Genomic DNA, 72,089 nt, shown 5'->3' with positions numbered 1-72,089 from the left:
CAGGCAGGACACACCTTGGACCTTGTTTTTATTGGGGACGGTGGGACAGTCAGAGTGGAAGAGCAAAACATTCTTCCATTGTCATGGTCTGACCATCATCTGATCTGTTTAAGTATCGCCGTGCCTTCTAACCTCCGCAGGGGTGGTGGACCCATTAAGATGGTCCGCCCCAGGAGACTGATGGATCCGGATGGACTTCTGAGGTCTCTTGGGGATCTTCCTGTCCTGGAGACTGGCGATCCTGTCGATGTCCTGGCTGATCGCTATAACATTGAGCTATCAAGGGCACTGGACTCGATCGCTCCCGAACGTCCCCTCTCACTGCGTAGAATCGCGTCGACTCCTTGGTTCACCGAGGAGCTGGCTGTGATGAAACGTAGGAGGAGGGGACTAGAGTGCATCTGGAGGAAATCTCAGGACGTGTCCGACCAAGCATGGGCTAAAGCTGCTATTAAGGCTTACTCCGTGGCTCTGCGAGCAGCCAGGAAAGATTTCACGACTGCCCGCATAGCGTCTGCAGCCAACAGGCCATCGGAGTTGTTCCGAGTTGTTGGGGAGCTCCTGCGGCCTCCCGAGGCCCAGGGGTTTCCTGATGACTTGGCAACTCGGTGCAGCGATTTCGCGCACCATTTTGCAGGCAAAGTTGCTCAGATACGCCATGAGTTGGACTCCAGCTTAACTGTGGTCCCAGCTGAGGTAACCGAGGTACCTGTCTGTGCGATCTTATGGGATTCTTTCCGGCTTGTTCTTCCTGATGACGTGGAGGGGATTCTTGGGTCTGTGAGGGCGACCACCTGCGCTCTGGATCCTTGTCCTTCTTGGCTGGTGAAGCTGGCCAAAGATGGGTTGTTGGATTGGTTTGTGGCTATTATAAATGCCTCCCTGGTTCAAGGGTCAGTTCCATCCTGCTTTAAGCAGGCGGTAGTAAAACCATTATTAAAAAAGACCTCGTTAGACCCATCTGTATGTAACAACTACAGGCCAATTTCCAACCTCCCATTTCTGGGCAAGGTTCTGGAGCGGGTGGTTGCTACGCAGCTCCAGGAGTTCCTCGATGACACCAATTTTCTGGACCGCTCGCAGTCTGGCTTCAGGCCTGGACACAGCACCGAGACGGCTTTGGTCGCCCTGGTGGATGACCTCCGCAGGGAGCTGGACAGGGGGAGTGTGACCCTGCTGGTTCTCTTGGACATCTCAGCGGCTTTCGATACCATCGACCATGGTATCCTTCTGGGGAGGCTCGCCGGGATGGGACTCGGTGGCACAGTTCTGCTGTGGCTTCGGTCCTTCCTGGAGGGCCGTTCCCAGATGGTGAAGCTGGGGGAAACCTGCTCGGACCCCTGGCCATTGACCTGTGGAGTCCCGCAAGAGTCTATTCTATCCCCCATGCTATTTAACATCTACATGAAACCACTGGGAGAGGTCATCCGGAGTTTTGGAGGGTGTTGCCATCTCTACGCAGATGACACACAAATCCACTACTCATTTCCATCTAACTCCAAGGAAGCCCCTCGGATGCTGAACCAGTGCCTGGCCGCTGTGGCGGACTGGATGAGGAGGAACAAGCTGAGGATCAATCCTGACAAGACAGAGGCCCTCCTGGTCAGTCGCCCGTCAGATCGGGGTATTGGGTGGCAACCTGTGCTGGACGGGGTTGCACTCCCCTTGAAATCACAGGTCCGCAGTTTGGGGGTCCTCCTGGATTCAGCGTTGACGCTTGAGGCTCAGGTGTCGGCGGTGGCCGGGAGGGCTTTTGCACAACTCAAACTTGTGCGCCAACTGCGACCATACCTCGTGAAGTCTGACTTGACCACGGTGGTCCATGCCCTAGTTACCTCTAGACTGGACTACTGTAATGCGCTCTACGTGGGGCTTCCCTTGAAGACGGCTCGGAAATTACAACTGGTCCAACGCTCGGCTGCCAGATTAATAACTGGGGCGAATTACAGGGAGAGATCTACTCCCCTGTTTAAGGAGCTCCACTGGCTTCCGTTCATTTTCCGATCCCAATTCAAGGTGCAGACCATCATATATAAAGCCCTAAACGGTTTGGGACCCACCTACCTTCGTGACCGTATCTCCTACCATAAACCTGCCCGATCTCTGCGATCGTCAGGGGAGGCCCTCCTGTCGCCACTGCCTTTATCCCAGACCCGCCTTGTAGGAACTAGGGAGAGGGCCTTTTCTGCTGTGGCCCCCCCGTTTATGGAACTCATTGCCCATTGAAATCAGGCAAGCCCCCACTCTTTCAGACTTTAGGAAAAATCTAAAAACATGGCTCTTCCGATGTGCTTTCGGAGAGTAACTGTTACATGCTTTTGTTACGTCCCCCATTATTTATCCTCTAGACTGTCTGCTATCTTTTCCTTAGTTCCCTGTGGTTTTATTCTTATCCTTTTTCTTATCCTTTTCTCACCCCGAGTTTTAACTGAGTGTTAGTGCGGCCTGCCCTGTTATATTGCTCTTTGGATTTTGTGTTGTACTGTATATGATTCTTTATTGTATTGTCGTAATTGTATTATGATATGTTGTTTTTATATTGTGTTATATTGTATTTTTCCCGGGCATGGCCCCATGTAAGCCGCCCCGAGTCCCCATTGGGGAGATGGTGGCGGGGTATAAATAAAGTTTTATTATTATTATTATTATTATTACACATGGAGAAAAAGAGAGAACATATTTTTCAGTTGAAGTCATGGCTAAAAGGCTTTTCCCAGTTGAAGGTAAAATGATGGGATTACTCCTTCTTACCGAAGTAGGGAGATGAGACAAGAAGCACATAATCTTACCAATTTGCCTTTCCTAAAAAGGTGTATGTAGAGCAGAATGAAGGATGAGCTCTGGTACCCCAATAACTAGAAAGGAAGGAGGAAGTTAAAAGCTGCATAGAGCCCTTTGAGGTAGCTTTTCAGGTTCAACCAACAAATGAATTAAGATTTGCAAACTGTAGCAAGTTGGTGCATTACTAACTCAGCTGGAGATTTAGGCATGGCCCTGTATTTTTCCTGAAGCTGGTCCCCCAAAATAGAAAATGTGCATCTACCTCTCCCGCCTAGAGATGTCCCTGAGATCTGCCACTTCTAGCCTGAACATTATTTCTAAGATGGCAATATTACAGGAATAACATTCCATATTCATTAAGCATAGTCATGTAAATTAGCTGCAACAATGCGTTCTTCCAGCATTTTTCTCTGGTGCTCTGGCTCTTTGCTGAGTTTGGATTGTAGACACTGAACCATAATAAGCCCACCAAATAATGACTCAGCCTTGCAATGAAGAGACTGACAATAACCTTTTGTTCCAACTAACTCTATCAATTTCAAAAAAGGGCTCAACCCACTTTAATTTTAGTCATTCCAACATAACTCCTTGATAGTTTACCAGCTTCAAAGCTTCTTATAACATCAAGAAAAGAAATGATTAGAAATTGCAGTGCAGGGCATGTAACCTCATTATTTACTGCATGTGACAGTTGATAGATGAAACCCCTAAAATTCCTATTTTCCTGTCTCCTCATGCAATGGAAGTAGTTCTGGGCTCTCAAAGGTTATGTCTGTAGAACTCAGTCTTTGAAAGTACTGGTACAGCTTCAAGTATGGCTCTAATGATATCTCCATGTTTGATACATTCATGCAAATTTATTGTCAGAATGAATAAATATTAATCATACATTTGTCCCTTGTTTCATGTTCTTTCAGAAGATCAAATGGCTCTGTGGGTGTGTATAGTTTATAATAAACAGACTGGCATTTTCATGACCCTGTTTAAAAGTGTAAGGGTTATATATCTCTTTCACTGATTCTGATTACATTTGTGCAGTACGTTCAGTGGAAATGCCACTGGGTACTCTGGTGCTAGGTCACAAGCATTTGTGTATTTTAAAGAAAATTTCCTTGTGATATGTATCATCTGCCTTTTGAACGAAAATGCCCAATATCTCCACCACGTGATATGACAGTGTAAGGGTTGTATATCTGGCTGGGATTTCTTGGAGCTGTTATAATTTATATGGAGATAATCACAATGCCAGCTCCCTGGTCAGTCTAAGACTACAGGTGGCTAGTGCCCTCCCCAAAGTGCCAATGTTCCAGGGCAGTTGAAGCATTAAAATACACAGTACAAGGGTCTCAATTCTGTTCAGTCTGGAGATCCCAAAATATGTAATAAGGTACCTCAGTTTATTGAAGAACACAGTGAAAATAATTGAGATTTGTGGAAAGAAACAGCTAAAATAACCTTGAAGGTGGCAAAAGTACATAAAGCAAATAACCCTGAAGTTTGCAGAAGTACAAATTGCAAGTAAACACCAAAATCTGGACAAGTATACAAAATCTCAAGCAGGGGGAAGCTTAGGAGAGAAGATAATTCCACTGGGACCCAATATATTTGGCCGGTAGGATGCTGGCTGGCTGACTGCTGGGGGGTGCAAAATTGTGAGAAGAGGGGAATGGAATAGAGTATCCTGGAAAAACATACAGCTGAGAGGCTGGAATTACAAACAGAAGCATTGAACCCTGCAGCTTTTGTTCCAGGTACAATTTATTCATTTCTAATTACTAAACCTAATATGAGATGTAGTCAAATCTATTCCTCATTAATTTGTCAAAATGTCAAAAAATTCTGGCTGAGTCTATAACATTAATTGGCAAAGGGTTCCATGAGTTATTTATGCATTGTGTTACAGTTTTTAATCAGCACAGACAGTCCGCTGTTCTACAGGCACTTCTGAATTTCTCTCTTCTGAATTTACTTTTTAAATGATCTCTTATTTGATACAAGATTAGAAGGTGTGAAACAATAGAATGCTGGTGTTGATGGAGGTATTATGCCTGAACAAAGGAATGTATGTTTGAGGTTTGGTTACCCAAAGGCTGGTATTTTCCCACATGAGCTTGTGTGGGCTTTAAAATCCATACCACACCCTCACAGATAGTCTAGTGCAGTGGTTCTCAACCTGTGGGTCCCCATGTGTTTTGGCCTTCAACACCCAAAAATCCTAACAGCTGGTAGACTGGCTGGGATTTCTGGGAGTTGTAGGCCAAAACACCCGGGGGCCCACAGGTTGAGAACCACTGGTCTAGTGGAATGTGAGAGCAGGCTTTCCCTGTGTCTGCTTTCATGCTTCTGGAACTCCCTTCTACACTGTAGAATTAATGCAGTTTGACACCACTTTAACCACAGTGAGATTCTGTAGAAGGCAACAACCAATATGGTGTAGTAATCATTATTGTGTAGTAATCCAAGCACTGGACTATGACTGTACTGACCAGGTTTCAAATCTCTACTCAGTTATAGAAACCCACTTGGTGATCTGAGACAAGTCACACTTCCTCTGAACAAATCTTATCAAGAAAATCATGCGATAGGCTCACTTTAGTATTGCTATAAGTCACAAACAATTTGGAGGAACACAACAACAACCCATGGAGAGAACATGAGAACTTTTGAGTACAACCAAATGGAGGTTTCAGAGCAAGATGGGTAAAGGATGTGACCCTCTGAGAATCTGGAAGTTGTCCATCATGATATAAAAGAACATAGGTCACAACTTTCTTATTAAACATAGATATCCCTGTCCTTATAAACAACAAGTACCGGGGAAATCAGGCTTTGATAGAACCAAGTGGTCTCAAGAGAATCAGAGGGAATAGAGGTATAGTCACAAGGTCTTACACATTCAACTTCACTCAGAAGCAGTAAGGAAGAATAAAGCCAAGGAAGTAGAAAGACAAATCATATACTGAGAGATCAAGAATTCAAGAAAATGGAGCACACTAGAGATTGTAGATCTCTTATCTGCAAATGAGACTGTCTTCTGCTGATGATAGATGTATAACTGCCTGACCTTGACATTCAGGTGGTCAACTACTTGGCATCTGCATTTTAAGCCAATGTGTGATATGTTGGCTCTACTGCTCATCCTGTTTGGCTTGCTGTTGTTAAACAAATGAAAGAAGTCTTTTCTTCACATCTGCTGTGGCTGATCATCCAGAGATGCTGCACTGCCTCAATCTGTTCTTTATTGTTCAGGGTCTGAAGAGGGAGGGAGGTTGTTCCTGGTCTAACTCATCTATATTGGATTCCTCAGAAATTACAAGATAACACAAATTCACAAAAGTTAAGCATGTGTGGCATTCTTTGGGAAAGGGTGATAGCTCAGTGGCAGAGCATACATTTCCATGTAAAGAGTTGTGAGTTGAATCCTCAGCATCTCTGGGTTGGGCTGAGAAAGACGCTTTTTCTGAAACTGGAAACCTGATGATAGTACACATAACATTGAATTAGATGGACCAATGCTCTGATTCCATATAAAACAGTTTCACCTCAACTGTCAAATGTGTCAGGAGTTAAGTAGGCAGAAGTAGGTCACAGGCACTGTTAGCCTCATGCCTTTCTCACATATGTCTCCTCATCCCCCGAGGGCATAACAATAAGTTGGCATCTATTCAAGAGAACCCTTAATTAGACATATCCCTGTGTGAAGAACCAGCTATTCTTGTTACTGTCATTCTCATTTATATCCCACCTTTTCCCCAACAATGGGATTCACGGGGGTTCACAATACTTGGCATTTGTAGTTACCTCAATCTCTCTTACTTAGCTTTGTTGTCTGATGCCCTAGTGGCCAGTCGTTAGTATCCCTCAAAGATCCCTACAAGGACACCATCAGTATAAATATGAAAATTTGAAGACCAGGCCATCCAGGTTAAAATTTCTTGCTGAATCAAAGCTAACTAACTTTTGAGTCAGTGAGTTGAGCACAATCATAGATATAGCCTTGAAATGAGCAGTTCTCAGACAATGAGCTGCGTGATTGTATGCTTCATTCCATGTACTTTCAGGAGTGCAAGGCTATCCCTCCAGTCTGTTCACATCCACTCTAACTTTTCCACTATTTGGAGCAAAGCAGCCTGTTCATGACACCCAATTGTCCTATTTCCATGATTTACTCCATCGTGACATACACTGGGGAGGTGGGGGTGGGGGGAGAGATACAGGAATAAAGTTGGGTATACTGGTACTAACAGAAGCCTGGCCTTGATGGATCCGATAAAACTTGCTGTGGTACTTCAGTGGAGAAAAAGAATTCTCTCTTGCACAACTAAGACTTGTGCGCCAGCTGTGCCCGTACCTTGGGAAGTCTGACTTGACCACGGTGGTCCACGCTCTGGTTACATCCCGTCTGGACTACTGCAACGCTCTCTACGTGGGGTTACCTTTGAAGACGGCCCGGAAGCTCCAATTAGTACAACGGGCGGCAGCCAGATTAATAATTGGGGCGGCATACAGGGAGCATTCTACTCCCTTGTTAAGCCAGCTCCACTGGCTGCCGATATGCTACCGAGCCCAATTCAAAGTGCTGGTTTTGACCTATAAAGCCCTAAATGGTTCTGGCCCAATCTATTTGTCCGAACGTATCTCCTCCTATGAGCCAGCAAGATCCCTAAGGTCATCTGGTGAGGCCTGTTCTTGGTCCCACCTGCCTCACAAGTGCGGCTGGTGGGAGCAAGGGACAGGGCCTTCTCGGTGGTGGCTCCCCGGCTGTGGAACACCCTCCCCAGAGATATTCGACAAGCTCCAACACTTTTGGGCTTCAGAAGAGCCCTAAAAACATGGTTATGGGCTCAGGCTTTTAGTGAATAATGGCAAAGATGACACGAACTGTCTTATGGCTAAAGCACGACATTTTTGTGGACGAATGGATCTATTTGTTTTAAAATTGTTTTAAAATTTTTATATTGTATTTAATAGTTTTTATTGATTTTATGTACTGTGTAATTTTGATCTTGTGTAGGCATCGAATTACTGCCATTGTTGTAAGCCGCCCGGAGTCCCTTCGGGTGAGAAGGGCGGGATATAAATGTGAGAAACAAACAAACAAATATGTGTGATTCCCAATTCTTTAAGCAATGATCCACTAGATACTTGACTACATGGGCTCATGAGCCTGCATTGACTAATAAGTTGCTCCTCCTTGTTTTCATGATGTCCAGAGAACTCCAGTTTGTATTATGTGGCAAACTGTGTTAAACTGGTTTAGCCTAACACTAAGGAAAGTCAGAGTCGATCTAGTGTTTACAGAAACTACTGCCATCATCCCCCTTTTCCATGTGCCCCCCTCGTTCTCCCTGGTTGCATGGACACCTTTGCAAATGTCAGCCAATGGTACCCAAGAAGGCCAGGAATTTCCCCAAAGCTCTGCAGCAATCTAGCAGTGGCCATAATAATCAGGATGGTTATGGACTGGGATGGACCAGAGTATTACTGCTCTGGTCTGGTTGCAGATTAAATGGATAGTGTATATAAGAACTTGAACATATTATTTGAGGTGGACTACCCTGTCTAGAATTGGTAGACTTTCCTGCCTGTTTAACTGCCTAATGTTTCAGCTCAAATAAAAAGGATTTATTTTCTCTTGTCATCTCATTGAAAGAGCTTGCATTTACAATATATGATAAGATTTTTCTTAGTTTGTATTAATAAAGGAGAAATGAGAATGTAAAATCTAGAAAGTCCAGCAGTTGTAGTACAGTAGAATGATGGATAAGCGAATATGTTGGATAATAAGGAGGGATTAAGGAAAAGCCTATTAAACATCAAATTAGGTTATGATTTTACAAATTAAGCACCAAAACATCATGTTATACAACAAATTTGATAGAAAAGTAGTTCAATAAGCAGTAATGCTATGTAGTAATTACTGTATTTACGAATATAGCACCAAAATATCACAATGTATTGAAAACATTTACTACAAAAATGCGTTGGATAATCCAGAACGTTGGATAAGCAAGTGTTGGATAAGTGAGAGACTACTGTACATGAGAATTATGGCTACATACTTTTTAGAATATGAATATTTCAGTTACATTCTTCATGAATGTTATCCTATCATTTATTCCACTCTTCAGAGCCAAGGAACTCTATATTCTTTATTGATTCTCTGTAGCTTTTTCAAAGAGGATAGGGGAGATTAATGGTCTGCATGAATAATCTGAAGAAATGATATCAAAAGATGAAAGCATCAAGAATGCACATATCCAGTCATGTAGATGCAAAAGGTCTTCTTGTCAGATCTTGTTTATTCTCAGTGTGCATGTGTGTTGATGCTGAGCCAAAATGGAAGGGGGGTGTTTTATGAAACAGTTTGCCTCTATGGAAAAAAAAATCATTGCTAAGGACATGCATCAAATTCAGACAAAGACAAACATTTCACAAGATGAAAACCAGGACACATGTGGCTAAATCGTATCAGAGTGCAGTCAAAAGGATGTGATCAGGCAACAAGAGGGCAAAAGGACATATGAAATGGATATTTTAAGCAGTGGAACCTTGGAATTTATGTAGCAGGAGAGCCTGATAAAAAAGAAAATCTAAATCAATGAATTCAGTACTCAATATTATTTTGTATGTGTGTGTGTGTATGTCAGGCGAGACTTGAGAAACTGCAAGTCGCTTCTGGTGTAAGAGAATTGGCTGCCTGCAAGGATGTTGCCTGGGGATGCCAGGATGTTTGCTATCCTGTGGGAGGTTTCTCTCATGTCCCCACACAGGAAGCTGGAGCTGACAGACAGGAGCTCACCCTGCTCCCTATTGCACCACTGGGGGCTCCAGTACTCAAGATAGCATCCTGCTACTAGCATACCATACACCAGCATGGGTCAACCTTTTTATTATTATTATTATTATTATTAGTGCAGTAGTTGGTATTCCTTCCCTCACTCTGTAGAAGTATTTTGCTATGCTGAGCCATACAGGATCTCAGTGTTTATATGTGTATGCATATGAGTAGCATGAGTAACAAAAGATGAAAAAATTCAATAGCATATTAATTTAAAATCAAAATGGCTTTATCAGACTCAGAATTACAGCTCAATTCCATCATCCCTGCATGAACTCTTGTGTCTATATCCACCCCACTCTACACAATGCACATTGTAAGCAGGTCAGATCCCAACATTCCTGTTAATACTCATGTGGTGACCTTAGCCTAACCTACTTCACAAGATTAGCTTCTCAGCCTAACCGATTTCATCGGATTGCTAAGATAAAAATGTGGGTGGTCAAAAGGGATTTCAAAAATTAAAGTATTATACTTTTAGTTCCAGGAGATTAATGAAATAAAATTCATGAAGAAAAGTATAATTTGGGGGTAAACAATAACATGACTGTCATATGCATTCCAGTAGCCTTTTAGAATGGTTCAAGCTACAAGGCTGTATACATGTCCCTAGGTATAAATCCTACTAAACTCATAGGAGCTGATATTGGAATATATATGCATATGAATATAATATGAATGGAACATTGTTCTGCAAGGAAAAAAAAACTATTCCTAAGTAAATAAATCAGAACCAAAACTAAATCCCCCGTGTTAAAGTTTCATGCTTAGGAAATGCAGTATTTTCTCCAGAAATAGCATACACAAAACTGCAGCTATTTGCCGGCAATAGCTTTGCAAAGTAGTTAGTTTAACGCCTTCGTAAGAAGTTGCTATGCCTACAGATTTCACTGGCTGAGACAATGGAAGCAAGTTATATAATAGGGTTATTATTTTTAAAATTCCAGAGACATTTTTGAATCCTGTCTGACTCAAAGCCAAAGCTTCCCTTCATACTTCATATTTAATACAGTGTCTAATGTAATCTGTTGACCTCTAGTTGGTGGTGGGTTTTACACTTGTAAGAGTGACATTTCTGTTGAATTGAATTTGTCATTCAGCCAAACCTCTCATCTTGTTTTAACTGTCTTCATTTTCATATTTGAAAGCTCTTCCCATTTTCAGCTATATTCAGAATTAATTGCAAACACATGTATGTTGTTTCAATAGCTACACATTTCTTAATGCTTTTTTGAAAGCTTATTTATTATCTGCATTGTCCTTGGATTTCCCACATTGCTCCTAAAATGTATTGGTATGGCAATCCTAGCAATTTTTTAAAATATCATAATGTTATGTGATGAAGAAAAATCTGATAATGGAGTGGAAGAAGAAGGAAAATCACTCTGATAAGAAGAAGCAGTAGCCATGGGAACAAAAGGATGCTGAACAGAATTGAAACGATGTTTGACAAGTAATTTTTCCCTATCTTCTCTTTGGCTGCCTTATAAGGTAGTACGTTCTTTGACTATCAAAATGAGAAAATGATTCTCCCAGCACCACTTCTTTCTTAAGACACCAGTCAGAATATCTGTTTGTGACTATTGGCCTAGGTGTGTTTTAAACAAGGCGGCTACATTTGTCTGTGCATATTATGAATTAGATAGCACTAAACTGTTCTTTTAGGCATCTCATCAAACTCTCCATCAAATAGAAAAGATTTGTGCATGTAAAATGAACTTGGACTGTTAACAATCAATCAGAGTGCATGGATTTTTCTACAAAGGCTTATAGTCGAAGGAATATTTCCACACATTTGTTTCTTTCACCCCCTTCAACCAGGTTGGCATGTATTGGATCCCCTCCAACACACACACACACACACACACACACAAATTAATTTCATCTACATCTTTTTTTTAAAAAGCATAGCTGGTATAGCATAGCTTTGTTTGTCTTAATGAAATTAGTGCAACCCCTGTTTTGATTCTTTAGTGTTTCAAGAAAAAGACTTAAAAAGTGTTGGATCTGGTTGTTGTGAATCTTATGAGCCTGGAAGATTCACAACAATCCAATGATTCCGGCCATGAAAGCCTTACAGAGTTCCAAAAAAGTTGTTAGTTTTTCATTACATTATTCACCCATGGGGACACTAACGGGGCTCCTCCCTCCCCCAGTTTTGGGTTATCATGATGAAACTTGCTACAATTGTAGCACAATTTACCACTCCAAGCCTCCATGTTTCAGAATGTTTTGCTCGTCCACTTATTTTTAGGATATTTTTGAAGTTTTTGCAAACAATTTATAAAAAAACACATGAGCTAGCCCCTCACATGTCTCTATAATGACACACCATAACCAGGGCATCCTTTCCCCCAAGTTTCAGAAAGGTGCACACATACACTGATTTTTAGGGAATTTTTAAAGTTTTGCCCAACATTTTTTTAAAAACAAAACAAAGGATATACCTCCTGGAATTTCTCCACAGTGAGGGAAGAGGAGCAGGACATAATTCCTACCACCTTTCAGAAAGATCAACTCAAATACTGATTTTTAGGAAATATTAAAAGTTTTACAAATAAATACTATTATTATTATTATTTAAAATAAAAAATACTACAGTAGTAGGAATAACAGCCCTTGTGGCTACTGTATTTATTGGAAACACCAGGAGCAACTCCTCCCTTTTCCTCAGCCCTCAGCCCTGATAGACTGAGGATAGCATGTGGCTTAACAAGTTTGCTGCACTTCCCCGTAGAGTTTGCTTGCGCTGAAAGAATAAGCCGACTCACTGAAACTTACAATACCTACTGAGTTCTTACCAAAACTACGTTACTGGATGTTTTCATTCATTTGTATGGGGAGGTGGCACTGCACAGTCTTCGCAAATCCAGTTGTAAGTACAGATCTAACAAAACTCTTACAACTTATGACCTTCTTACAATTTTTTGCACAGCTCTAATTGTTAGGGATATGTTCCTTACTTCTGGCTCTGATTTTTTAAATCTCTCCATGCCCAAATCTCATTTTAAATAAATAAAGTGATGGAGACATTTGTTGGTCAAAAGCAACTCTTTAGTGAAGTTTGTTCTGTAAATTACCTGTATGTCTGGGTTGAAAGCCAAGCTAGGGCAAGAGCAATCTGGGAAGTTACTTGGGGGATAGGGAACTTGTAAGGGTCCACACATGAGGGATTAAGGGTATATATAATTATTGAGCCATGGGTTGTACATCCCCAATGCATATCAAGGTAAAGAATAGATAAAAGAATAAAATTGGTCAGAACACATATTCTGTTCAGACTTGTAATTTGAAGGAATCTGGGGTGGATTGGTTCAAACAAATGTTAACCTAAACAAGACAGGAGTGCTTTGATCACTCAAAAGGCAAATATGAGAATGGGACTCAACCTATGCTGGATGTTATTGCACTAAACCTGAAATCTCAGGTTCACAGCTAAAGTGCATTTCTGTACTCAGTTCTGGTCATGGATGCCAAGTTTCTGCAGTGGCCCAGAATGCACTTGCACAATTAAGTGTGTCAATTCCTGGAAATATCAGATTTGCTACAGTAACATATGCATGATTACCTCCTATTAGAACTACTTCAGAGCACTCTGCACAGGGCTGCCTGTGGAAGCTTCAGCACATCCAAAATGCTGTGGATAAACTACTGTTTATGAAAATGTTGCAAAGTTCCTTTCCTTCAGAAGCTTTTCTATTTCTGGATTAAAATCACAGTGTCTCTAGTGATCTATAATGCCATATTGACGTGGGTCTGGAATATCTGAAATACTGTGTATGTCCTTATGAGCATGTTACAGTTTTGGAATACTCAGAGTAGTACTTCTTCTTAGTTCCACTACAGTCAGAGGAATGTTTAGTAAAGGTAAAGGTTTCCCCTGACATTAAGTCCAGTCATGTCCGACTCTGGGGGTTGGTGCTCATCTCCATTTCTAAGCCGAAGAGCCGGCGTTATCAGTAGACACCTCCAAAGTCATGTGGCCGGCATGACTGCATGGAGCGCTGGTATCTTCCCACCGGAGCAAAACCTGTTGATCTACTCACATTTGCGTCTTTTTGAACTGCTAGGTTGGCAGAAGCTGGAGCTAACAGCGGGCACTCACTCCGCTCCCTAGATTCGAACCTGTGACCTTTCGGTCTGCAAGTTCAGCAGCTCAGCGCTTTAACACACTGCGCCACCGGGAGGAATGTTTAGTGAGGACAAATAAGAGGGTGTTCTCTGTGTTCACAGCTCTCACTGTGAAACCCCTAGAGAAAGTTAGACTATTTGCTCCATCTACTATACCTCCAACTGTAGGCAAAGGCATTATTAATATTATTATTACTAGCTGTGCCCGGCCACGCGTTGCTGTGGCAAAGTGGTGGTGGTATTGGTTAAAAATTGTTGTGTAATTTTTATTTGACGTTATTTGTATTTTTTAATTAATTTTATTGTAAGTTATCTTTTTATTTATTATATTTTATTATTTTCTTGTATTATTTTTAGTTATTTTCTGTTATTATAGTATTTTATTGTATTAATTTTTTTAGTGTTTTTAATTTTTTTAGTGTTTTTTAGTGGTTTTTATTGGGTTGCTAGGAGACCAAGTTGGAGGAGCTTAGCCTTCTAACTGGCAGCAATTGGATAAAAGTAATTATTCCTCTCTCTCTAATTAAGACTTTATTTTTCTTTTCTTTTTGTTGTATCAACCTTGAGGCGTGAATGATGGGTTGTGTTGTCAAATTTCGAGGTTGGGGGGCCTGTAGTTTTGTTGTTTTGTGGGTCGCCGTGATGCCATCACTCTTTTATATATATAGATTACTTCCCATCTTTTTACAACATTTACAACATTTCTACCCTGCCCTTCTCACCCGAGGGGACTCTTTTCCTCATTTCAGGGCTCAAAAATTTAAAACTACTTACAACTAGCCCTAGCTCCTTCTCCTGAGTAAGAGGGAAGACCCCTTGAGAGTATCTAGCTTCCAGGAGAGGAAAGGATTGATACAAAGGAAAAGAAAGAAAAATGCATTCTTTCATATGGCTTTGAATAGAGCAAAGTAAACTGCTGGGCTAGGGCAGTAAATTTAGCTCAATGGGACTATGTAAAAGGATTGGAAGAGGAATTCAGGGTGTGCCGTCCGCCAGACAATAAAAAACTATAAAACTGAAACGTGCCGTCCTTTATCCGGGCGAACTGCAAATCCCTATAAGCTGTCCTAAAATATTGAACGACTGAGTCTGGAGAACTTCAAAAAAGGATGTTTATTCATACAAGGTTGTAAACCTGGCACAGATCTTAAAGTTGCAGAAAATGAAACAAATTTCCATAGGTTTTAGTTGCAGAATTATCCCTGGTTCCAGAAGGCAAAGGTGATTATAAAACCACTATACCCTAATCACGCTGTCTATATTAGAAGGAGAAACTCTTTCCTTCCCTATCTTTACAGCAAAGATTAGTTCTAAAAGCGATGGAATAACCCTGCTCCTCTAACTAGATTTCCTATTCCAGATCAGTATAATTCAATACTTATCTAATTTGGATAGGCTTAGATTGGCCTGGTTTTGAGGATGATTTGTCCCAGTTAGCCTTGCACAGCTCCAGCACGTTGGAAGACTATAGCCAGAATGAAACTCTAAAATGGAGACTAGACCCTGGTAAAAAGGGCGGTCCTAAGATGTTGTACTCTTTGACCAATCATTGCAAAGAAAACTGCAGCCAGCTCTTGCAGACTTCAAGCCACCTTTCCTGGGCTTTTGCAGCCAGAGGCCGAAACAAAATGCAAAGGAGGGAAAACAAACAAACGACCAGTAAGTAAGGCAAACCATCGTCCTGGGGGACGGAACACAGGGTATGGTGTTCAGGAGAACTTTTCCCAATATAAAACATTGGTAGACTACATGCAACTTTCCAGATGTGGTTTGACTGCAGCTCCCATCGTCCATCTGCTGTCCTAACTAGGTCTGTTAGGATATTCAGTCCACCAACATCTGGAAAGCCGCAAAGTGTTACATACATTTATGTACAATAATGTGAACTACAAAGTCAGGAGAGATATTGACAAGCTGAAATGTGTCTGGAAGTGGGTGACAAAGATAATAAAAGGTCTAGGAAGCCAAACTCGTGTGAAATGGCTTAGGGAGCCAGGTATGTATAGCATGGGGGAGAGAAGACAGGCGACATGACAGCCATACTCAAATTACTGAAGGGATGTCATCCAAATGATGAAATGAGCTTGTTTTCTGCTTCTCTGGGGACTAAAACATAAACCAATGGATTTAAATTGCAAGAAAAGAGAATTGGACCTAAATATCACGAAGAACTTTGTGACAGTAACAGGTACTTGACTGGAGAATAAATTACTTTGGAGGGTAGTGGATTCTCCTTCTTTGGAGGTCTTTGAAAGGATGTCACATTGCGGGGCGGGGGGGGGCTTGTTTTCTGCTGCTCTGGAGACTAGGACACGGAGCAATGCATTCCAATTGCAGAAAAAGCATTTCCATCTAAATATCAGGAAAAACTTCCTGACAGTCAGAGCTGTGTGTGTGGCAGTGCAATATGCTGTCTCAGAGTGTGGTGGAGTCTCCTTCTCTGGAAATTTTTAAGTAGAGGCTGGATGGCTATCTGTCAAGGTTGCTTTGATTTGATTTGATTTTCCTACATGTCAGAGAGTTGAACTGGATGGTCCTTGTGGTCTCTTCCAACTCTATGATTCCATGATTCAACAGAGGTTGGATGGAGTCATTTTAGAGTGCTGTATTTGTAAATATCTGCACGGTGTGGATTGGATTAGATAGCCCTTGCAGTCCTTTCCAATCATGTGAGTTTTAAAATATCCTATAATTAGTATGCATGTTGCACCCTCTACTAATATTTAGATCATACCAAATATCAAGTCCTCTCACAAGCAAAACAGAGTAACTTTTCAAAAGAGAAAGTTTATCTCAGATGCTGTCTTCTCTGTTCCACCTGCACCCACATTACTAGATCCCTGAAGGAAAGTTACTGGTTCAGTAAAAATTAAAATTAGACCAAGAACAAGCCACCAATCCTAACTCTTTATAATTTCCAATACATTTTTTCCAGCTTGGGTTCATAATATCTTTATAGTGGGCTAAGGATCTCAGACTTCCAGCTTCCAGATTCATTGTGCAACTGTTATGGAAAAACTAAAGCTACACAGAGATCTCAGTAATTCTTACCGTCCTAGATTTAAACAATGAAGGGTTCCAACAAATGGAAATACATGTTTGAGTTTAGGATGATGTGAACAAGCCAGCTGAGAACATATTGTAGCATTGGGGAAGATGATATTAAACACAAAGGCACAATTGAGGGTTGGGATGTACAGTGGCTAGATTGCTGGATCCACAGCTACTCAGCTACAAAGTAAATTCAGTGACCTTAACCAGCTCAGAGAGTAAAATGGGAAAACCTAACCATATATGTTGCCCTGAGCTTCATGTAGGCAGATAGGGCAGGTTAGAAATGTTCACATAAAGATATTGCAACACATTTCACCGGAAATATCTGCAAGTAGTCACTACATTTAGGATTGCCAGAGTCACCACCTGGAAATTGGTCATTATGTTGGGATCTGTAAGAGTGGACTGCCAGCCCTGTTATCTGCATTCTTCCCTGCTGATTCACCAAAATTGCAGCAGCACTAGATGGATCCTATGACCTCCTTCACAGAGAACAAGCCTCTGATTTGAAGTACTGAAAGGTTGTTCAAGAGTCCAAATCTAGATGAATTACAAAGAACCATAAGAACAAAGAGCAGGAGTTTTGGACTTGACCATCAAAAGGCAGTCCTTGGACACCACTTAGAAGCAGGCACACTTGTTCTCGGTCTTTTTCCATTCTGTTTTCCAGTGTTGAATAATCAGCATATGCAAATTTTATTCAAATCAGTGTCCTCTTTTTCAATGACATATTTCCTCTTTGTCAGTGACAGAGTCATTCACAAGGACTGGGAAAAGGACAAGATTTATACTGATGTTCTGGGCGTGCAGAGCAGCAGAGGCTCCAATGGCATATGAACAGTGAACCCACTCTAGGTTTTAATCTGGATTTTAAAGGAGACCCTCAATATGCTTTATTTCCAAAACAGGTTCAGAACCTCATATAACTTCTTTAAAGTTCAGGTTAAAACCTGAAGCAGATATATTATCCCTCTGACATCAAAGTCATCAGTCTCACCAGACCCACATTTTTCTTGTTCTCAATCTGGCAAGCCTGTCCTGAACTATAATTGTAGAAAAGACCAAAAAAATAGTTCTAAGTGGGGAAAATAGAGAAAAATAGATTTTACCTTGCAGAGGTTCTTTAGGATTTCCAAGAGAGTGAGGGAGATGGAAAGGGGAGGACAGCAAGCCATAAAATGTTGCAGTGTGTCTGATTTTCAAAAAGATGTCAGTATGTTATTTCTGCAGGGCTGACAGAATGTCAGAGTGACAGTAGCAGGACATGATGACATGCGGAGGGGAGATTAGCACATATACAATTATGTGGTTTGTATATGAACCCACTGTCAGTCTTCCCATCCTATTTGATTTCATTTCTGTCCCTTGTGTAGTTTTTTAAAATCCACAAATACTTAATTATTCATCGGCTAATAGCCACAATTTGAGTTATCCCATCAAAAGAAGAGAGAAAAAAAACACACAGTGTATCTGTATGAAATCTGGAACCCTTGAAAAAGCCACAATCCAGAGGGATAAGTGCCTCCTCCTCATTATATACTTCTGCTAATGGACTCTACTGAATAGATAATAGATTGGGGGGAGAATGTTGATTCCCCCTGCCTAGAGCCCAAGTATTGCTGCTAGTATGAAATTACATTTTTTTTTCTTTCATTTACATTTTATTTTTTTATGAATTGAAGTCATTTCTTGACATAATAATAATGGGGGGGGGGGAGTCTGTTTTGCAATTTTGGCATTTCTCCTTCTTCCTCACCTCTTGTATATCAAACCTTGTGTTCTCATTTTCCCCCTAAATGAAACTGTCCATTTCTATACCTTACAAAATGGGATTCTCTTTCACTGAGTTCAGTTGGTTGTATTGCTTTCCGCATAGGAAAATGAGCTTTTACGTGGCTTGTTCATTTCCCTAAGAAGAAAGGAATTGTAGAGACATAATATTAATGCATATAACACATTTTTTTAAAAAACCAACAGAAGCATTTTCTGTCCTTGCTTTTCCTGAGACTGCTTTCAGTCTACAAGCTGTTATTGCTTCTTTTGAAGTAAAGTAATTCCAAAGATTTGAAAAGATGTTTGCAGTTTCTCCAAAGCCCAATTCCCCTTTCTGCACTCCAATATAAGCTTTCTTTTTTAAATGGCTCCCAGCAGGGCATTTGCTCTATCTTTCAGCCTGGATATATTCAAAGGCATTTCTCAACAGGTTCCTGGAACTGAGTTTGCTTATGAAGAGTAATAAATATTCCTTTCTCCTTATAGTCCCAAGATATTGCAAAACCTTTGCACATATGCCCATAGCCCTGAGGTTTCTTGGACAAAAGAGAGTAGGTCTGTGAATTCTTGAAAAACCTCTCTGTGCATAGGGAAATACGCATTTTCCTCTAAACACAAGGCCATCCCTTAAGGACATAAGAACACATTGTACATTGAGACCAGCACACTAACAATATTGACTGTCAACAGATGGTGCAAACTGCTACTTGAAGTCTTTCAGATGCCCATCTTTCCTTGATTTCTCAAAAACCACTCTGCGTGCAGTCAGTAGCATTCAGAAGTATGGTAAATGTGCTCCAAGTTTTGGTTCAAACTTTGAAGGAGGTACTGAAAACGCTGAAATATTTCAAAGCTAGGGTTTAGTGGTACTTTGCAGAGAGCCTTCAGAGCAGGTCTGGATTCATTATCCCACTGATGTAGAAGCACCAGCCACCACATGTAGCAGCTGTTGATGCAGAGCCTTGGGCTTTGTGCATGTTGATGGAGTAGTACTGTTGTCCTAAAATGGAGACCCCAAAAATAACTGAGTGTTTTACCAGAGGTAAGGTTCTTTTTCCTTTGAATCCAAATGTGGTTTGTGAAGAATCTGATGCTTCAGAGGATGAGGAAGGGGATTTTATGGGGTCACAGGAGGGTGTTTGGGGGGATGAAAGTGGCATGGAGAGATGTGTTAGTGAATCTTCTCAGAATGTTAGAAAAATCTGTTCCTATGAGAATCTGCCAGAGTTTGCTCCTGAGAGGAATGTGGGGGAGTGTGAGTCTGTTATTAGGTCAGAACGGCTACAACTGCGTTGTGAGAATGTGAAAGAAAGACAGACTTGCTTTTCCAAGAGGCTTTAAGATAAACAGAAAAAAGCAGGTGTACAAAGAGTGGTGTCATGGGAAGGAATTGAGGCTTTTAAGTGGGTTTCAAGCATATAGCTCTTTGTGAGAACAACGTTGTCTTTCAAGTGGATACAACTCCTAAATTCTATGGCCTTGCTTCAAGTGTTCAAGTTTCTGGATTATGTGTCTTGTTCATGGTTTCTTGGTTAAGTTTCAAGTTTCTTGTTCAGGTCTTCGTGGTTTTTGATCTGGATTATGCTTCATTTTGTTCTCAAGCTCTGAATAACCTTTTGATCAAGTGCATGAATTTTGCCTTGTTTCCTGTATTGCCTCAAATTACAGTTCCGTGTTTTTGCATTCCTGTGATTTGATTCATGAAACTGAATATCACCTGTACTCAGCAACTGTGGAGTTTCTGGATTTGTCTGTTGGATTCTGGGTTGTACTTTTTTATTGTGCTTTTTCTTATCATTTATGTTTTGCTTAATAAACTTTATTTAGTGGCTTCTCTTGTCCCTGCGTGGTGTCTGGGTGAAAAGGTGTACCACGACTGGGATGCAACACCAAAGGCAATAAGCACTCAAGTAGTTTACAGTTCAAAAAAGAAAATTATTGCAGAAGCTAGTATACTAACAGAACCACAGAAAAGAAATATAAACCAAGCAAGTTTCCTCAATCTGTTGTCAGGAACCCCTGGAGCAGCAATGAGGAAGACCCCAGGTTTGGTCAGCATGCAGCACCTTCCCAGTCTCAGCCTGCATTGAGGTTCAATCTCTAGGCTGATATGTGATGGCTTTATCTCTTGCCAAGCCAGGGTGCTGCATGCTGCCAAATACAATGTCTTAATCAGCCACACCTGTTTTCCCAGATGTTTTAACATGGTGGTGTGTTCCCATAACTGCCAATATAAGCCAAGGCAAGTGGACATCAACCAATTTTACTACGGTCTCTTCCCTCATTTCAAGGCTATACCATCCCAGTCAGCCTTCAGCCTTGAAAATATGCAGCGAATAGAAACCAACTCTTAAAGGAGACTTTATTATTTTAGGGGGAATAGAAATGAATAGAGCAACTGTGCACACCAGACCTATTTTCTCAACATTACAATGGTCTTCCACAAGTAGCCCCATTCAGTTCAAAGACCAAGGAGAATGACCCACAACTGACTCTATTGTCAAATCCCAATTCCTCTCCCAGGGATTCATCACGGGTGTAGCTCTAGCCTTTGGCCAAATAGGCTGTGGGAGCACCACCTTTCCATCTCTTTACAGAATTCAAACAAGCAGTCTAGCTCTGTTCATTTATAGATGGCTTCAGCATAGCATTACAATAACTCTTCTTAAAAGTAACTTTGCAGTCTCAACATGCCCCAAAGGAGAATACCAAAATGCAAGCAGCTGTGTTGATCAGCATCAACAAATCACCTCAAGCAGTTTTCATTTCTACCAGAAGCAAGACACTTGCTATAATACCTAATTTCACATTCAAAACCAAACCAGCACAAAACACAATGTCTTATAACAAAGATAGCTCACAGCAATGCACTGTTGTTGGGAAAATTCACCCATACCCACACTATCATCCATTGCAAAGATTGCAGCTAAACTCAAGAGGAACCGAATGATTGCCAAGGTTTCTGATGTCCCAGGTCTCTCTTTAGTTAGATCTCAGTAAGGGAGGAGGAAATGTCGCTTGCTCACTCTTCCTCCTCCATCATTTCCTGAATATTCTAATTTCTGTGCTATCATGAATGCATTACTTAATTTTGCTGATGTTGTCATCTTCTATCAAGTGGACTTCAATTTATGATAATTCTGTGAATGCTAGCCTTCCAAAAACTCCAGTTATCAACTACCCTACTACGGTCTTACAAATCCAGTCTTCCTTTTTTGGATTAATCTACCTGTAGTGAGATCTCCTTCTTTTCCTACAGCCTTCCACATTACACATTTAATCAAACTGACAGTCTCACTGAAGTTGCAGGAATGCAAAACAGGTTTTATGTGGAGTTCTCTCTGTCTCTGACTGGCAGACACTAGGCTTAATATGGCCATTTGCTAACCATTATTGTGCAAGCTAAGTTGCTTGAATCTGTACACTGTTGCTAATAACAACCAACTGCTAATAATATCATTTAATAAAGGGAAAGGGGCCTTTCTCCCTCCCACCTCCCTTGCATTTTAGATAATATATGATCGTTCCTCAAGAATACATACAATGGCACACTGCTGGCTGTAGCCCTAATCTATAAGTGCCTCCAAAGAGGTCAATTCTTATGGCTTTCTCTAATGAAATATTTTCAAGAGACTGCTTTCTCCCATACAAGGGAAAATAAAAGATACAGTAGTCTCCATTATCCTTGAGGATATGTGACTAATAGCAAAATTTTGACTATATTTGGACTACATGCTCTAGAATGGCTCACAAACACTGCTGGGGGGCATATTGTCTTCCAAGAGTTGGTATAAAAGTCTGCATTTGCTATACCAAAATTACCAAGTGATTTTTATTTTGTGTTAGTGACGCACAGCTGTTACCTCTCCCCTTATTTTTTATATCACCTCAATAAATTTAGTAATTTTTTTCCAAAGAATGCCTGGAGGCAAATGCTTCCTTCAACAGAGCGGTTTATACATTTTTGCAAGTTGTTTGTTTAACACCTTCTGTAATGAAGATAAATTCCAAGAAATAGAAAGCAAAATCCCACTATAGCAACTATGTTTCTCTCCTTTGAATCTCACTCCAAATGTTTCAGTTTGACAGAACATTCATTTATGCAGCAGGAAGACGTTAAATCTAACTTTCTAGGCTTCCAGCTGAAACCTGTAGACCCCAAGGGTTACAGAATAGTACATGACAAATTCAAAGGATGTTAGAAAGATTTCCTTCAACCCTTCCTTTGCTTCCCTTGCTGTAAAAATGCAGCTTGGGTCTAACAATCCCAAAGAAAAAGCTCCCTTTGGTTCTCAGCTGCAGAGTGCTTGCGAGAGAAGTGCTATTATTATTTCACCAAAGAAAGAAATGTCATTGGCGCATTTCACAGATGAAAACCAAGCTGCATGTAGCCAAGCAACATCAGAGTGTGGTCGAAATGGCAAAATAAAGGAAAAGACACCTGCTAGGAAAGACTGCAGTAGTTTGCTTTTGCCTGAATCTACAGGGAAGGGCAAGATTCCATTTCTTTTTTCTCTTCTCCCTTTGAGCAAAAACTACTTTTGTACATTGAATCAATTTGCATGAGCTGAAGTAAGCTGAAGATCAAGAATGAAAGTGTGAGGAGGTCACAGAAAATAAGACATTTTAAAAGCACCTGAAAACCTGGAATGACAGAGGATTAAAAAAAAACCACCTCTGCCAAACTGGGACAGATAGAGTGTATGATGCAGTTTCCATGTATTCTTCCTTCTGCTCCTAGGATTTAAAGCAGTGTTTTTGTGATGTCCCATGGGTCCCTGGGTCGTGACCATGGCGCCATTATGGATCAAAGTGATGAGGAAATGGGATTTCTGCCGTTTCAGCAAGATGCTGTTCCGTTCCAGAGGCCTTTTGTTGACAATTCTAGCCCGGAGCTCATTAAAAAGTCCCTTGAACAGGCGCCTATTCCCAACACCTCTCCCCTCTTTGCGAGAAGGGAATTTTGGGAGGCTAGCCGCTCAGAGAAAGCGCAAACACGAAAAAGCGCCTGATTAGCGGCTAGACAGAATGCTAATTAGCTCGTTTCCCCTGAGAGTTCTTAGGGAGGATCGCATCTGGCCGAAGATGTTGTTTCAGTTCTTTTCCCTTGGGAAAAGGAGCATTGGACACCTGCTTTGCAGAAAGATTTGAAGTTCTTTAAAAGTTCCCCACATTGGCTAGTCCTTGCGGAGTCAACGTGTGAGTTTGGAGGAATAACTTCATTTCCAGCCAAGTGTGGACTGTGTTAAGTCCACTGCCTTCCAGCCTTGTCGTTCTTTGACAAGCCGTGTTCCTTGATTTGTCTTGCCGTGAATCCAGTCTTGTCTTGTCATGCCGTGTATCCAGCCTTGTCTTCAATTCCTTGCCTCTGGACTTGTTTTGAACTCTAGTGAAAGACTTGGACATTTTCCCCACTCAAACTGCTTGGAAGTTTGAGTGCGTTTCAGTTTTGGATTACAAACTTTGAACTCTAATATTATATATTGGACAATATATTACTGGACTATATTTGACCTTTCCTGAAAGGTCTACTGATGGACTATATTTTCTACTTGTTTTCATTTTAATTCCTTAATTCCTTAATAAAGATATTAGATTGTTTATTGGCCTCGGTGTATTGGTTTCCAGTGCTTTCGCAGCCAGGGGCGTCACAGTTTTTCAACCTGGGGGTCGGGACCCCTGGGGGTCGCGAAGGGATGTCAGAGGGGTCACCAAAGACCATCAGAAAACACATATTAGGAACCCTTTGAACCCCTATCGTTGGTGGAGTTCATGGGGCTCTTTGATTGTAGATGAACTATACATTCCAGCAACTACAACTCCCAAATGTCAAGGTCTATTTTCCCCCAAACTCCGCTAGTGTTCACATTTTGTATTTGTGCCAAGTTTGGTCCAGATCCATCATTGTTTGAGTCCACAGTGCTCCCTTCTTGTAGGTGAACTACAACTCCAAAATTCAAAGTCAATGCCCACCAAACTCTTCCAGTTTTTTCTGTTGGTCATGGAAGTTCTGTGTGCCAAGTTTGGTTCAATTGGTAGAGTTCAGAATGCTCTTTGATTGCAGGTGAACTATAAATCCCAGCAACTACAACTCCCAAATGACAAAATCAATCCCGTCCCCCAGCCCATCAGTATTCAAATTTGGGCGTATCAGATATTTGTGTGAAATTTGGTCCAGTAAACGAAAATACATCTTGCATATCAGATATTTACATTATGATTCATAACAGTAGCAAAATTACAGTTATGAAGTAGCAGTGAAAATTATTTAATGGTTGAGGGTCACCCCAACATGAGAAACTGTATTAAGGGGTCGCAGCATTAGGAAGGTTGAAAACCAATGATTTAAAGGGAGGGCAATTCATGCTCCCTTCTGTTCATTCCTGGGGCTACAGAGCAAAAGAATTTGCAAGAGAGTGGCAGCTTCTTAGCTTACACACAGTCTATTTTTGACCACTGGGACATTCCACAGGCTGCACCCTGTAAAAATCCTCTCAATAAAGAAAACAAGCAAGATAGAATTGGCTGGATAACCACTTCAAGTTTTATTATTTATTTTTAAAAGACAGCTATTTTTCCTTTATTGATACTCCATCTTTTTCTCAAAATCAGGATACGATGCAGCTTACATAGTAAAATGAGTATAATATAACCTTTTTGTTGTGTGCCTTCAAGTTGTTTCTAGCCTATAGTGACCCTAAACCAAACCTATCATGGGATTTTTGTAGCAAGATTTGTTCAGAAGCAGTTTGCCAGTTGCCTGCCTTGAGGCCAGACAAGCACACAAAGATTCACATAAGAACAGAATTAAACTACTAATAATATTAAAATAATTTAAACCCATATACACAATTAAAACAATAAAACCTGAAAAAGAATCAGTACAATTAAAATCACACAGCACCTTCTTAAAAGCCCTTTCTTTTAAAAGGTAATAATTTTAATGTTTGGGCTCTAGAGAGGTTGACAACCTTCCCTCCCAAAAAACTCACAGAACTACTTTTAGAATGCAGAGCCAATGTTTCACTCAGTTTACCATCTTCTTCCCCAAATATATGAGGAGTCAACTCTCTTATCTATCTGTCTATCGATCTATCTATCATCTATCTACCTACCTATGTAGTTTATCTGCCTATTTATTATTCCATCTTTCCCCTGATTGAGATCCAAAGCAGCTCACAAAAGCAGAGAGCTATTCTAGCCATTTTCCTGATCCTCTTAACACCTTTTCATCATCGGCGATCACTTATGTATGAGTATGATTGTCTTTCAAGTGTAGTGTCTTGGCGGTGGGTCTGTAGGTGACTGTAGAGATCTATTCTTGACCTGCATGTTCTTGCGCAGTGTGATTTCCAGATGGACGGCAGTCCCTGTCAGGATTCCTCTTGACACTTTTCTCCCTTTTGCTCTCCATTCATGCCTCTTCTAATTCCACAGAACTGTTGGTAACAACAAGGCTTCCCAATTCTCAGTCTCAATGCCACAGTTTTTAATGTTGGCTTTAAGCCCATTTTTAAATCTCTTTTCCTGTCCATCAGCATTCTGTTTTCCATTATTGAGTTGGGAGCACAGTAACTGTTTTGGGAGATGGCGATTGGGCATTCGGACAACATAGCCAGTCTAGTAAAGTTGATACTGGTGGTCTTTGCTTCTTCCAGCATGCTGACATTTGTCCGCCTGTTTTCCCAAGAGATTTACAGGATTTTTCGGAGGCAACGCTGATAGAATCATTCCAGAAGTTGAGTGTGAAGTCTGTAGACGATTGCAGGCGTATAACAGAGTTGGGATGACAATGGCTTTATAAACAAGCATCTTTGTCTTGCATTGTGTTTCACCCTGCCCCATCTCTCTTGCAGATCAGAAGTCCACTTGGATATTGGGAAGAACTCCCTAAACGTCAGAGCTGTCCAACTCTGGAACTCACTGTATCTATGTGTGGAAGAAACTGCTTCTTTGCAAGCTTTTAAACAGAGGCTGGATGAGGGTACTTTGATTATGCTTTTCCTGCATGGCAGGGGATAGGACTAGATGGCTATGCAGTCTCTTCCAACTCTACGATTCTATGAAATGGTTTGTTTGTCCAAATAATTGCTTTAGGGCTTCAGGCCATGTGATTGTAATGTTTGGTTATATCTGCACAGACACCAATCCCAAAGATACTCCTTTGACCTGCTATGTGCGGTATCATAAGCAACTATGGGGGAAAACATCATTCCAGTGGACTCCTCATTGATCTGTGGAATATTCGTGCCAGAAATGCTCACATGGCACCTTTTAAAATGTATTTTTGGTGGAAAATTAAAACTGTTTTTATCCTCCTTGGTCTTTCCCTTTCTTTTATTATTGAGCTTAAATCATTTTTATTTTTGCAAGCAAGAGTTGTTTTCTCTTTTATACATTTGAAGTTTTATCTTGTGAATTAGTAATTTAGCTATCTTGTATTCTTTGCATTTTTCAGCAGTGCATTTAGCAGTTATCCTTGAAAGAGAAACAAACACGCCAAAAACAAATATAAAATAAAATTCAGCAGAAAATAAAACAGCAGCTGTAGCTATGAATCTGACTCTAGGAAGTTATGATTACGATATACAAATTCACTGAACATTATATTATGAATTCATGAACCCAAACAACATGTTAGTGAAAAATCAAATTCACACCTTGTTAACATTTTGCATTTCACTTTGACAATGTGGTAGGATTTTTATTAGACCCAGCATTCTTCCATGGTCCATTATCTATACTGTTAACCATGCATCAATGTTCTTATTCTTTTGAAGCTACAGCTGGGAACCAGTGGCTTTGTTGCAACTATGATGACAGTATGCATTTATCTGGTTTTTTTTTCCCCCAGTGCAAGCATGAAACAATCTGTTACCTGGCTACTAAGGCTGGGCCATCTGCTTCATGTCATTAAGCAAACTGATTACTAGTCAGTGACAGAACAAGTTGTTTCTATCATGTTTTATTCTATAAAACAATACAAAGAATTGTTTTGAAGAGAGTGAAGAGTGGAAACGGAAGAGCAAGGAAAATTCTATTTTGAAAAACCTGGAAGTCTTTACCTGGAACTGGAGAACATTTGGGACTTTTCTGAATCTATATTTTGAATGGCATGGAGGACAGAATTTAATCTGAAGCACGATCCTCAGGGTGTTGAAAAAAGTCCTTCAGCACCACCCTCTGAGTTCACCCCATCAAGAAACCCTGCAATACAATTTCTCTAAACCTCATCCCAGTAACCCAAGTCAGAAGATAACCATGGTTAATACTTCCAAAAAGTAATTGCGAGATCCAGAACTAAGAGCAACACAATTACCCATCCAGTTCCTGGCACAAGTCATCCAAGTAGGTGACCCAAGCTGTCACTTTCCATAATCAGGCTATGAAATTCCCTACCATGGGAGGCCCATTAATAATAATAATAATAATAATAATAATAATAACAACATTATTTGTATTCCGCCCCATCTCCCTGAGGGCACTCAAGGCGGACTCCAACATACAAAGGCAAACATTCAGTGCCTCCATAAAACAAACAAATACTGACATAAAATCCCAGAGAAACCCCGCATATGAAAATAACATTAAAAATTTAACATCAAAATAAAACCTAACGTTATTGATGTTAGATTAAATCTGACAGCAATAAATTAAACTAGACATAGTCAAACAAAATTATATAATAGCATAAAATCTAAGCAAACATCCACATTAATTTACAACTGCCAACTAGAGTTCACAAAACAGTGAAGTAGTCAAACGATGGTCATTGGGCTGGCATGGACCAGGAGAGTCCAAATCTGAAATTGTTCTCAACCATTTATCCCCTTTCCTGCTGTCTTTCTGCCAAAAGGCTAAGAACTATTTATTTAGACAAGGTTTTTGTTTTTGTTTTTGTTTTTTAACTCATATGACAGGACAATTTAAGTACTATTCTTGTTTGATTGTTACACATTTTAAATTTTTCTAATATAACATTTTAACTCATTAATTTCTGCAATTTCCATGGCAGGAGAATGGCAGGGTGGATGTTTGAACAAACAAACAATAAATCCAAGCCTACAGCTATTTCATCTACAACTGAAACTTTTGCTTTGAAAGTTTGCTTTGAAAGACTGGAATGTAGAAGAACCTTCTTGAATGATGTCTTGAATGATGCTCTTCTTCATATCAGTGGATTATATATTTTTAGATTCAACCATTCATAGCTCAAAAATAATCTCAATTTTTTTTTACTATTCTATATAAGGAACACCATTTTACTGCATCATTATATATAATGAGACTTAAGCACCCCTGGATTTTGGTATCCATAGCAAGGTCCTGGAACCAAACACTGGCCACTGTATTTGAAAAACACATAGATCTTTGACCAAGTAAGGAGGCACTCCCATCATTTCAGGTCAAGATACTTGATTCACAAACCACTACATATCTGGAGTTGGTTCCTTTCTTTCTTCTGCTGATAGAAGCTTTCACTGGATCCAAGGTTGTTTCAGCAACAAAAAGATTCAAGTTGGCTATAACCCTTAACTATTTCCTGGGTTCCTTTGGCAAATATTCAGGGTTCATCATGAATGAATTTGGCAAGTGCAGAGTTAATGAGCCTTTTGTCTAGTCTCATTCTATTCTTTTTCTTTGCATAGTTTAAAGGAATAACAATTTTACTTTTTTGCTATTGAAGGGAGGAAAATAAATCATAATTACCCAATTTTTTTCTTATTGTTCCACAAAATTTAAATTTAATCCCTTGCCTAAAGCATTCATTTTGAAAATCACTGTAAAAGAAATTTCAGACAAAGTTCACGACACTTCCCATTTGGTCTTTTGAAAACAGCTGAATGACATAAAGTGAATCTTACATTATCTCCTGCACTAAATAATCCCTTTTAGTAGGATTAGTCAGAGTATTAAATTAACAGAAGAAGCAATTAATTATACTCCTTTGAAACTAGGAGCAGCCAAAGTCTTTGAAATGTTCGCTTCCCCCTCATTTTCTGTTTTATGTAGATGTGGCAAAATCTTATTGAATTTCCTGTTTTAAGGGAAAGTGCTGGGAAATGAATGAGCGACAAGCCAAAATTAATTTCATTTTGCCTTTAGATCTACAGAAATAAATATTAATCTTAAATCTTAAAAGAAAATAAAGCTCTAATTGATAATTGTGAACAGGCAAGGCAAGGTTCTGTTCTCATAACTTGTATGTTGTGAATTAAATGTATTCCCTATTCCTCTTTGGTTAAATATTGCTGAATGTGCTATTGTGCTGAAAATGGGCTGAAAGATCCTTGCTTGAATATAGAATAAAAGGATTCCTGGCTGAAATGGTCCACCTTGATTCATTTCCATCTAGTTTCAGGCCTGGTTATGGGTCAGAGGTGGTTTGGTCACCTTGGTCGACAACATCCATTGGGAATCTGGACAGAAAGAGTGTGACCTTGTTGTTTCTACTGAATGTCTTAGTACCACTGTTCATGATAACTTTCTTGGCTGACCTCTTTGGATGGGACCTGGAAATACTGTTTCTCAGTTACCATGTTTCTTCCTGTAATTGAGAGCCCATGAGGTAGGACTGAAAAACTTGATGTGTGTGCCATAGTTTAATTTCATCTATGCTCTCAGCATGGTTTTGCTTTGCTGACTTCCAGACAAAATTCCATAGTCAGAAGAGCAACTTCTGTTTGCTAGAAAAGAAACTTGAGGTGCCAACTTGGCCAGACCCTCCTACCCAGGGCTGTAGCCAGAAAAAAATTTTGGGAGGGGTTTTGAAAATTTGGGGGGGGGGGTTGAATTCCTAACACCCCCCCCCCCCCCGTGCTACAAACCTGTCAATATCTGCTTGAGATAGTGCCTGGAGAGACTCTTAATGTTTTGCGTCTCATAGACTTAACATGGGGATTTGGTTAATCAGTTAAAATTCATGAGTAAACCAGGTTTTTTTTATAACCTGAAAAATTTCAGGGGGGGGGGGTGAACCCCTAACCCGCCCCCCTCGCTACAGGCCTGCTCCTACCCATATTCCTCCTGACTTTTATTCCTCTCCAATTCCAAACATTGGATTAAAAATCCAAAAATAGATTTGAAAGAAGCAGAAAGAGCTCATCAATAGTAAGATTATCTAATTTGCATTTCATGCTAAAAGTTTTTAAAGATGGAATTTTAGAAATTAACAATTATTTAAAAGAATTTAGCCTGATGGTAATGTTAACGAGATTAAATTTACTTCCTATTATTATATGAAACTTGAGTCTCTCAGGAATTCTTGGTCTGAGTCTCTAACATTGTTGCCAGCTTAACAAAGGATTATTTATCCATTTCAAGTAGGTTTTTGGTCCAAAGTGGCTCTTTTTTCTTAGTTCATTTCCCTAGGCAAACCATTTTACCAGCATAAAGTTGAAAACAGAAAGTAAAACTATCCTCCAGATTTTTAACATTTAGTAAAATGGGATTTCCCTTCTCCCTGACCCCATCTTTGCTTTTGAAACAAAGACACCACATGCAAGCAACAAGTTGTTTGTATATGTTTTTATGACATTTAAGAGTGTCCTGATATGTCTCCAAGAAAACTCTTTCCATCTGCTTCCTTCCATTAGGGTATTTCATGTAGCCCTTCAAATCCACTCCATGTATTTAACATGCAAACCACAGGAAACTGTGTGGTAAAGCATTTGGAAGTTTTATTAGGAGGCCATACTTGCTTAAATGACTAACAGTAAAATATCTAATTAAAATGGCCATAATGTTTCAATGTCAGACTCTTAGCATCTGCTTCAGGGCCTGAGTGCATCTGGAATTGATTATTACTTCATAGAAACCAACATATTAACTGTGTGTGTAGGTGAAACAAAATAGATCCCGGAATGGACAGGTTTTTTTACAATTGCATGTTTGACTTCATTAATGCACTGCAAGTAGGCATGTTTTCTTTATCACTCTTTTGCCCACCAAACAAGCTTGAGAAGGTGGTGGGACAGAGAGAAGGATGCCTCCAGATGTTCACTGTATTCTTATAGGCCAGACTGGTTCTCAATCTGAGGTCCCCAGATGTTTTTGGCCTACAACTCCCAGAATATCCCACCAGTTTACCAGCGGTTAGGATTGAAGGAGCTGAAGGCCAAAAGAAAAAAATCTAGGGACCTCAGGTTGAGAACCACTGTTATAGGCTCATAAAGAGAGCCCACTAAATAACCTGGCTGTCACTCTTGGAACCAGCTGAAGTTTCTACCTTCAAAGGCAGTCCCAAGTAGAGCCCATTGCAACAATCCAAACAGAATGTAACAAAGGCATGAACCACCATGACCAGATCCAAATTTTCTAGGAACCAACGCAGTTGGTGCACTAGCTTTAACTGTGCAAAAAAAACCAAAAAAAACCTCGGGACCAAGAACCTACCAAGGAGCCCCACAAGCAACCACTGAAAGTGGCCTTGAATCATATGATGGTACCCATGGGATTTCGTTTTGGCAGAGCAGAGAAACGGAGAGAAGATGGTCTCAAGCCAACATGGGATGAATTCATAAGTCACTGAAACCGATATGGCGTCAAACAAATAAAAGGTCATGTTTCCATAACTCCCATACTGTATCAATGCCTGAGTGGTGTTGCAGGCCATGTGAATTGAACAAATCATCTTGATAACACAAGTTTTACTGTACCACAAGAGCAAAAAGAAAGGCTCTCTGGATCTGTTGGAAGAATTTCTGATTCTCAATTTTTTATCAATAGGAGTAACAACTAACCTATCTACCCCCGTTATATGGTTGAGCAAGCCTTGGAGTACCAGTATTTTGGATGACTAAACCCACATTAAATTCTTGGGCTCAAAATTCTTTCATTCTGCATGTATTTTTTATAAGTGACTCCAGGTACAAAGTTAATCCTGCAAGCCTGAAGTAGGCCTAATATTTCTGCTTGATGAACATTGAGGCGGGATATATATATGGAATAAGTAACTTTCATATGCTTTGCACATTTTGCTCACCTTAGATGCATGGCATGGTAAAGTACCCATGGGGAAAAAAACCAGATCCCTGCCTAGAGAATCATACACTCAATACTCATTTTAGAAAGTAAGGTAGGAAAAGTCCTGGGGAACTTGCCTCGGTGTTCATCATGCAGAGAGTGTTGGAAATTAGTTCTTTTGAATTACTAGGATTCTGGGAGTTGTGGTTTCAAAGGTAATTTGCCCAAGTGCAAGATTTGCATGAAAAATTCAGGTAGGCAGTAGCCATGAAATAAGTAATATGAAGTCAGCAAAGAGGAGACAAGAGGGACAGGATTGCACAAGATTGCATGCTTGCCATTTCTGTGCAATTACAATTGGGCAATAACTCAAGGATGGAGAAGTGCAGAATTTTATCAGTATTCGTTTTAAGCTACAGTATAACACCGAAGCAAGAAAAGCGCACCCTTATAGTCCCTGTGCGATCATGAAAACCTCATACTCTTTTTCTCATGCTCTTATTTCCTGCAGAGAGCTGTTTTCCCCACTTTTGTTCTAAAGCTGGCAAGGAAGCTATTTATTTCTGAATGTGTCAGTGAGGGAGGAGGAAGTTTCGGAGGGAAAGCTTCATTACAAGTTGTTGTCTGGCAGTTCTCTATGATGAAAAATGAGGTCAGGTAAACCCACTCTACTCCAATCATGAATTATATCTGCAGATGCTGGAGGCTGCTGACTATTTTCATCCCATTCCAAGTAACAGCCTTTGAAAGCTGCAGGTTGAAGGGAATTTGGGTTCTATATCCACTCCAAAAGCATTACCTTCATGGCTCAATATCAAGCTTAGAAACAAATTGGAAATGCACTTCAGGAAGCAACACAGTTGTCTCTCCATGTTCAAAATGTTTATTTCCTTTGACTGGATGAATGCTATTTGAGCATCGTAAGAGTAATACTTTGATGTCTCAGGTGATTTGCAAGAATTATGGCCACCTGAAGGGTACACCCACTAATGCAAACATGATTTCCCTTACATTGCTAGAAGATCTTATTTTTCTTTCTCTGTGATTTCTACAATTTGCTTCAATAGCAGAAGAGGTCCCCACCCATCACTCCCTTATAAGATTTTCTTAATTTCTGATAACAATTGGAGAGCAAATATTTTGTAGCAATTTGAGAACTGAAGGAGCTTTTTTGGAAATGCAAGTTCAAGTCTCTACTGAGCCAGAAATCTTGTGAAGCACCATGAGGATAATCACTTTCTGTCTCTGCCTGATCCTTATCTATAGGAAGATATAGTGAAGATGAAGCAAGGAGGGAAGAAACATGTACAATCATTGGAGGAAAGGCAGGCTATGAACCTAATAAGAAAACAACATCAAATCTACAGTGCATTAGATAATATGGATCCCTTTCATCAAGGTGTTTTAGAAAAATAAGATGAAATAGAGAAGAAAGGTAAAAAAGATTGAGCATTGTGGTTATTGGTATCCTATCTTTTTCCTAGTTCAGGATTCAAGGCAGTTGAGAAAAATTTAAACAAATACAGCCAAAATTTCACATCATATAAAAGTTCAATATAGTAGACCTACATATTATTTATTCCAGGACTGTTTGTGTAATATGATTTTCATGTAATCTAGAACCCCATTTTTCTTACCTGAAATGGGCAATGTCTTGGGTTTCTGGCCATCCATACCAACAGAGAATCACAATTCTATGATCATTGGAATGTCTGACAAAATTGAAGCATAGAGTCATGCTGGAAGTCTCAAGAGAACACTTCTCTAGGTCCTCCAAAGCAGTTCTATGATAATCAAAGCTATTTACATATAAATAAAACTGCATTTATTGAGCTCACATAATGAGTCGGTCTACTGTATAATTAAACTATCATTAGAATTATATGCAGATGAACTCATAATCATTAAAAAGGAAAACAATAAATATAGATAGTATATCACAATTTGAAAATTCTGAACAATCACATTTGTTGCTGAAACAAACAAACAAACAAAAAGAGCCTGTCTACAGAAAGATAGTTATGCAGCAGGTACTGGTTTGTTCAGTAGACTCCTCTATAGTTCCATTTGGCGGGAAGCCTCAGCATTGAATGGTTGTGTTGTTAAAGTGCGAAGTATGGAACCCTGCGCAGTCAATGCAACTTAAGCAATGTGCAGTCATTGAATTCTTGACAGCAGAAGGTGTCACCCCAAAGGAGATTCATCAGAGAATGCAAGCTCTTTATGGTGATTGCGTTGATGTGAGTACTGTGCGTCGTTGGGCAAGTAATTTTAATGATGTTGAGGTGGGAACATCTGACTTGCGTGACAAAGAGTTAGACGTCTTGTGACAGCAACCACCGAGTTTCACAAGCAAAAGGTTGACAGATTGATTCAGGACGATCACCGTATCACTCAGAGAGAAATGTCAAGCATAATGAGCATTTTACAAGACTGTGGGTCACATTATTACTTTGCTTGGCTATCGGAAGATCTGTGCACGATGGGTACTGTGAGACGCTGGTTACGGAAACAGAGTGTCGACTTCTTCCATGACGGCTTCAGAAAACTTGTTCATCGTTGGCAGAAATCTATCTAATTGTCTGGTGATTATGTGGTAAAGTGAATTGTGGTAGTTAAAAACCACATTCTGAGGATTATTTCTGCATTTGATTTATTAAAATGTTCCCATCCAAACCCAAGTAACGAAGGCGGAGGCATTACTTTTCATTCAACCTTTGTATATCCAACATTGTGAATTACAATCAGAGGAAATTAAACCTCAGGCGGATGGTGTGTGTGTGTGTGTGTGTGTGTGCTATTGGAACCTAAAGGTCTCTGAACTGAATTAAGGCACCAAATAGTAGCTTGGATAGATGGCTATTCATTGTTAATGCTGAGATTTACATTTAAAAATCCTAGCTCTATTAGGAAAGTTATTCTTGCTCAAACGATTTTGCCAGTGTTAGAAAGAAAGCCCCTTCCTCTTAATTTTTAAAAAGCCAAAACCAGAAACACTGTCTTGTTGAGAGAAGGAGAAATAACACTGTAACTTAACTATTTATTTGTTTCCTGACCTTGATCCAAAGCAGCTTATTAAACATAAGTGACACCCACAACCTGAAAAAGTAACAAAACAAAACAACCCCAGAAGGGTTTGCTACTAAAGATCTCTTAACAGAAATGAAATCTAACCTGGGACCTTCAGTGGTACTAGGCATCAGTAACTTTAACTCAAATGGTCAACCTGGGCAGTTCAAAAAACAAATAGCTGACAAATAGCATAAAAGCAAGGGATATATTTGAAGGAGAACTGTGGTAACATGTCTAGCTGAAAGTCTATTTAAGATGTTGTACCTAGTCTTAGCTAATTGTCTCCCATCTTTTCTCTCTCAATGTGATGTCCCAAGAAAATTAGTTCCCAAGTAGTATCATGCCCTGTATTGATCCTGGCAGTGGACCTACATCTTGAAACCAAATGCTTTAGAAGCAACCAAGAGGTCACTAAGTCCAGTTAGATATTGGGCCCAGAATTTTTAGTCATTCCCATCCTGCACATCATCCTGCACATGCCTACCAAGATGTCGGTCAGTTAGTTGTGGGAAGCAGCAGATGATATCTTTACAATACTTGACCAAAAAAACCTATTGCACCAATGGGATATTTTAAAAACATTATCCTGCACACAGTGGCATAATATATTGCAATCCTTGAGGGAAAACACAAGCAGATAGACAGATAAACTAATTAGTTTAACTAGGCACCATTCCCTCCCCTTCATTAAATACCCACAAGGCAACAGCTAGGTAATTTAACTTCAAAACTTTTTATATCACCTTTCACTCTCCAATCAAAATTATTTTGGAAAATAGCCTTGAGTGCTCATAAGTATGAGCAGCATTAATCAGTTTCTGCAAAATTGCCTGTAGGTTGACAATACATTAGCCACCATTCTCAACAGTGGCCAATAGCAGCTTTACTTCCCAAATTTCTCATTTACCATTAAGAACAGCTATAAATTTTGATTATGGAAGAGACAGAGTGGGTCATCTGCTTCTTTCTTTGGTTGCATTATTCATAACCTGTGAGGGGGAATCCAATTCTGGGATATGATTTGGAATTAAGTAGTCTTTGAAATGTAAATAAAATTCATGAGTATATTCTGCCTGCCCCAAGAATGTGCCCTCATCAAAACCTTAAAGCATTTTATTTTTCTCCACTGGGTAGAAATTTCCTTTCCTCTCTTTCAGGCAGAAAATCATCAAAACTAAGCTTTTTCCCTACAGATAGCTCTCAGCTGGTGTTAGTTTATAAAGCTTGCAACACTTAACTTCCCATATCTGTAACTTATGGCCAACATTATAGGAACTCTTTTCAATTTGTTTCCAACCTAATCAGAAGATGCCATCTTTTTTTGGGGGGGGGGGGGGGAGGGGGGCATTCTTTGTATACCTCTACAGCTTGTTTTCGTACAGTTTTACTCCAAAACAACAACTGGGTTTCTCCCTTGGGCCACATGCATTATAGTTTGTGTATCACCTGCTATATTTTTATTTTGCAATCCTGCTCAGGATTCAAATCAGCTAAAAGCATGAGAAATGGAAATTAACCCTTCTATTGTAACAAAAAATCTCCAATTTCAATTGGCCCTCCCTGTTCCATTGGCCCTCCATACTACTATCTACAAAATAATAAGTGTTTGCTGTATTCTGTTTTTGTGCTGCTAACAATCATTCCAGGGAAGGGATTTACATGGAAAATCAGAGACTAAAGGGCCAAGAGTAAACTTCGGCACTTTACATTGTAATTCCAACAATGTTGCTTTTATCAAAATATACACCAGACAATTCAATAATACATTTCCTATGTAACAGCTTTGATGCTAAAATGTGTGTTTAGGATTTTGCTTTGTCTGCAATTTCAGCAATGTTTTTCAATCATTCTGTGCTGTTTTGGGAACGTCTAATTTAGATTTTCATGCAATAACTTACATTTTGACAGTAATAAACTGACTTGCATCCAGATTCTGACTCATTGTTTCCCAGTGATCTGCTAGGCTAATGCTATACATTTCTGTTAGCTGCAGTGGCAGAAATTAGCCACAACCAAAGCAGTATTGTAATCCTGGAAAGCAAAATACAGTTCTCAGCATTTCTACTTGCCAAGTAAGTTTTTTGTTTCTTTCCCCAAAAAAGGGTAATGGTCCTTTGCCAGAAAGCCATTTACACTGTTTCATCACCTTTCCTGAAAGTCTCTAACAGGTCAAAGGCTGGCTGGGAGTGAACAACTATCTCCGTCTTTACTAGAGAGATACACATCAAGTCACCTATCAACTTATGGCACTCCCATGGACTCCATATGATTTTCTTAGGCAAGAAATACTCAGAGGTTTGATAGTTGCATCCTCTGAAACATATAGCACCTGGTATTCATTGGGGGCCTAAGTAGTGGTATAAGATGAAACACAAATTAGGGAGCATTCATCACAATAACTATGTGATGTGTAGGCATATACATATAGGTAAAGGTAAAGGTAAAAGTTTCCCTTGACGTTAAGTCCAGTCATGTCTGACTCTGGGGGTTGGTGCTCATCTCCATTTCTAAGCCGAAGAGCCGGCGTTGTCCGTAGACACCTCCAAGGTCATGTGGCCAGCAACACTCCCATATAAGTGTTGCTTATAGAGGAATAGTTGCCAGGAGCATCAGCTATTCCTTGACTCCTAACTTAATGCCACTGAAGAACAATGTATATTCCAGAGGGTAAGGTATTAAATCTGCTAGTTACCAATAACTCAAACCGACCAGACCTAAGAAGAGTTACTTCTTGAATTACGGCTCCCAAAATACTCCATCCAGTATGGCCATGGGACCATGTCATTCAGCTATTGGTGTATTGCAGTTCTCAGAATTCTTTATCATTGGTTGCTGCTTATCATAACTTACCCTCTAGAATCAGACACAAAGGAATCATATTGCCAGTAAGTTACTGAATCCAAGTAGCTGCGGGATGAAATAATTGCCTCATTAGATGCTAAAGATGCACCCCTTTCTCTCAAAAGAAATAAGCTTTGAAGGTACCAGCAAAAGGATAAACACTGACTCATTAAACTCATGATATCCAGAGGCAGCTGTCTAAAACTCTCTGAGCAGCTCCCAGCTAGAGTCTTTGTCGCTTGCAACCACTCTCCTGGTGACTGGCTGTGCTCTAGGCATTTGTGTGCTCTTGACCTTTGGATTAACAATGGTTGACCACTCTTACCCCTTGTTGGCTTTGTTCATTTGGATTGGTGTGACAATTCTTGAACCAAATGACAACCTTGTTTCTGTTTTTGTCTTCATTTTACTGGATTACCTGTGACAGATTTAGCCTGGATTGAGAGCTCTTGCTTAACAGCCACTTGACCCTTAGGTCACTAGCAGACTGTGGCACAGGACATCTGGTACCTTTTTCATCCCCGCTTTACAAAAATATTAACACAAAACTAAGCAATTAATCAAGTGATTCTGAGGTCCATCCCACTTCAAGAAATTCAGTTCCAACAGAAAAACCTATGAAAAGAAGCAAAGAATGATAAACAGGATGAAAAAAACCCATAGTATATCAAAATCAGAATGAACCATGACAGTGTTGCAAATTTCAATCTATAGTTGTCAAAGCTAGCAGTGAAGAATGTTGACAAGAAGCTGATCAATTCAATTTCAACTTTAAGAAAAGATATCATCTTGCAAAAGAGCCAAGATTAGAGGGCATTCCATGATAATGAGCTAAAAAATATTGTACTGTATTGCATTTTGATTAAAATCATGGGGATGGAGAAGTTCCAGGTGTTGGTTCCTAAATCTCAGCCAGAACAAGCAATGAGCAGGAAAAATGAGAACTAAACTTCTGCTTCTGGAGGGCCACATGTTTCCCACCTGTTAGAAAATATGTGGACTCTAGGAAGGCAAGAAAGCTGTTAGATGTGGGGACACAGCAAAGATTACCAAAGGCAGGCAGGCACTTACACACAAGCCAAGCACAGCGTAATTGCTAAGAGTAATTCTTTTACCATGGAAAGCAGCCAGAATGTTTCAAAGCACATTGGCCCCAAGTGACTTAGCTAATTTGGGGACAAAATCTTTCCAATTAAACTGATGGGATAGAAAAGCTTGCCCTGATTATTTTTAGAGATGCATGGCCTGCCTAAAGTCTGCGGCTTGGTAAATGTTTAATATAGAGTGCTGATTTTGTTTGCCATTCTCCATATGACTATGTTGTGTGCTCACATGCTTCTACACTTAAAGCTCATTAAATACATTAGGAGATCAAGGGTGGAATGTTTAGACTCTCTGGAAGCATGAGCAGATTTCATTGTCTTTTTGCAGAGCTTTTATTTAGTGAACTGCAGCTCTGGACTTTATTTTACAGGTCACCGAGTGAATGCCGTGGCCATAATTTTGCACAGCACTAATTGCTAGCACGATCCAGACATTGTTTCAGCATGAATATTAGGGGTTTTCTGAAGCTGTACTTCCCCGCAAAAGATGTGTTATTATACCTATTACTTTATATCAATGAGCTATAATATTTTTCCTGCTCTATAAAGATGAAAAAATGCTTCCCAGCTTATAATTAGGGAGACACTTTTCGGCATGCATAAAGTCCCAAGCTCAGCCCTCAGCACCTCCTGATGAAAGACTGAGAGCACCGCTGCCTTTACCCTTGAGATGTAGAAAGTAAGTGGTATAATAGGAGGTCAAATGGGCAAACAGTCTGACATGGACTACAACAGCTTCTGACACAATGGTTTTTCTTTTTTTAAAGCAGCTACTAAAAAGAAATGCTATTGTGTTCCTCAGGAGTCCAACATGTGCTCACCTGGTTGGCATACTTCTTTAGAAACTAAGATTTCAAAGATTATCAAAAGAGCCAATTGCATTTTGGGGTCTGCGCCAGAAAAAAAATCTTGTACTGCATGCTGCCAAAGAAAGAAAGAGCAGTTGTCTACATAGGTAAAGTGAGAGAAAACACAAAAGTTATCCTTTTTGCTTCTCAAAGTATAACTTTCACCATTTTGGTTTTTAAACCAACGATGTATCGATATACAGCATTTCAACCAGTCATCCATTGTCCACTCATGGTTACATAGGTCAGATGTCCAGTGAAGAATAGATAACTTTCTTGGAATTTTTTATGGCTATTCACAGATGTATTGTTTAATTATGCCCAATTGATGTTTTAAGGATGTGTTATTATGAGCAAAACTCTAAACTGTTTTTAATCTTGTTTCCTTTTATTAAAGTTTATGTTATGTTCAATGCATTAAAGTCTCTTCAGATAAAATTCCATGTACAATTAATCCTTGTATAATTGTTTTAATCCTATCTACAGTTTTAAAGGTAAGCTTACAACCTACTATAAGAAATTGTACGATTTTGGTCTTTCAAATATTGTCTTTTTAGTTTTATTTGAAGCCCAAAAAGATATACTTTACAAGTAGAGCTTTTTGTTGGGCTTCTGTTCTTCGGGTAAGAGCATAGTACATGTGAAAATTCCAGGCAAAAGACTGTCCGCATGGTATAATGATTTGAGCATTAGACTACCAGTTTGAATCCCTGCTTGGCCATGGAAACCCACTGGTTGACTTTGGGCAAGTCACAGGCCCCAAAATGTCGGGCTTTTACCGAAGGCGCCCATACGACGCATCCAGTAAAGGCAAATTAATTTGGGAGAAAGCAGGTAATTTGATACCTTATTTGATCTGGGCATTTCTGAAAAGCCCAGGTCTAATGAGATATTGGGCCTGTTGGGACTCACCCATGGGTAGTTCCAGGACTACTCAGAACTATCCAGGGATGAATCCCCATTTTCCATCTCACTGCTTCGGACTTCCAAAAGCCTGGAGGAGCAAGATGATGCCTATCCCCACTCCACCCCAAAAGTCCTTAAAAGAAGAAATAACATACCAGGCCACCATTAAGGTACCGCTTGAGATCTTCTGGCGTATAGAAATGATGTACCAGGAGACAGGGGAGACAGGAATGATTCCCCCCCTTCCTGGTGCGTCATTTCTACTTATCAGGAGGACTCCAGTGGTACTTTAATGGCAGACTGGTATGTTATTTCTTTTTTTAAGGGGAGGTTGGTTAGGCCCATGCATTCCCAGTAGTTACTGAGATGGCATGCGGACACCCCACCAGGAAAGCCCAGTTTTTTTAGGGTGGCATAGAGACTTAAATCCATGTCGAAGAGGGTTTCCTAAACTCGCTTCAACATGGGTTTAAGTCCTGTCTGGAAGTGCCCATATTCTCCCAGAGAAAGGCAAAAGCAAACCTGTTTTGAGTAAATCCTGCCACGAAAACCCCATGAAAGGATTGTTTTAGGGTTGCCATAAGTCGGAACCAACTTGAAAGCACACACAACAAAAGACTGCCAAAGGAACTTATTTCTGGATGATTCATTTCAGTGAAACTCGTGAAGGCAGCATATGCTGATAAATAAGATTTCAGGTAGAAATGTAAAAGATTAACGGCAGGCATGAAGACTTTAAAAATTACTTCATTTATAGTCCATCACAATACGATTGGGAAACCCTTGCAACGAAAAGACTGTGGAGCAGGGAGTCCACTGCATGCAAAGTACATCAAAGGTTTTTCAGTCCAAGTGTGTTATTTCTATTATTTATCTACATTTATTTATTTAATTCATATCTTGCCTTTCTCTCAACTTGGGGTTCTATTATATTTTAGGCCCAGAGCTGGGGAATGCTGTCTTAAATAGCTGAGCTGTTTTTACATGTAGTAGTAGATCAGGATAGACATCTATTTGCCAACAGGTAATTTCCCTCATAGCACAATTATGCAAGGGAAGGGATAATACTTTCTTAACCAAATACCATGAATACTCCACATCTGTAGCTTAGTAATTAAGCGAATTTTCTGGTGGTGGTGTCATGTGTGTAGAATGGTGTATGTTGTGGCTGAGTGGTGGCCTTGTTCACCTTTGTTTGTACACTGCCCACTTCTACAAGAGTTTGCACACTGCTTGTGTTTGGCCCAGAAACTGATTGCTTCCTTCAGTCCAAAAGACGCTTCCCATGTGTGCATTAACACATGCTGAGGCAGGATCAGTATGTCACACAACGTAAACTTATTGTATGAGATGCCAAAAAGTCGCCACAACACAAATGTTGTAACTTATTGGCATTTTTGCCAACCCTAGCCACAATCATTTGGCTGGGGCTGGTGAAACTGACAATAGAAATAATAAAATAGGCCAAACTATTTCAAATTACAGTTGGAGGAAAAGATTTCAAAATTCTCCTCTCTAGTACACACCCTTTTCCCCAATTCAGCCCTCAACAAAGAAAAATATGCACGTGAAATAAAGGCTACAATTAATCCCCTTCTCTAATATGTGAGCTTTACACTTGAAGAAATATTTTAATACAGTTTCACTTACTCCCTTAAATTGTAGCCCAGTTCTGCTATGTACAGTATGACCTCTGTACCTGCAGGACTGGTATCCACGGTTTGAACTGAAATATGGGTTTTTTTCTCCTATGGTTAACCTGATTTACCACTTTAAAAAGAAGCAGTTAGCTCCAATGTTAATTAGTCCACATTGTTTTCATTCCTACTCTTGTTTCTCCCTAAAGCAGGAAATCATTTAAACATCCAATTTCATTCAATCTATGCTAATTAATTAACATGTTTCAGACTTGACAATAATTATACATTGATAGATCTCTGGGCTTACTTTTATTCATCCCAAGAGAAACTGACCTATTTAACAAGTTAAACAAAACATGCCCAGAGGGCACCATATGTACTTCCACCTTGCTGTTGCATTTTCTTCCTAGCTATATTCTATCAAATGTACATTTCTGATTTCCGTTATGCAATCAAGATCGCATTGCTATGCACCAGACACTAAGACCCACTGAATACAACAGTACTTTCTTCTGAGTAAATAAGTTTAAGAGGAGGGTGTACAAGGCATATCAATTCCCCAAAAATCAAAAAATGTACTGTACATCAAAGTCATTTTAGAGAAGTAACTTGTCTTGCCTTCAGGGACTTTTAATAAAGACTACATCAGTAATTTCCCTCTGAGTGATTAGAAAAGATCTAAAGCAGAATGCAAGATCTTGTCATTAAATTCAAAGCCAAAATCAAGAACCAGTATGATGCTCAAATGTATCTATATTCACATGGAAATCCCAGTAATTAGAACCGAGAATATTTTCTAGCTATACAAACTATGAACACAAAAAGACATTTTGAGTCCCACCCGTGGGAGAAAAGCAGGATAAAAATAAATATAAATTGATAAAAGATACTTTCGATATATGAAAATATTACATTGTGCCCTTCTATTGAGGCATCTATAGTATAATGTCATTGTTTAAAACATAAAATAATACTGAACCAAAGGGCAAGAACAACATGGCAAATATCTTGTTTGATCATTGTTTTTAGCCTTTAGGAAAAAAACCCATACCAATATAGTAAATTACTTTCTCTATGCCTAAGCTTAAAGGAAATGGAAGAACTATGTTTAATATTTGGAGGCACTTCTATAACAATGGTTCTCAACCTGTGGGTCCCCAGATGTTTTGGCCTACAACTCCCAGAAATCCTAACAGCTGGTAAACTGGGAGTTAAAGGCCAAAACATCTGGGGACTCACAGATTGAGAACACTGAAAATCATATGCTTCGACTACTGGGCCCAATACAGGGATTTGTCTTCTACAACATCCTTGTCAGCTGACCCTTCTGCCTTTATTTAAATATTTCCAAATGAAGGAGAGCACATAACCTCCAAAAGGCTGCTAGTTTTACTGTTGAACAACTCTTGCCATTAGGAATTTTCTCCTACTGAATACATGAATAGCATAGTCAATTAGTGAGGGCATCTGCATAGAAGTAGCCTAGCCTTTGTTCCCTTTGAATTGTTTGCTGCCTAGAGACATCCTTTGTTTGGGTGGTGTTCACCAGCACTTGACTCTTACTGCTTGGAGACTTCCTGTGTTCAGGTATTGTTCATTAGTCACTGTCTTGATTCTGGTGTTTCTAGGCAGCAAACAATTCAAAGGCAACAAGGCCAGGCTACTTCTATACAGATGCCCTCACTAATTGACTATACTATCTTCATGGTTACTCACATGCTAATGAGTGGATCCCACCTGACACATACAAATCTAGCTTGCTAATTGCACCCTTTACTCTTGCTCAACAGACAATGGTTCTTTTCACCCATCCTGGCCATTCCAGACATATATACTCCACTTACTTTACTACCAACAGATCCTCTGAAGATGCCAGCCACAAATGCAGGCAAAACTTCAGGAGAAAATACTGCTAGAAGATGGCCATACAGCACACACAACACCCCAATGAATTAATCATTCTTGTTACCTGCTACAAAACAGCATCAAGTAACATAGCACATTAATAATGTGTTATAAGGGCTGCTAATTTTACTATATTTTTACATGTTCTGCAATCTCCCTCGACTCTTCTTTGGCTGCACCAGAGTAAACTTCAATATCTTTCAAAGCAAAACACATGCTGCATGGGACACATGTAGCCTTTCTATAAGAGAAAAGCATCCCAGGCGGTTTCCCAGCAGCACTCTCAGGTTTGTAAGCAAAATGTTCCATCAGAGGGATCACCCTTTCTCTATTTTCCTGTTATTTAACCAATCCTGCTAGCTTTCCAGAAGTACTGCTTTAAAAGCTTTCACTCTCCTGCCCTCCCTCTTCAGCCATGAGAAAAAGTATTACAATTATTCTGCAAAAAGGACTTAATGCCTTGATATGTTAGACTTGTACTGTAATGTTGTTTTGCCCTTGTTATTTTTAAAAAGTACAAGTATTGCAACATGTCATTTCCTTCTTTACTATTTGTCCTTTCAAATCCACACATTGGTTCTAGTTACACTCTCTGGAGCAAGTGTGCTTTAAATGATAGCACCTCAAATATTTGGAGAAAGTAATCATGTCCCTTATTTTCATCCCCTACATGGCCAGATTATTCAACTATACTTCATATTATTTGAACTTCCATGCTGCTCTTTATCCCAGTAATTCTCATCTCAACAAGGGTAGTTCCAGTGAGTACTTCTTTGGAATAGAAAAGAGGCATACCAGTATTTTTACAAGCAACATGGTTAAGTAAAAGACTTCTGGACTAATATTGCATAAGATCTGTATGATGTGCAGATGTATTATTAATAGTTAAATATAGCCTGCAGGAAAGTAGAATTAACAAGGTATTCTGGATGCTTTTCTTCAAGAGCTTCAATTTGTTCACAAAACAGTAGATGGGACCAGTCCTGTTTTCAAAGCAGATGTTCAGGTCAGGCCTTTCAACTGTGAAAACCAAAGTTAAGCTATTTCATCTTTGCACAGGTCAAAGCACAACTATTTATTTACTTTCAAGGGCCTCCGGGTTTTGCTTGAAGGAGTCCAATTGCAGCAGTTCTTGAATTTTTCAAGTGTTAGTGGTACAAAAGAGAAGTGTTGGCCTAAAAGGTGACAAGTGGCACAATCCTGTTGTTTACTTTGTTATAAACCTTAATCTATGGAATTTATGATTCTGATTTTCCAGGAAACACCAAGTAAAAATGTTTGAGAGTCAATACACTGTTGAAGTTTGAGTGTTGGACTATAATTAGAGATCACAGTTTGAATTTCCACTCAACCATGGAAACCATGGAAAAATCACATACGTTAAACCTAGAAGAAAGCAAAGGCAAGCCAGTAATATTTTTACTTTAGGATTGCCATACATTGGAAACAACCTGAAGGCAAACAACAACAAACATTTATATTTATTCTGATAAGTGAGAGCTTGTTTTCCCTTAACACGTGTGTGAAACTCAAGGCCTGTGAGGCAAATATGGCCTACTGTGTCATTTTATGGGCCCCCCATATGCTGGACTACAACTCCTGTATTCCTCATCATGATTAGAGCTGATGGACGTTGTGATAGTGCCATTTGGAAGGCCACAGTTTGTTCTGTTTAGTCAGGATAGTGGGGTTTGAATTTAGATACAGACTTATAAATATGATGTCTGACTTTATATGCCCTTTATCATTTCCCCAACCTCAGAGCCACATGTGCTGTTAGGTTGTAATTCCCATTATCCCCAGTCCACATGGCAGATAATAAAAAGCGATGGGAATTGTCATTCAATAAGATCTGGGGACTCTCAAGCTGGTTAAAAACTAGAAGTGACCAGTATGTAAAAAATAAAAAAACATTGTTGGCCCCCTGTATCCACGGATTCCGTCCATGGATTCAGTCACTTTGAAGGCAACCATAAGGCTGATGTGAAAATGACTTTGACACCCCTATCTTAACATGAAACATTGCAGCAAATTAATGCTTACAGCCAATTTTTCATATCCAAATAAACAGGTGCATAAGGCACTGGAAAAGCCTTATTATTCAGGAAGGTCTGAGGAGTAGCATGTGTGTATAAAGCAGTGTTCTGCATTTTTATTGGCAAGTGTGTCTTAAATATGCATTCAGTGTTTAAATTGCTTTTAATTATTTTCTTAAAAAATATATAAAGGTATGGTATACATTCAATCATTTAGTCAACAAGAAGTACATATTGAAATATATACCTGGTTCCTGGAACTGCCCTTCAGTCAAGGTGGCTTTCCAAAACACATTCTTGCTTCTAAGAGTATATAAATAACCTTGGAAGTCACACACAATAGCTTTGAAGTTACTGAAATCTAATACATATTATTTTATTATCAAATACAATAATAAATCAGTGGCCTAACGTTTATACAGCACTGTCGGTAACAAAGTCATAGCATAATAGATCCTGTGAATTCTACAAATCACCTTCTATAGCATCATGGCTTCTAGCCCATCTTCCATGAACTTCTTATAGAGGGCCATGAACTTAGCCACAAATGCTTCCAGGTGGTATATAGCCTTGCTGCCCAGCTGCAACCGGTGCTCATAGAAAGCTGCCATCTGTGCAACCTCCCCTTTTAGCTGCCCATCACAGTTGTTCAGAAGTTCACACAGAAGACCCTAAAAGAGCAATGATTAATATTTAATATTACAATATTAATATTTAACATTCAGCAACTAGGCTGTTTTGGAAGGTGCATTTCCACAATAGATAATGGAGAATGTCAGCAATGCATAAAGCTTGCTTTATCAGAATCTGGCCATTGTAGATTTGGGAGAAAAATATTTTGACTTATTAAAATAAGGTTTGGTTATTTATCATATTTGAGGTATTCCATATATACCTGGAATTCCTCTACTGATCCCAGCCCCACATTCTCAAGTAATTATGTTACATCAATCAAAATGCAGTTTCATGAATGCTGAAAAATAAAAAGCACACTACCCCCTCCCACCCCAGATTATTATTGTTAAACACATTAAAAGTCAAAACAGTCAGTTACCTTTATTATAATCTCTGGAGGGATGCAATGGGTTAAAAGTTCATATAGCCTCCCACGAACTTCAAATAGCCTATTGAAATAAAACCAATAAAAATTCATTGTGATATTAAATTACTAAGTTCTGAAAACAAATTCCATAGGTAGCTGCTTATAACTCATTTCAACCAACAAATATGCTAGCTTCTAAAGGAATGACTTATGACGTCTTGCTTTTTTCTATCATTTTTGTATATATTTTGCTGCTTACATTGGCAACAGAAACATCACTGATAAATTCACCATTCCTGTTGCTTACAGACATTCTCTTTCTGAAGTCATTTATATATTTTGATGACAATATAAAAGGAGAGCCTCAGTGATGCAGTGGTTTGAGTGTTTCATTAGGACACTGAGAAAACAGAGTTTGATTACCTGTTCAGCCACAGAAATCCACTGGATAACCTTGAACAAGTCAGTTTCTCAGCCTCAGAGAAAGGCAAAGACAAGTCCCTCTGAACAAATATTGACAAGAAAATCCTGTGGTGTTGCTGTAAGTGAGAAACACCTTGACGGCACAAACCAGAATTTTCACCGACACAATTAGTTGGATCCCCGTAAGACATGGGAATCATGCCTGCCAGAAATGATTGGACCACATTCCCCAGCATTCCCAGTCAGTTGAACCCATGGTAATGAAGAGGGGAATGGGTTGCAGTCCAGCAAGATTCCTAACAGCCTGTTAGGAATTGTGGGAGTTGAAGTCCAAAACACCTGAAGTTTGCCCATGCCTGCCTTAAGTGATTCCTCCATTCATGTAAAGCAGGGAGCAATTCTCACCAGTGATTTCAGTATTTGTAGTTACCTACATTTTTTTCTTATTCCATTTATCCTAGCCCCAAATACGAGTGTTATATATATAGCTTGTTGTCGCTGACTGCTATCAAGTCAATTTTGACTTATGGTGACCCCATGAATGAAAAACCTCTAAGTCTCCCTGTCATCAATAGATCCAGGACTCAGGCTTCCTTGATTGATTTGGAATGCAGTCTTCCACTTTTCCTACTGCACTTGATATATACCTGAAAATACATTTCTAGTATGAAAACATCTGGAATATAATTAAGATGTGGTAGATGCTTACACTTTCTCTCCGAGGCCCTGTCCCTGCATTTCAGCCTCTGCAACCACACAACACATCCAAAGACTTACTACCATTCAAATATGAAGAATGTGTTTTAAAAATACAGTAGTCTCGCTTATCCAACCTTCACTCATCCAATGTTCTGTATTATTCAACGCAGTCTGCCTTCACAGGACTGAACTTTTTACGGATTTAACTTCCGACAGTATTATTACTGCAAGTTTATTTTATGCAATTCTACCTTTATTTGTAGTCATTTTTTAGTATTCAGTCTTTTTGGAGTCAATATTTTCAATCCATTGCGATGTTTTGGTGCTAAATTCGTAAGTACAATAATTACTACATAACGTTACCATGCATTTTCTATCGATTTTGGGTAAACATGATGTTTTGGTGCTTAATTTGTAAAAATCATAACGTAATTCAACGTTTAATAGGCTTTTCCTTAATCCCTCCTTATTATCCAACATTTTTGCTTATCCAACATTCTGCTGGCCCGTTTATGTTGGATAAGCGACTCTACTGTACAACATCCCTGCATTTCAGTCTCTGCAACCAACACATTCAAAGACTTAATGCTGTTCAAATATGAGGAATTTGTTTTAAAAATAAGGTGTTGCTAGTATCTTTAAAAATATTTTCATGTTAAGTAATCATATTTTATTTCTCAATGCCTAGTCACATATATGAACACAAACTTCACATTAAAAATAGGATCTGTGAGACGGTAAATTATGCTTAAAATCTAATCATTTTGTTGCCACATCCTAGGGAGTTGGATTTTACAACAGCAACAATGTAAGAAAACAGAAAGCTGTTCTAGAGTTTTATTAAGATGAGCTGCAAAAGATGTGACTAATAATATCACCCTTTTCCAGCAGTGATGATTAAGCGCTCCAAATTCACCATGACAGACTGTCATTCTATTTCTGCCAACACAACATAATCTACAGCCAGTCAAATGCTTGGCAGCCATAACAACGCTAGGACAGCAGTGAATCAGCATCAAAACCACTGCACTTCATAGCCGAAAGGGAAAAGTTTTATGGCAGTACACAAACAAATAACAAAGGTGCTCTCTCATCAGTTATGGCTGGAAATTCCTCATTGCACTGAGCAAGGAAGTTTGCTTTAGGATAGGTTGGTTCAATACTGAAATACAGAGAATATACAGAAGATGCCTTGCCTACTAGTATCTCAGGGAAAATATATTTTATTATACCCCATCATAATTTCCTACCTGGAAAATAGTTTTTAAAAAATTGCATTTAGACCAGCTATTTCATAAAATAAAATTTCTCTCAACCTCACAAAGAAATAAAAACAAGAAACTGTACAAAGTCATGTACACACCTAGATTTTTTTTCATTACATTTAGAATCAATTGCCTGAATCCAGCTCTACTCAGATAATTGACTGGGAACAAAAAAAAAAACCCTTGAAAATCATATTGAAAAAATAGGTGGGATTAGTGAAGAGCTTCATGGGCTGCACTTTCCCCTATTTATGGCTGAAGAAGTTACATTTTACATGTGTATTCCCTATCACTTTCTATTTGCTTCTTTAAAAACAAAGATGCCAGAGACAACATAAGGCCATTTTCTCAAATGTACTTATAGCTTCAAGGCTACAATGCAGTATCAAGATTCCAGTAAGTAAATTATCTATTCCTTTAAAAAGATACATACAGTAGAGTTCCGGTTATTCAACATAAATGGGCAGGCCGAATGACTAATAACTGGAACTGACGGATAATAGGGAGGCCCTATTATCCCTCCCGGCAATCCGGTTTAGGGAAGCGCCCCGTGAGTGCTGCTGCCTAGCAACGCACACGGGGAGATTCCTCCTCCTTCTCCCTCGAACTCCCTTCGCTCCCTTCCTCAGGATGCCCCAGGAAGGAACTCAAGAGAAGGAGAGGGAGGGGCGCCCCTGGCGGCGCTTCGGATAATACAGAGTGTCGGTTAACCGGAACTCGGATAACTGGAACTCTACTGTATATACAGATAGGATATCCCAAAAAAAACCATGTTCACTTTTTTAAAGTAACAAGACCAGTCTCATTTGATGAATTCACATGTGATGGCAAAGCATCATTTAGGAGAAGGATGGCCTTTGCAGACCCAATAAGTGGGATTTCTGCCTATCCCTCCGCTGCCTCCTAAATGTCTGTCTCCCAACTGCCACCAAGTGAGGGCTTTCCCTTATCCCCACTCATTTCAAGGCATTTTCCTATTCCTGTGGCAACAAAATGTGGAAGCCTATATGACATCGTGGTTCCTGCGTGATTTCATTCATCTTTTATCTCCATCAGACACCACCAATCTTTATTAGCTGCTACCACCATAGGTACCATATCTGAACTCAACTTTCGAACATGTAGAATTACTGAAGGCAGAAAAGTATATTACTAAAATAATAGTTTATTAAACAAAATTTGAAATTTACTACTTCTAAACCACTGCTTCTTAAACTGCGGGCCTCGAACACAAATGGTCAATGTTAGAGTCACAAAAATGTTACCTCAATATTAGGATCACAAAAATTTGACAACAGTAAAAAAAAATTGATAACAGCTTCAGCTTTACTCCACAAAAAGAAAATTCTGCCTGTTTATCAAGCATTGTAAATCCTGGTTTATTTTCATTAAATGTTTGATTTTTTACCTATTTTATATAATTATATATTCGGGGACATGTAAAAATCTTTTGAGCAGAAAGGGTTTGCAAGTAGAAAATGTTTAAGGAGCCCTGATCTAAGCCACATCTCTCACTAGCTAACTCTGACCTTCAATCTAATTCTCTAATTACTCAAACTACAAACAAATGGATGGGCAGCTTGTGGACCACAGCCCCTATGAGATTTCATCACTGATTAGGGCTAATTAAAGTTGCAGTTTGACAACATCTAGGGTGCCACATGACCACCCCCCCACCTCCTTCCTCCAGCCCCAATGTAGACATTCTCCTGAGGCAGACACGGCATTAACATTCTTCAGCACATTCTGAATGTCAAAGAATGTCACATGTTTTACAATACAATGCACACCCACTGCATCCCATCATGCTTGCCTACCTCTGCGGTGTCTGCTCACTAACGATGGCATTTGCTGTTTCTCTCAGATATACCTCCCAGTCTGTCTCGGAAATGTCTTGATCTGGAGTGAACGGATGCCTGCGTGACAAGCAATAAAGAGCAGCTCACGACAACCGCCTAACAAAAAAGAGCAGCCTGCATCCATTCAGCTTTCTTAACTTACTGTTGTACTCTGCAAGCCTCACACATCAGAAGAGCCTTTCGTAGATTCCTGCCAGACTTTTCTGCAATCCTCTGAGCCAGTTCTTGAGGAAGAACTAAGCCCTCCTTCTTGCAAACATTGGACAATACACTGCAGATCTAGAAACACAATAGAACAATTCATAGCTGAGTAAGATAAATGCTTTTCAACAAAGTGACTCTGTACTAAGCCAGAAATGCTGTAGAAGCCATTTATGGGAGGAAAGATGTAAATTTGAAGGTGGAAAAAGACCCACTTTGAAGTTATGCTTGCAAGGAGCATGTAGTCACATACTCCCTCAATTCTGGCTGCCATAGGTCCGCCATTCGCTCTACCAGTAGCCCTAGGCAATAGTATTATGTCCTGAATGCAACTTTCCAACAAAGCATGAATTTCTTCCTACTACCTCTTGTCTCAGAGACAAACTCAAAATGTAACTGTTCCTATCCTATGCTTCCTACAGCAGATGGAAACTGCCTTTGGAAACCTGTTTGGAAACTTCAAAATGCCCTAGACAACTGTGGATTATGGTTGGTTACAAGGAACATATTATTCCTTTGTTAAATCTGTTTCACTGGTTATCAGTCCATTTCCAGGCAAAACTCAAAAATGCTGGTAATGTACTGCAAAGCCTCATATGTATTGGATCTGACGAATCTGAAAGATATCACCCCATATGAGCCTGCCCAAATTTTGATATCCTCGAGGAAAATCTTTTTCTTGGTCCTATTCACAACACAGTAATACTTGATGATGTCACGGGGAAGGGCTTTTCCAGTGCCTGCTCCAAAATTTTGGAACACCAAACTATGGCCTGTATCTGAATTCTCCTTTTGACCAGCTGGCAAAAATCTCTGCATTCTGACCACTAATTAGTTCTTATAGAAGGGTTTTTAACAGCAAGCTGCTGCATTTTCCCCACCAAACATAATCTCTTGAAACAGTGCACTGGGCAAACCTGAGCTTACATCTCCAATGCTGGGCGCAGGCACTCGTACTGCAAGGCATCTGCTTCTGATCGGTGCAATGACTTTTGAAGTAGAATTGCAACAAAGAATTAATCTGCATGTAGCCATATATTTCTCCATTGTCCGTCGCAATGCATGCTGGGCATCTTTTGTCAGTTTGTCCACCTCTGTCAATATCACCACTAGACAAAGGAACAAAAAGTCACCTTTAAGCATATTTTCACAGAATGAATCTTACTTTGGCGTTTAACTTCAGCTAAATATAAAGTAGATTTACAAGACATCTTCCTACTCATGGCTCAAAGGTCCAAGAGCTGGCTAAATGAATATTCTAACCCAGAGCTTTCCAAATATTTCATGTTGGTGACACACTTTTTAGACAAGCATCATTTCAGGACAAAGTAGTTCAGTTTCACTAGCACACCAAAGGGTAACATATACATAAACTTTAATAATAAAATCTATGGGGACACAAGATATCTCCTGAAAGCTTTTGATTTTTTTAAAGTATGTAATTTGTAAGATAACAGAAATTTTCAACATTTGTGTCATTTCTTGTTATGTTCGCAGTTAGGAAAGCTCTGCTCTCACCACTTGAGTTAAGTGGAAGAAATATCTAGGCATTCAGTCTCTTTCGTTTGGGTACAATCCATTTATAACTGCTGCTTAGTGGTACGGTTAAGATCATCCAGGGAGGCTCTGCCCTTGGTCCCACCTCCTTCACAGGCGTGACTGGTGGGGACGAGAGACCAATCAGTGGTGGCTCCTTGATTGTGGAAATCCCTCCCCAATTAAATGAGATCAGCGCCCTCCCTTCTGACCTTCAGAAAAAAGTAAGTACTTGTCTATGGAACCAAACCTTCGGGCAACAAACTTTAAAAGGAGTGATCACAGATTATATGCTATAGAGATTGATATTAAATGGCCCTTGACTACGATTTTTGGATTTTAATGTTTATATTACTATGTTTTTAAATCCATGTTTTAATGTTTAATGCTATTGTGTTTTATGATTTAATTGATAGTTGTATGTCATTATTGTTGTATTTAGTCATTGAATTCTGCCATAATATGTTTGGAAACTGCTTTGAGTCCCCCACCCAGGGTGAGAAAAGTAGTATATAAGTGAAATAAATAAATATGCCATCAGAGCATAGTAAACTGGCTTCCATAATGTTCTAAGAAGAAAGGCTGCCATGTATTTTTCTTTTGTTTCTAAATCACAATCCTGCAGTATGCTGGCAACATCTTTATGGAATGCATTGTCTAATTCAACATGTCTCTGACTCTCACCATTATCACAGCAAGAAAACCAACACAGACTATTTGAAAACGCTCATACAAAATGTGTGAGGGCTCATGCTTCTTAAATCCAAACCAATTTTAAATTTTCTGACTATCATGAAGCAGAGTAAAAATTAAAAAACAAATACAGTAGAGTCTCGCTTATCCAACATAAATGGGCCAGCAGAACGTTGGATAAGCGAAAATGTTGGATAAGAAGGTATTAAGGAAAAGCCTACTAAACGTCAAATTACGTTATGCTTTTACAAATTAAGCAACAAAACTTCATGTTTTACAACATATTGACAGAAAAAGCAGTTGAATACACAGTAACGTTATGTAGTAATTACTGTATTTATGAATTTAGCACCAAAACATTGCAAAGTATTGAAAACATTGACTACAAAAACACTGACTACTAGAAGGCAGACTGTGTTGGATAATACAGAACATTGGATGAGTGAAGGTTGGATAAGCGAGACTACAAATTACAGGCAGGCCCCAAGTTACAAAAATGCAACTTACATATGATTCTTACTTAAAAACAGGGGTGAGATAACAGGAAGTGAGAGAAATCTACCCTTAAGAAAGGATATTCACTCCTGGAAAAGTTATCATAGGGAAAAGGTGTCTTCACTGAAGCTTTATCACAAATCCTTGTTTCCACAACAAGCCAAAATGTTCAAAATGCAATTGTCATAGGGAGAGAAAGTGATGTGAAGTATTCCGAACAGGAGTAGAAACAACAAAAGAAAGGTTACAGAGGTGTTAACCTTTGCTATCCAAATCTAAAATATAGATATTTTTGGCTGGAGCTACACTTTCAAAATGTACATGTTCTGACTTACATACAAGTTGAACTTGAGAACAAACCTACAGAACCTATCTTGTTTGTAACTTGGGGATTACACGTATTCACAATGTTTACAATACTAAAAAATAAATTGAATCGATGTCATTATAATATATATATTGCACATACTGTACCATAATTTCCCCCAACATTTTTACTTGGTGGAAAAGGTGCACAATAAAACACCCCTACTTCCTCATTACTTCAATATTTCTTGAAAGTTTTATCTCCAAATATAAGAGAGAATGAGCTGAAACTATTACCACAAACTAAAAACTGATTACATGTGAAGTATTAAAATATATTTCTCTTTTACAAACCTTTAAAGTCTCGCTGAGTGCTTGTCTCAAGCTGTTGGGACTGTGCTACTGTCTTCAGTAATTCCTGAATAACTACCCGGTCACTGATTCCTGCATCACTAAAAAAAAAAAAATCAACCTGATTTTAACTTTATTTGGTTTTACCCCAAACTCAGCCTGTATATAACTACAAAAGTATTTCCATCAAACTACATTAACACAAAAAGCTACTATCTTGTTGTATAGCACAGATTCCCTCAAGATATTATCTGCTTTCTTAAGAAAGACAGTGCAAAACATCTATACCAGTGCATAATTTCTACAGGTAATTACTAACAATTGTGAGCTGATTACCTTGGGTTAACTTCAAGATGATAATTGCTTGCAATAGTGCTAATTTCAATTTTCTTTTTAGACGGTGCCTGAAAAAATAAGTAATATTGAAGAAAATTAATGAGGACAGCAATGCTGAAGAAACCTGACACAATTTCTTTATACAGATCACAATTTTCAAAAGGACACGCTGAATACCATTCTAGCATGCAATGCTTTGAAGTGATTTAAAGACCAAATGGCACTCAGGACATAATATACCAAGGAAATGGCTAAACAAAGAAATAAACAGGCAGCAGGTGGAGTTGAATGCAAGGACAAGGTAACATCATAGGTTCAAATATATCAAATCTAATAGCTTTCTACATTACTTGGAAACAAATCCACCATAGGAACTAGATACGTTCTGATTACATATCACAGAAGAAGACACAGAAGTGCAGAAAATGTATATGTAGTAATTTATATGTACACGTGCATATTTGGAGAAGGGCAATAATTCACTGGAAAGGTACATAATCTGCATGCAGAAGGTCCCTGGTTCATTCCCTGGCATCTCCAGATAATCTGCACTGTGTCGCATCCTGGAAGGTTACTGTCAATATCTGTCTAAATTTGAATTACTCAGATCAATGACCTGAGTCACACACTGAGTTATTCAATTAATAAAAAATATAATGTTTCTTACCCACTTAGGGAGGACTGTGACCATGATTTTTAGGTATTAACTGTTAGTGGGTCATTTCAACAACCCTCCCCTTAATTCCATCTTTAAACTAAACCTGAACAAGAGGCAGTTCAAACAACATACACCTCAAACTGAATAAAGTAGTAGGCATGACTTTGCATAGCTAACATATTACAACAGCTAATATTATTTATTTATTGGGATTAACCTGCCTTTCTCCCAAAACTGAAACCTGAACATGACTTTACTGCTGGGGTTTGGTTACAGGCTCCCCCAAATATACTAAAATATGTGGATGTTCAGGTCCCACTATATACAGTGAAATAGTACAATTGTGTGTGCCCCCCCCAATATAAAATGGCAATCCTCTCAAATGCATGCAGGAAAGAGCCTAAGGATCTATGAAATGGCAGGATATTACAGTAGGACAGGCCTACACAACAGCATATTGTTCCAACTGACAAAATCAAATGATTTTCAAGCTGTGGTTGGTTGAATCTGTGGATACAGAAACCACTGATATGGAGGACAGACTACATTGTTCATATTATGAACCCTAAGCCATGGATCTAAGGCCTCTTCTACACTGTCTTTATATACCATGATCTGATCCCAGATTATCTGCTTTGAACTGGATTATATGAGTTTCCACTGCCAGATAATCTGAGATAAGCAAATAATTTGGGATCAGGTCCTGGAATATAGGGCAGTGTAGAAGGGGTCAAAATGAAGCTATAATGTTACAAAAATAAAGGTAGTGAAACAAAGACAAGGTTTAAAACAGGTCCTGCATCTGAAGTTAACATCAAGGTGATAGCTGATTGTAAAAGGAATAACTGCAATATCTGGGCCCTGAGATAATCAGGAGAAACTCTTCTCTCAGCCTCAACACTATCACAAGGATTTGACAGAGATGCAAGAGAAGCCCTTCCCAGGCCAGAAAGCAAGAATTCACTTAATCTTATTGCAACTACATTTCATGTAATTTGCATCACTCAGTTTATTTATCTGTTTACAGCAATGCTGTCTTACAGCTGAATGGTAAGGCCCTTTATCAGCTAGCTATAGGAGAAAACTTTAAAAGCATCCAATAGGGAAATCATCCAAGATTTTGAAGAAAGTGACATTCAACTGTAAACTGTTGGTAGGTGTTCTCAGTATTTCTATTAAAATCTGTGTAACATTGTTAGTATAACAAACAATTGCACTCTCCATATGTTATCAAAGGAGCTTATTACTGAAATTGAAAAAGTGAAGTTGGACTGAAGAAGTCAAACAAGAAACAGGAATAAAAGAATTTGTATTCACTCTGCACAATGCTTTGAAAAGCAGAAACTCCAATAACTCTGCCAATTACTAAGCCCACTGGTGCGCTTTTTTTAGTTTGATGATTAAAATGCAAGCCTTTCCAAAAAGACTTTTCAACTGATACAGAACTGATAAAGAAGGTGAATTTTTAATAACAGAATTTCCAGTGGATGCTCTCCTCCCCAGTGGTTATTTTATTCCCTAAGCTGCTCTCTATGCAAAGAGTTTATTGCAATTGTTAAAAACATGACTTGAGAAATATTTCTTATCTTGTTATTACTGGCATGTGTGCAAGCAGCAACAATTAGTGAGCGAGGATCACAATAAAGTTAAACTGATTTCTTGACACAAACAGTAGGATTCACTCTGAGGCACTGGGAAATCTAAGTGATAGTCTAAGTTATTTTCAGTATCACACAATGAAAGGAAAACAGCAGCATTAGCATGCTCTTGGTAATGATCTGTCAAACAGAGCTCATATAGCACAATGTCTATAGAGTGACCACTGATCCTTGATAGGTGAAAAGCAACCATAGGGTAAAGCAATCTGTGACAGATCCCTACCGAGCTTGGAACGGCAGCTCCAACGCTGGGGCTCCTATCACTCATCTTGCCCTTTCATTGTTAATATCCCTCCCTGGCTTTGATTTTCAAGCTTCAAGGTAACTTTCACATTGGATGTGTAGTTATGCTGATCAGATTTCCTGGTTATTGATTAAATTAAAATATCCAGAGGTGTTAAAAATAAATATATAGTTGGCCCTCCATATCCACAGATTCTACATCCACAGCTTGAAAAAAATCCAAACAAATTCCCAAAACAAACTTTGACATTGCTATTTTACAGAAGATACCACAAGGTGCATCCAGTCCAACCCCGTCATGCATTACTGAAGATACAAAAGGAAATGGCAGTTGAGGACATCCCAAAATACAACAAGGGGCAACTTTGGAATCAAAATTAGACTGAAAATGAACCCAAAGAGTCTGGATGGGATCCCAGACCACGCATTTCAGCATGTTGCTGACAATTAACACTGGCTTACAATGTTCTTCCAGATTCTATGGAGAATAACCCCTTTTCTGAGAAGCCTGAGATCAGTTCTTCTCTTAAAGACTTAAACTCCTTGAAGTTTAAAGCGTTGACTACCATCTGAATTCAGGCAGCTGTTCCTTCTTCCCAGATATACTTTGCTATGAAGCGCAAGGATTGAGAAATATGTTGCCAGCTAAATTATAACTAGTAGCTCGCTTACATCTTCAGACTCCAGCTATCAACATAGGACCAGACAAAGCTCAGAGCGATGCTCCTCAAAATTAAACAGGCTTACTGTTATGATCTGATGTTCAATCCTTAGCTTCTCCACTCCAGCGCCATACAGCTCTCTCAGTAGGCACATTATTCTGGTCTTTTTTCCAGCTCCTGATGGTCCATACACTAAAAGATGTGGAAAGTCCCCACACTGAACCTGCCAAACAGAATCCAACAAAAAATGTTTATAGGAATTTAATTCTTTAATGTGCTTGTAACAATACAGGAAATTTGAGCACAATACATATCTTGGTATATACCTTTCCATGTTAGCTGTATAGTCCTTTGTAACTGTTCTACGTAGTTCCCTTTTGAAAGCAACTGGTATTTAAAGGAAGATAAAAATATACAAAGAGGATGTAACACCATTAAGAGCTGTCCTATAAGATTGCAGCAACCCCCAGGACTGGCTCTCTGTGGGCTAAGACTACTTGTAAAGGCAGCCCAAAACAGAAAGTAAATTCCATCTCATGTGAGATACTGAACAAATCCAATACTCAAGAAGCAAATGAAAAGAAATTTGAAGGCCACACAGAGAGTAATCGATTCAGTGCTGTCATCAATATACTGATCTCACTGATTTTTGCAGGAAGTAAACCCTACTGAAGAGGTATAGCTTAATACGTGCTAAGCATGAAAAATGTCCCAGATTCACCTCTGGCATCTCCAACAAGGACTACGAAAGACTTCTGCCTGGAATCCTGGAGAACTGCTGAGTTAAGCAAATCAATGGTCTGAGTCAGTACAAGCCATTTTACTGTGCTGCTAGTGAGATTTATATCTGAGTAAAGCTGCCATGGTCAAACTATAATCGTATTACACTATTTTGCTCCCTCATTTGTTTCTATCAAACAAGGGCACCAGTCTCCTCTAAGTTGCTTACAAATCTGGGAATTCATCGATCCATCCTGCCGCATCATGTGCACCCCTCACACTGACCTGACTTAGTTTGGGAGACGATAGCTGCATCTACAATATAGAATCAAAGCAGTTTGAAACCCCTTTAACTGCTATGGCTCAATGCTATGGGATCATGGGAGTTGTAGTTTTACAAGATCTGTCAAAGGGTGCTAGTGTCTCACCAAATTACAATTCCCAGGATCCCATAGCATTGAGTCATGGCAGTTAAAGTGGTGTCAAACTGCATTCATCCTACAGTGTAGGTGCACTCTATATCATATACAGTAGAGTCTCACTTATCCAACATAAATGGGCCGGCAGAATGTTGGATAAGCGAATATTTATTTATTTACAGTATTTATATTCCGCCCTTCTCACCCCAAAGGGGACTCAGGGCGGATTACAATGAACACATATATGGCAAACATTCAATGCCAACAGACAAACAACATTCAGTTTTAGACAGACACAGAGGCATTTTTTTAAATAGTCGTTTTTATTGAATTTAAAATTTTTCATACAATAATTGCTTTTGTCACATAGCAGATATTTAATTTATCATACAATACTTGCATCATTCTTTTATATCTACTGTTGATTAATATCTACTACATCATTAACCTTTGTCTATCTATATTTCTTCACCACTGTGTATCCCCCCCTCCCTCCCCGAGCCATTTCTTATGTATTGTCTAACCAAAATCTCATTTCTTCCTGAGGCGGTAGCCCTCCATCCCTTTTTTGGAGTCCTTTCTCAATAAATTTCCCCCATACATCCTCAAAATCATTGTTTTTCCATATCCCTCTTTTAACTTTTAATTTACATGTTAGCTTATCATTTATTGCCAATTTCCATACTTCCTTGTACCATTCTTCAATCTGTACATCTATTACTTTTCTCCAGTTCCTTGCTATAAGCAGTCTTGCTACTGTCAATAAATTTGTTATTGCTTCTTTTTCTTTTTTATCTATCTTATTATTATTATATATTGATAATAATGCAATACCAGGGTTTCTTTCCAATTTGATGTTCATTATATCCTCTATCTCTTTAAATATTTTGTACCAAAATTTCCTAACGTATTTACAATGCCACCACATATGTATATATGTTCCCACTTCCTGACAGCCTCTCCAGCAATTTTTTGGATGGTTTTTATTAATATTTGACATTTTTAATGGCGTTAAATACCATTTCCAAATTATCTTATAATTTTCTTTAACTCTTATTGATAAATTTTTCAAGTGCCTTTGTTTCCACAATTGCGACCATTCCATTTCATTTATTTTCATCTCTAACTCCTCCTCCCATAATTCCTTAAGAGTAATATTTTTTCTCTCTCCTACTTATATTCCACCCAATATTCTATAGATTCTACCAGTTACACCTTTCATTTTTTTATAATCATCTATATCCCTTCCATTTTGTATTATTTGTTCAAATTGGTTAGGTTCCTTCCCCTCTTTATTATTTTTTACCCAATTCTTATACCATTGCTCTAGCTGAACACCATGGAACCATGTCAATTTTATTTCCCCAAATTCTTCCTTTATCTTTTCCTTCTTCATTCCCCTCTTAATCCAGTCCCCTATTTTGTCTAGGTTTTTTTCCCTTAATACTTTATCCAATATATTTTTTAAATTTTTTGGGAACTTCCTTTCCATTATAACTGGGATTATTCTTGAACCCTCCGGTAGCTGTTGCTTCACCGTCCACTGGTGGCTGTTCTTCCTCATTCTGTTCCTCGTGTCTTGCTGGCAGTTTTATGGTGTTGTAGATTAGTTAAATTAGCCTCCCGCATAAAGCGTACCTAAATTTTCCCTACTTGACAGATGCAACTGTCTTTCGGGGCTGCATAGGTCAACAGCAAGCCGGGGCTTTTTTTTTTTTTTTAATGGTCAGAGACTTAACCCGACCAGGGCTTCAAACTCATGACCTCTCAGTCAGTAGTGATTTATAGCAGCTGGTTACTAGCCAGCTGCGCCACAACCCGGATAATAAGGAGGCATTAAGGAAAAGCCTATTAAACATCAAATTAGGTTATGATTTTACAAATGAAGCACCAAAACATCATGTTAGACAACAAATTTGGCAGAAAAAGTAGTTCAATACGCAGTAATGCTATGTAGTAATTACAGTATTTATGAATTTAGCACCAAAATATCACGATATATTGAAAATATTGACTACAAAAATGTGTTGGATAATCCAGAACGTTGGATTAGCGAGTGTTGGATAAGTGAGACTCTACTGTAGCTTGTATTCCAAACCAAGTCTGCTTTGGGTCAGAGAAGCCAAGGCATCATCAAGAATACAAGAGAGTACTCCTGTTTGATTTTAGGCCTGACAAACATTTCAGCACAAGGAGCACCTAGTGAGATAGACAATTTTCCTGGAACAGATTCTGTAAACAAATCTACAACCTGAGAAACACTACCTAAGGTTTGAGAGCACAGTGTATTGGAGAAATAAAAGGTAGTCTTCAGTGATTAATGTATACAAATAATGTTGGAACATGAGGCTGCTTTAAAATTCCTTCCTTCTAACCTAGAAGCCCTACTGCTAAATTTTTGATTGATAGTTAATGTTGAAAATGCATAATAGCATATCTTCAAAAAGACAACTTACAAAAATATTTTAAATACCAAGTCACAAATCAAACCGCAAAAGGCAAGCTTCAAGATCCAGACAATGTAGAACTTTGATGTTCAGCAATTGTAGAATTGCTGAACCCCAAACCACACTGCCAAAGGAAATTTCCCACTTTCCCATGCAAGTAAATTTCCTACAGTATGTAAGGCCTACGGTTCAAACAGAGCATGGTCTGAAGTTAGACCCCATTTGAGCAAGAGACCTTAGCTTTATATTAGTACTTTTTTTTGCATTTTATTTCTACAAAGAGATGTATCAGGCTCAAATCTTTCTAGTAAATTCTCTGTAATAGAACTCTACAGTGTTATTACCAATTTGTAGTTTTGTCATTTTAATTGTTCAGGATAAATTATCTTATGTTATTATGTTTTATTGGCGCAATTATGTGTTATTTATGTATTTGTATCTCTTACTATTTTATTTTAATCCTGTTTTGTAACAAGCCTGTTAATGTGTAATTCCCATTTTTATACTGTTATGGCATAGAATGTTTTATATGTACGTGAACAGCCCTGAGTCCCTTTAGGGAGAGAGGGTGGTCTAGAAATAAAGTATTATTATTATATTATTAATGCTGGAAACAGACAATATGCTTGGGAAAATAAGAAGCTGCTTTGTGTGGAAATGCCCATTTGCTGGGTGATTCTGGGAGTTATAGTCCTAAAGCAAGGCATGATGCCATCAAAGCTAACCAGAGGAAGCACTTCAAAAGTTTCAACAGCAAAACCTTCTATTTGTGTGTATACCTTTATTTGCTACCTGAAAATTATACAGTGCAAGTGTCCCTGAGATAATATGTTTGGGACTAGAAGTGTTTTAGATTCCAGATTTTATTTTGAAATATGTGAATATCTGTAATAAAATAATCTCACAGGTGGGATCCAAGTCTGAACTCAAAATGTATGTATGTTTAATGTACACTTTATACACATATCCTGAAGGCAATTTTAGATACAGGTTGAACGTCCTTTATCCAAAATGTTTGAGAATGTAAGTGTTTTGGGTTTCAGATTTTTCTGCAGATTTGTATATACAGTATGTACATGATGTATTCTGGAGGGAAGATTCATGTAAACACCAAATTCATTTGTGTGTCATATATAGCTTTGTGTGAATAGCCTGCAAATACATATATATATAATATACAATTTTCCTTTGACCAGAAGCTGGCAACTTCAAGTGCCTTTGGTGTCACTGTAAGAAGGTCCTCCATTGTGCATATGGCAGGGCTCAGACTTAATAAATAATACACAATTTTGAATAATTAATTAATAAATACACAATTTTGAATAATGTTGTGCATGAAACAAACTCAGTGTATGTTGAGCCACCAGAAAGCAAAGGTCTCACTATCTCGGCCATCTATGTAGACAACTCTGGATTCTGGAGTAATTTGGATTTTGAAATTTTATCCTAAGAGTCTTGGAACGAGTAAAGTGCAGCCGAGCATGTGCAGAGGAGAAGGTGAAATGCTCATGAGCATATTCAGAATGCAGAGATAGGGAAGCAAAGAATGCATCTACACCAGACATGGGCCAACTTGGGCCCTCCAGGTGTTTTGGACTTCAACTCCCACCATTCCTAACGGCCTCAGGCCCTTTCCTTTTCCCCCTCAGCCGCTTAAGCGGAAAAAGGGGGAAAAGGAAAGGGCCTGAGGCCGTTAGGAATGGTGGGAGTTGAAGTCCAAAACATCTGGAGGGCCCAAGTTGGCCCATGCCTGGACTACTCTGTAGAAATGATGCAGTTTGAACTGTCATGGCCCAGTGCTGTGGAAACATCGGATTTGTAGTTCTACAAGGCCTTCTCTACCAAGTCACCCAAACTACGACCTCCAGGACTGCACAGCACTGATCCGTGGCAATTAAAGTGATGCCAAACCGCACTAATTCTGCAGTGTAGATGCACCCGACTCTCCCCCTTCTTCCCTCTCCTTGTCAGGATGGAAACTGCAGCCTCCTCCCTCTCACCAGGTTCCGGAGCCGGGCCGCCTGCTCCTTGTGGTAATCCAGTTTGCCGAGAGAGGTGGGCCGGTGCTTGTCCACCCAGAGGCTCATGGTTGCTTTTCAAGCGCGAAAAAGGAGGACCGGGAAAAGCCCGCGCGGAACTCCCGCCTGGGTTGCGTCGCCGGTGCCAACGGCGCATGCGCAACCGAGGGCTTTTCTTGCTAGAAGTCTTTCACTTCCGCCCGTTGGCGCCAGGTTGTTGCTTTCGTGCCACGCCTCTTCTCTGTTACGGTGGCCTCTTTGGGACCAAAATATCTTAAAAGCCAAGAGATTGGTGGTGGTGAGAAGGAGAGGAGGAGAATGTAGATCAGAGGTCCCCAAACTAAGGCCCGGGGGCCGGATGTGGCCCATCGAACCCATTTATCCGGGTCCCACAGCACAAGGGCAAAAGGGGGTTGGGCTAAATGACCCAAGAGGTCTCTTATTCTCTTACAACCATTATTATTATTATTATTATTATTATTATTATTATTATTATTATTATTATTATCATTATTATTGAGGCTGGGTGGCCATCTGTCAGGGGTGCTTTGCTTGTGCTTTTGATGCACAAAAGCAGAAGGGGATTGGACTAAATGGCCCAAGGGGTCTCTTCCAACCCTTCTTCTTCTTCTTCTTCTTCTTCTTATTATTATTATTATTATTATTAACATGGAGGCTGGGTGGCCATCTGTCAGGGGTGCTTTGCTTGCGGTTTTGATGCACAAAAGCAGAAGGGAATTGGACTAAATGGCCCAAGGGGTCACTTCCAACCCTCTTTTTTATTATTATTATTATTATTAACATTGAGGCTGGGTGGCCATCTGCCAGGTGTGCTTTGCTTGTGCTTTTGATGCACAAAAGCAGAAGGGAATTGGACTAAATGGCCCAGGGGGTCTCTTCCAACCCTCCTCCTCCTCCTCCTCCTCCTCCTTCTTCTTCTTAACATTGAGGCTGGGTGGCCATCTGTCAGGGGTGCTTTGCTTGTGCTTTCGGTGCACAAAGGCAGAAGGGGATTGGACTCAATGGCTCAAAGGGTCTCTTCCAACCCTCTTTTTTATTATTGTTGTTGTTAATAATTATTATTGCTCAGTGGCCAACTATAGTCCGGCCCTCCAACTGTCCGAAGGATTGTGAACTGGCCCCCTGTTTAAAAAGTTTGGGGACCCCTGATGTAGATCAATGTGATGCTGAGACAAAGCTTAGATGTTGCAGGCACTTTTAGACCCTGACCTAGGAGAAGAAAAAGACATAGTAATAATAATAATAACAACAACAACAAATGCAATTAAGGCCAAGATCGAAAAATCAGCTGATGACCCAAAAGGCAGCCTGTGCTAGGAAGCTGACGAAACCATTGATCATATCCTCAGCTGCTGTAAGAAAATCACACAGACAGACTACAAACAGAGGCACAACTATGTGGTCCAAATGATTCATTGGAACTTATGCCTCAAGTACCACCTCCCTGCAGTAAAGAACTGGTGGGATCACAAACCTGCAAAAGTATTGGAAAATGAGCACGCAAAGATACTGTGGGACTTCCGAATCCAGACTGACAAAGTTCTGGAACACTACACACCAGACATCACAGTTGTCGAAAGAAAAAAGGTTTGGATCATTGATGTTGCCATCCCAGGTGACAGTCGCATTGAAGAAAAACAACAGGAAAAACTCAGCCGCTATCAGGACCTCAAGATTGAACTTCAAAGACCCTGGCAGAAACCAGTACAGGTGGTCCCGGTGGTGATGGGCACATTGGGTGCCGTGCCAAAAGATCTCAGCTGGCATTTGGAAACAATAGACATTGACAAAATTACGATCTGCCAACTGCAAAAGGCCACCCTACTGGGATCTGCACGCATCATCCGAAAATACATCACACCATCCTAGACACTTGGGAAGTGTTCGACTTGTCATTTTGTGATATGAAATCCAGCATATCTATCTTGTTTGCTGTGTCATAATATAATAATAATAATAATAATAAATATACAAAATCCAGCATATCTATCTTGTTTGCTGTGTCATAATAAAATTATAAATAGTATGCCTTCAAAGTAATTTTAGACTTGTGCCTTCAAGTCACCTGTTGACTCCATGAATTCCATAGGGTTCTCTTAGGCCAGGAATACTCAGACATGGTTTTGCCAGTTTCTTGCTCTGAAATATAGGACCATTGATGCAGTTTGACAACACTTTTAACTTCCAAGGCTCAATACTATGGAATCCTGGGAGTTGGAGTTTTACAAGATCTCTAACCTGTTTTTCCTACTCCCAGGATTCCATAGCATTGGGCCATGGCAGATAAAATGATGTCAAACTACCTTAATTCAACAGTGTAGAAGCACTGTTGTAGTCTAAAGCACCTGGTGTTCATTGGCTCAAGTACTAAGGCTGGCTGATTACTTTCCAAAATTAGATGGGGTCTGGAACCTTTCAGGTTTTTAGACTATGAGGTTGTAGGTGTTTAGTTTATTTGTGACCATGCTTTCCTCAGAGGCTAAGAGTATGTGACTCATCCATATTTCATATTGTGCTCATGGGATGGAAATGGGGTTTCTGTCAGCCCTTCGAGTGGAAAGCAACCTATCTTGGGTTGCTGTGAGTTTTCCAAGCTGTATGGCCATGTTCCAGAAGCATTCTGTCCTGACATTTCACCCACATCTATGGCAGGCATCCTCAGAGGTTGTCAGGTTTATTGGAAACTAGGCAAGTGGGATTTATATATCTGTGGAATAATGTCCAAGGTGGGAGAAAGAACTCTTGTCTGTTTGAAGCAAGTGTGAATATTGCAGTTGACCACCTTGATTAGCATTGAATAACCTTGCAGCTTCAAAGCTTGGCTGCTTTCTGCCTGGAGGAATCATTTGTTGGGAGGTGATTAGCTAGCTTTGATGGTTTCTTGTCTGGAATTCCCCTGTTTTTGAGTATTGTTCTTTATTTACTGTGATGATTTTAGAGTATTTTGATACTAGTAGCCAGATTTTGAACATTTTCATGGTTTCCCAAACATGAATGAAGCACCCAAACACAAATCAAGGAACATGAAAGGCACTGCAGACTAACTCAACCAGAGAAGTCAGCCATAGCAGAGCACTTGATGCACCAGCCTGGACACAACATATTATTTGAGAACCCAGAAATGCTGGACCACTCGAACAACTACCGTGTCAGATTTCGCAGAGAAGCCATTGAAATCCACAAGCATGTGAACAATTTCAACAGAAAGGAGGAAACTATGAAAATGAACAAAATCTGGCTACCAGTATTCGAAAACTCTAAAATCAGGACAGTAAATAAAGAACACTCAAAAACAAGGAAATTCCAGACAAGAAACTATCAGGGCCAAAGGACTCCCCCAAGTAGAAAGCAGCCAAGCTTTGAAGCTGCAAGGCTATTCAATGCTAATCAAGGTGATCAATTGCAACATTCACCCTTGCCTCAAACAGACAAGTTCTTTCTCCCACCCAGGACATTCCACAAATATATAAACCCCACTTGCCTAGTTTCCAACAAACCTCACAACTTCTGAGGATGCCTCCAATAGTGGGCAAAATGTCAGGAGAGAATGCTTCTGGAACACGGAAAACCTGGAAAACTCACAGCAACCCAGTGATTCCGGCCATGAAAGCCTTCAACAACACTATCTATCTTGCTTGTAAAATGTCTCTGTACTTTCCTATTACATCATGTAACATGATTTTCCCCCTCCGGATTATAAATGCCATTTCCTAATTGGTTCTATCATAAAAACATGAAAAAGGTTTATTAAACTGCAAAAACAATGCCCCCTAAAGCAGTTTAAAACTTATATAGTTTATAATAATATAGTTATATATTTATATAGCTTATACTGATACAGTAGACTCCCAGTTAACCGGAACGTATGGAGATTGGCAGATGCCAGATAAATATTGTTTCTGGTTGCTTGAGAATAACTATTTTAAAAAGATCTAATACTATAACCTACACTCTATCATAATATGGACACTGTATTGACTAGACATTGAAATATTGAAATACTATAATTAAAAATAAATAAAGACAGACTTAATGTAACCCAGTTTTACTGTTTTACTATCCTAACAGACATTTGTGGTTGTTAGAATAAACTGGGGGAGAAGAGAGGGAAACAGATAATATTATAACTCATAAATAAACAATGAAAATAATAAACACAAAATAATTATATGCGATGTAAAGCTGTGATCGAGAATGAGTCATCCAGCCTTGGAACTGAATTGGAGGTTTGAAACCTGGGTCTTCATAGTCTAGTGATATCATTAGATATATTTATTAAAAGAGCTATAGAGAATTTCAACTCATTACATTACTACTCAGTACAGCCCTCCAGGATCACTCTGTCCTACATCTGAGCAATGTATTTGGAAATACTTGGTATACATTCCATTTCCCATAAAAAGGAACAGTAAGGCCTGTAGTAACCATCAGGCAAATAAACTTATCTTCCAGGCATATAAACTGAAGCTCAAGACATTAAAATAAGAACTTTTAGTGTTCAATCTACATTCAGAAAAGGAACAGGCACCAGGGATCATATTGCATACATATATTGGACATACCAAAGAATTTCAGAATAAAATGATCCTCTATAGAGCAAATCAAGCCTCAACTCGCACTGGAAGTAACAGTGGTGTGACTAAACTGAGATTTTTACTTCCAACATGATATCTCATAGGCTATCACTCATGGCCAAGTTTGATTGCTTTCCAAGGATTGGTGGCTTCGAACATATAATGAGGCAATGTAACTCATTAGAAAAGACACTAATGCTTGGTAAGGTGGATGGCAATAGCAAGAGAGGAAGATCAATCTGCAGGTAGATTGATTCAATCAAAGAAGCCAGGACTCTGGGTTTGGGGGACCTAAAGAGGGCATCATTTGATAACTATGCTGCTGGAGATCTTTCATAGAGTCATCATATGTCAAAATCTTGTGGTGACTCCTGATGGCAAATAATAAATAATGACAACTCATAATGAAATGGGATCCAATAAAGGTAGTTTTCAGGAGAAGGGATAAATGTAGTGGCATAGACATGCACAACTATGTAGCTGATCAAAAATAATGCCAGAGTTATGCCACGTATGTTTTACAGGGTGTTTATCACACTCAAAAAAAGAAAAAAATAATGTGAATATGTCAGCAGGATTGTCATCTTAATCCTGCCAACCTTGTCCTTGCCACATGTCCATGATTGAATCCTACCTTACTACTGTATATGTATCCTTTCTGTTTAGATATTTGGCTGAGTAAATGTTCCTGTAATAAAACTGGCTTTCCTGGGTGGTTTGTTCTGTGTCAGCTGTCATTCTGGTTTAGGATGATTGTCTTCTCCCTCATCACCAGGACTGCATGGCTGCAAGTGAATTTCTTTCTGCATACCAGAGGCCAAACTGCTAATTATAAGAGAAAATAGGCCCCGATAAACTGACAGATGGTTAGAATGTTGACAGACTGATGTCACTCCAATGAAATGAGACGGTAAAAAGAAGCAACACTGATTGCATGAGACAGACCCAGATTTTAATATCTCAGGCTGAAAAATGTTGCCTGGTGAAAGCTGCACTTGCTCTTTAACAGCTCCGAAGCACCCCAGCTTTGTTTTGCTTCTCAAACAAAGGTGAAAGATCAAGTCTGGGGCTAAGTAGATATGAGAAGGAGCCATATATAGTGCATGAAACAAATAGCTGGGAGGATAAACTGTAAACATGCTTGGCCAAGGGGGTCAAACTGGGGGAAGAAGCAAAGTGAATCAGTGACAAGGCTGGAGGAAAAAACCACAGCAATGGCTGGAAAACAGGCTGAAGGACCAAGATCAAAATGTTGTCAGATGTGGAATATACGTTTAACTGGGAGATGGAGGCGAAAGTGATGATGGAAACAAATTGCAAAGAAGATGCACATGAGAGTTGACAGGGACTCAAGATTTAGAATGAGGTGGAGTGAAATTGGTGAGGGACCAGAATGTGGTGGGAGGTGAAAAGGCAGGCCGGCATTGAGTATATGCAAAATCCAACCATTTTAATGGGAATCCTCTCAGTGTTGTATGCTTTTCCAAGCTCTGATTAAATTGGAAATGAGACTGTAGGAAATCCAAAAGGAATGTGTAGCATCTTCTGTCCTGCTCACTTCAAAGGATCAGTCTGAACGCAGATCAGAGATGGCTGCTCTCAAATCCAATCTTTATTGAAGAACACATGACTTTGGAAAAGTCAGGAATGACCCAATGTTTACATACAACTATTTTTATAACTTTTGATGCTACGTAACACCACACGTAAATATCATCATCAAGTCCCACCCCCAATATCACATTACTACCATTTTCACACACTAGACCAATTATAATTGTTTATACTTTCGGCCCCAAGTTCCCAGGCATATTCTATCTTCTTCTGCCAGGTGCTCCTGGGATTGTTTATGTTATGACTCCCAGTTACAGGGCTGAATTACCAAAGCCCTGTAACTGGGTTCCATGACATGGTGCCCTCCTTTTCTTCGTCCTCCTCTTCGGTTCTTCTTTCATCACCAGCCTGAAACAAAACAATAATTCTATGTGTCCATTTTGTCCAAAGTACCCATATATTTTTTCAGTAAGCTACGATGGAATACAGGGTGTATTTTCCCTAAGCTTCTTGGCAATGCCAACTGGAAAGTCACCTCGTTGATAACACCCTGTATTCTAAATGGTCCAATATATTTAGGGCCCAATTTTTTCGAAGGTAGCCCCAGTTTGATGTTTTGGGTACTTAGCCACACCAAATCTCCTTTCTCCAATTTATCACCTTCCACCCTCTTTCTGTCTGCGAATACTTTATACTTTTTATGTGCTTCTTTTAAGGATGCAGTCACTTGACTCCAGCATTCCATCATTTGCGCTTTCCATTTCCCTGCCTCTGTTCCCTCATTCTCTGTCCATCTCGGCAGCTGGGGCAGAGGCTGTATTTCATACCCGTAAACTACTTCAAAGGGGGTTTTATTTGTTGCTGAATGTATAGTCGAATTAAAAGCTAGTTCTGCAAAAGCCAACCACCGAGACCAGTCATTTTGTCTCATGTTAGAGTACATTCGAAGGAACTGCCCAAGTGTTTGCTGAGTACGTTCTACCGCCCCATTTGTCATGGGGTGAAAAGCAGAA

The 72,089-nt window shown here is 39.4% G+C and overlaps 1 protein-coding gene across 1 annotated transcript; it reads right to left on the bottom strand.

Annotated features, from left to right (window-relative positions):
• Positions 1-47,040: 47,040 nt before the first annotated feature.
• rfc3 (replication factor C subunit 3) lies at positions 47,041-65,297 on the bottom strand. Its single transcript, XM_003219157.4, has 9 exons — positions 64,910-65,297; positions 59,409-59,546; positions 56,103-56,170; positions 55,770-55,867; positions 53,313-53,494; positions 52,327-52,463; positions 52,143-52,241; positions 47,951-48,020; positions 47,041-47,567 (listed from the first exon to the last, which is right to left on the bottom strand). Exons 1-9 carry the CDS (start codon positions 64,994-64,996, stop codon positions 47,376-47,378), a joined length of 1,071 nt encoding a protein of 356 aa, XP_003219205.1. The 5' UTR covers positions 64,997-65,297; the 3' UTR covers positions 47,041-47,375.
• Between the last annotated feature and the right edge of the window lie 6,792 nt (positions 65,298-72,089).

The sequence above is a fragment of the Anolis carolinensis genome, chromosome 3, assembly GCF_035594765.1.
Source record: "Anolis carolinensis isolate JA03-04 chromosome 3, rAnoCar3.1.pri, whole genome shotgun sequence".
NCBI classification, from domain to species: Eukaryota; Metazoa; Chordata; class Lepidosauria; order Squamata; family Dactyloidae; genus Anolis; species Anolis carolinensis.
Note: the sequence above shows the minus strand (reverse complement) of the source record. Positions and strands in the feature narration are given on the sequence as shown.

Bases quoted from the DNA above. Each gene is read 5' to 3' on its own strand.
- rfc3 (XM_003219157.4), bottom strand. From the start codon at position 64,996: ATGAGCCTCTGGGTGGACAAGCACCGGCCCACCTCTCTCGGCAAACTG. The intron at 48,021-52,142 runs GTAGGCAAGCAT...TTATTTCAATAG, and splicing joins AGTGAGCAGACACCGCAGAG to GCTATTTGAAGTTCGTGGGA. The intron at 47,568-47,950 runs GTAACTGACTGT...TTGCTCTTTTAG, and splicing joins CTCCAGAGATTATAATAAAG to GGTCTTCTGTGTGAACTTCT.